Source organism: Cantharellus anzutake (assembly GCF_015039405.1).
Source record: "Cantharellus anzutake strain C23 chromosome Unknown EI90scaffold_77, whole genome shotgun sequence".
NCBI lineage: Eukaryota > Fungi > Basidiomycota > Agaricomycetes > Cantharellales > Hydnaceae > Cantharellus > Cantharellus anzutake.
In genome coordinates this window covers 281698-349542 of record NW_024067027.1, presented here as the reverse complement: position 1 = coordinate 349542, position 67845 = coordinate 281698, and the positions used below count along the sequence as shown (strand labels likewise).

Genomic DNA, 67845 nt, shown 5'->3' with positions numbered 1-67845 from the left:
CACCAACCACGAGACGGCGGGAATTGGAATCTTCCGATGCCGGACAACTGGAATGACACTGCCAACCGTGGAAGTGCTGGACCTTCTGCAGCGACCTACCATGCCTCTTTAAATGAAACTCGTGCCGTGACTCTGGGTAATGGAGCAAATTGGGGCGAGGATACTGTAGACTGGCTGAGGGGACTGGCTTGGAGTATGGGATACTACCTCATCCCTCGCGGCGCTGCCATTCCCGGTGGTGCTCTTGTTTAGGAGCTTCACTTCATGTTTTTGAACGTTAGTGTCTTTCTTTTCTCTGTACAATCTGGTGATGATAAATTGTTGGCGTAGACTGATTGGTTTAGTTGTGTCATCATGAGTGGCTCCGTTACTTGGATATTCTGCACCACGTTGAATTTTCATGTGGAGCGAGGCTCGTGGTCTGGAATCCTCGCATCTTGATTTGGATTGTGGATGATGCATTCCCTTAGACCGAATAATGTTCCAAGCATTTGTGCTTGTCCACTCACGTTGTCCAGTCTGCAGATCAGGTCCTGGGCTGGCTATTGTATTGACTCGGCTTTTGTTCTTGGCTAGTGTGGCATCTCACTTCCTTTCTTGGTATTTTGAATACGCTGCAATTGAAAGCACTGTGCTATAAGCGTGAAAATCATTTCATCTGCATACACTTTCCCTCAGTTCGCCACGTGGAGCGATCGCCAACCTTGTATCTTTTGCGCAGCCTCACTGAGCTCGTCACCGCTGGGGATGCATGCATATGCATATACACCCACCTCGTATACAATAGCCGTTCAGTTCCTCTTGTGCAGTCATTCTCATCTCGTTGCTCCGTCTTGCAGCATATCGAACGTCCATCAATTTAGGCAACTTCCCCAATCGAACGTCCAGGTCACACCTACAGGCGCCATTTCCCGATACCCCACTCTCTAGGTGTCGATGTGTCACTTGACGGACACTGTCGCAATGTATGTCTCAGCGGTGGCTCTCGCAGGCGCGCGACTTGCCGTTAGCCACCCATACAACCACTGATCACGACGTGCGCGCCAGCCGCCGTAGAGAGCTTGAGTCTAGGCCATACTAGGCTCTTGGTATTCTGCGGATAACATGTGCATACACAATCTGGGAATGTCCTCCTCTGTATTGTAGACCACTGGCAGTTATGCTTAGATGGCGTATTCAGAGGGTCACTAGGTGTGCGCGGGCGCCGCGCCAATGATCATACAAACACGTTTGTGACATATCTCTAGAAATTATATATTGACTGCATGGCATCGCTTGTAAAGATTGCTTTTCAGATGACTTGGAAATCCACATTGATGTCGCTGGGTAATGGGCATGTGTTGACTTAGCACAGCTTCAGACGCGACGCGATGCGGAGTTCGAAGTCGTGCGGCTACTATCCGTCTCACCCTAAGATGCTATGCTGCTCCACCTGCCAGCTAATGTACGTCCAGCAACATGCATTAGACCCTCACCTCTGAGTTCCGAGTATCTTATCCAACCATGCCAGATGACCTCTTACTGCCAAGGGCGGATGCTTTTCCACCTTCACCGATTCTGGACGAATCCTGAATATATGGGAAGCCGTCAAGCAGAAGAACGCTTGACGGAATGAGCAGAGACTGTCAGGGGCAGCCATCCGAGGATTCCCGCTGTTCCGTACTATAGATATGCCCGAGCTTTTCCTGGGTAGAATGGTGTCGTTATCTTTGGGAGTCGCGCTGACACTATTTCTGAAAGGATCGGTTGCACACTAGCCTTTCCTGGGCGGGGATAATACAACGATCGCGAAAAGAGAGGGAGAGACTGCGGACAAAACGTTGATCATGAGGTCAGACTTGAGAGTAGACTGAGAAGTCGTGCGAGATGGCCTACATCTGTGCTCAATTTTAGGTCTGACTCTATGCTTTTAAACCAGCACAATCCTCCACCCCTACATTCTTTCAGTTGTGGGATCCTACCGCCCTTACTGGCCGGATTTCCATGTTGATGTGCATATATAATCTTCGAATGTTCATTGCCTACGTTCCAGTGAACGTGTGCACCCTACCATGTCTTAAATTGCCCTGCACACGATCCATAAACACCTTTTTTTTATAGCCGGCATAACTGACATATTTATCCACACACATGCGCATGCAGCGCTAGCGTGCGGCACTGAGGCTCGGGCTTGCAGTGGACGGGCCTTTCTTCATGGCTCAGATAGCATCCTAATATTGTCATTTGCCACCCAAACAACCCCACACATTTTGGGATTCCGAAGCCTCGACACAACCCCTTTCTTACCAGTCCTTATGATTGGATCATGTATGTCCCAGAACAGACACTGTCAGGTAGCATTGACTTTCAAAACAACCATATAGCGCTTCCCGTGAATTTGATGTGGCGAGCACTGCACGTTCGGGCATTGAATGTACGCAGAAGATGAAAATACTCCTGGAGGGCGAAAGGCCATTGCGTTCTTGCTTCCCCTAGGTAATACATATTCACAAGTGCACGATTGTGCAAGGCTGAACCAGAAGCGACAGACACAGGTAAGCCTCAACCCACCATGACTGCTCTACCGCCTTCAAATCCACCTTTACGGCCTAAGCACACTCCTAGTCATTCCAACCATCATTGTCCCCTGTGAGGTATAAATCAGTGCACCGTGAGTCCCTGATGCATCGTTTAGAACGTCCATTCGATCGATAGCGTTAGGAAACTGAATACAGGTTACGGAAGGGGTCTTTAGATTTGGACTCCGGAAGTGGCATCGGCAACCATTATAAACAAAGGTCGAGAAGTCGTGGCACCTGTATCATAGAGCCATCACTTCGATGTCCAAATGACCATACTTATGACACTCACTGCTGGATATCACGATGACTGTGCTCGTCAGCATAATCAACTGACCATCCTTGCAATGATTTGCGGGGCGCTCGGCAATGATCCCTAAATCGAATCCGCACATGTATACTGAGGTAAGCATTCTACAGACCCTGTGAAATTACGCCAGGGCGTATGCATTTTGCGCATTTTTCCCGATGAGATTCAGTGCTGATGTTTTTTTGCTACTTGATTCCGGTTCGGGCATAAAGACCTCAGGCTATCGCTGGTGGGAGCACCAAGGGTAGGGTGCCAGCTACCATGAGATGGTTCATGGTTAACGCTGAATTGAACATAGCATGTTCGAGCCAGCCTCACGTCAATGAGCCGAAAGAGATACAGACGCAAGGCGCTACCGACGAAACTCGTACTGCACACCTGGAGTGGCAACCTACAGAGGCTCCCAGATAGCTGGCTGAATATCAGTGTGGTTTTAGTGGGTTCAGTCACATGTCACAGCGAGACTTTGAACAGATAAATGTACTGACAACTGGTTCCCACGGAATCCGGGAGTTGCCGGAATCAGCAAATCAATTCAGTTTCAATTCAGTTCAATATTTTCACGTGATGTGTGGCGCATGTCACACTGAGGGATGAACTATGCAAGAAGGAGATGGCAATCCCCGAAAACCGTGGGAATGAACTTATGGTCGTTAATGATATTTCCAATTAAAAAATCAGAAATTCCCGCTACTCCGTAGCGGGTCCTGTAAATTTAGGCCCCACTCTGTGCACAGGGTCCTCTGTAACCTAGGGTCCTTCTTTCCCATTCTGACGATATGACGATATGATGATACAATTCCGGCTGATTCCGCTACAATGCAACTCACGCCACAACACCATCCACCTCACAATGCATCAGCACGTCCGAGTTCTCACTATGGCTTCTTCTGATTTCAGTGAGTCCCTCTGCATAGCTTCTGATCCGCTCTCTCAACTCCCACGCCATAGACCATCCATCTCATGCTACCTTTGCAACTCAACCACATCCGACAACTTCCTCTAACTTGAGTGAGTCTGTGTACATCTCTTCTCATGCACTCTTTGAACCATACATGCAGATTTGTGGTCATACTCATTTTTGAATGATGTGTTGGACCTTGATCCACCCACCATCAGTCATTATGCATACCTTCATGGTTTATATTCCACGTCATTAACGACCCATGACATGCGATTACATCTAATGCATCATATTCTGCATGCTCACTGCTACGGCTCTCTGTTTGATGGTTGTGTTGAAGAATGTAACCAGCTTCCGCCAATTGATGATCACCTCCAACGACTGCATGACTTCCTTCTCTCTCAATCTTTTGCCCATCCACACCAAACTTTAGTTGGTGCTGCTCTAGGTGTTCAATGTGCAAATGAATCCGTCAGTGGGGATCCACACTTCCTCCATGGCATCATTCGACGCTGTCAACAAATCCCCGCTGCATTTCCTGATGCATTGACAATTCTTCGTAATCTGGATCGAATAAATCATCAAGACTTAGTCGCTCTATGTTGATTCCACCATCTCCATCGTCACATCCCAAAAATTCTCAATCGTGTCCAATTACGCTCCATTGTGTTTGACCACATAGTCACCGACTCCCCCTGTGATTTTGGTCGTATCTCACACTTTGAACAACCTTCTCGTTCTCGATGTTGTCCACTGACACTCTCTCAGTCAGAACGTGCAAACCATTTAGCCCACTTTTTAACTCAAGTCACACGAGCTGATGTTCGTCAGGGCTGTCTCCGTTGTTTTATCCCTCACTTTCACTTACCCATTGATTTGCGTGCAGATATGCAATCTATCCGACACTGTCTGCTTCGTTTTGTTGCCGATCAATTCCCATCTTTCCACCCTTCTGACATGGATCCTTATCAAGAATGGCGTGTTCAATGTGCTGCTCGTTGGCCAGAAAAGCTCTCTTCTATGTCCAAGACGAACTTACTGAAACATTTTTACTCTCTTCTATCTTCATATCGTCTTACCAGTTTGGTTTGTGCGGTGTGTGGTGAGTCCAAATTCTTCAACCAAATGCTTCCTCAACCTGTAGATTTGAACAATTACGATTATCACTTACTCCACGGTGACTATCCCTCGAACGCTCCTCACCCTTTTCCTGATCATCCTCTGCTCCAACATATCATGTTATGTCCAGCCGGAGTCCCCTCCCATACCCAATCCATCCCGATGATCCGGATTTGCCACATCTGTCATCGATCTCTCAAGCGACATCGCCTACCACCTACATCTATCGCCAATGATCTTTACTTTGGGCCCATTCCGAATGAACTCTGTGAACTTTCTCTAGTTGAAGAAGCACTGATTGCTCGACGGCGTGCCAAAACATGGATCATACATCTGCAAGATGATGGATCTCCCATGTCTCACACTACAGGACCGAGCTCTTCATCCACACTCTCTACTGCTCAAAGGGCCCTTAAGGGTCATGTCATAGTCTTTCCTGCTCAACCGGAGTCTTTGTGTCAGGGACGCGTCCAGGGTGGAGGGGGCCCGGCTGTAGCGCCCGACGGAGGGACCCTCTCGGGGGACGAAGCGGGCGCGCGTACTGACGGGCCCGATCTGGGACTGTAGTCCCTGGCCACTTAGACTGAAGTGGAAAACATGAATTGTTATTAAAAGGAAGAACTACACTACTTACCTGAAGTGGAAAACGTGAGAAGAAGGTTACTTCTTCAGTTCCCACTTCAGGTACATTTATGTACATGCGGCTTGGGTCACATGACGGGTGCCACGTCATCTACGGAGAGGGCCGCAGCCATCCGGGTATCCCTGCGGGGGATCCTGAGGGCGTCCGCTGCGGGTGCGCACGCTGGGCATAGCGGGAAGTCGTCCAGGGTGTCCGAGCTGGACGGGTCAACAGTACAATGATACAAGGGAAGGTGGTCCATGTAAATAGAAAGAATAAACAGAAAGGGAGAGTGAAATAAAGGAGAAAGAGGAAAGAGGGAAGAGGGAGGAAGGATGGGTAGCAGGGAGCGGGTGAGCAGGTGAGCGGGTGAGGTGGGCCCAGGTGGGCCCGGGTGGAACCGGGTCAGGCGGGTGTGCCCTGACACTTTGTCCCCATTTTTGCCTCCTTCCCTTGAGGACGTCATCACTCCCATGTGTGTGGTATTTGTCGGCATCACCACTCCTTCCAAAGATTGGCTTTTAAACAATGCACGACCTCTGATCGTCCGATGGGAAAAAGTACGGGCTGCATTGCAATGGCTTCTTACTCACAATCCCCTGTACAGTGATGTCATTTTAGATGAGAAAGAATTGAACTGAATCCCATTGACTGATGTCACTCCTGTTCCCATCCACACCCAACCCCCCACTATGGCGACTCTGGCACCAGGCGCTCGATATGATAATGTTGAGATACCGCTCACAGAGGATCCGCTGACTGCAGTTTTGCAGAATGTGGTGGCCACAGATCTCGATATGCGTGATGCGAACACTGCTCAGATCACTGCTGCTGCTCTCAATCATCTAAAACGGTCCAACAGTGACATTGGAGCCCACATTCAAGTCAGACACGGCGCTGAACCCGTCAATCACTATTCGGATCCACACTTGTTACCATTGCTATATCCCACTTTATTTCCATATGGCATCGGTGGCTATCATCGGAATCGTCGTGCTTCTCTCAGTTTGGAAAAAATGGCCACTCATGTCTTTTCTTTAGCTGATCACAGATTTCAAGAGCATTACTCATTTTTATTTGTCATCTTCAACATCATTCAACGTCAGAGAACCTCCTTATACTGCAAACTTAAAACTTCTCAGGCCGCGTTTGATCGAGTGGCCACTGCAATCAATGCTGTGTCCGCAGACGCATTGAATTCCATTGCAGACCGTTTAACTCGTGGTGACTACTCCACAATGGATACGGCGGATGAACTCGCTGCGAGGAAACTACTCCAAGAGGTGTCTTTGGTCAGCACCAAAGTGCCCGGATCGCATGCTGCCTGCACCCAAATGCGAAATGAAATTCGTGCACTGATTTTTGACCACGGTCCCCCCAGTTTCTTTGTTACCATCAATCCCGCTGATGTGTACAATCCCATCGTTAAATTCTTATCTGGTGACCACTTTGACTTGGATGAAGCACTACCAACTAACATACCGTCATACTGGGATTGTCATATCCATGCATACCCGATCCTGACCCGACTCCCGGACCTCCTCCTTCCCCACCTCCGGAGTCATACCCTACAGCTGCCCGTTCCGATACTCACCTTTGGTCCTGGCAACACGCCTCCTTCTACCCCCCATGCCACCTCTACTCCTCCTTCCCTCTCCTCCCCTATCTCCATCCGCTCCAATACTCACCTCGGACCGAACACCACCCCTCTCGCCACCCTCCTACTACTCCTCCTCCTACTCCGCTCCTCCTTCACAACACCGCCACCCTTCCGTCACCCCCCTATGCCTCCCCCATCTGCTCTGATACTCACCTTTGGACCTGACTACTCTCCTTCCCGCCACTCCTTCTCTCTTACCTTTCTCCTCTCTCCTCTCTCTGGTACTCTTCTGCTGACCCCCCACCAAGTTACGACCTTCCACCACTGTTCTGTACTTCGTACTCGGGCACCGCTCGTATCTCTGCTCCGAGCCTCCGTCATAGTCCCTACCTCGGACTTTGACTCCACCTCGGTCTTAGTCCATTGCATTGGTGACCTCATACTACGTAAACACCATTGCCAATATTCCTCGGACTTTCAACCCCGCCTCCGTAACCTCCGTAAGCTCCGCAACCTCCGAGCTTCGCGGATCGCCTTCGGCCCTTTCGCCGCTTGTAATGTATCTTTCGCGTTTTCCCCTCATCCCTATTTGGACTGCTGCTTCTTCCCATTCTAGCCAGTTAGTCATCATCCCCACTTCTCCTCATCCTCCTGCCCCTCTGGGCCTCACCCTCCCTACCTCCTTTCGGACATATCACAGGTCCTGCCTTATGACCTTCAGTACCATTCCGCTTCTGTCTACCCTTGTTCCCGTTCGGACATCTTCGTTCCGATTCAGATCCCCTTTGTCTCCTTGTGCTTTTGCCCCCTCCATTATATATATCGGCGCTTGTACATACTCGTTTGGGGCTCAGTCCGAAATCAACCTGAAATGCCCCCTAGAGACTTCCTGCTTGCCTACTGTGAAATTAAGGACCAAATGGACAAACAGCAATGGCACAGCGCTCCGCTTGAGTCGCTGAGGCCAAGGTCCCTCCACACTAAGTCTCCAATTCCACTCTGGAGTCGTCTGTTTCCGCCTGTTTCTAACAGGGATCAAGCAACCACTGTAGCCCACAATCCATTCATTGCTGCTCGCTTCTTCCGACTGCTCATCAACGCCTTCATTCTTGCCATTCTGGGTCACACTGTCATATCCATTCCCGGCCATCAACTTCCGGTCCCTCCAATCCCTGTCGCCAAAGATTTCCACAATTTAGTAGAAAAGTGCCAGTCCCATAAGCACACCTGTTACGGGGATGGGGGAAATTCCCCATTCCTCGATCCGTTCTTATAGTGGGATGAGTGAGGTCATATCTGGTCTGTACCATAACTGGATATGTAATCGATGAATGATCCCAGTCTTGCCTGGGGGTGGACGATCGAATACCCATTGATCGCGATTGGTGATGTAGTGAGCTATTAAGGGATTGATGGTAGGTAGTCGGAGATGCCAGGACGGATGGGTCAGCCACGGGTACTTGGCACTCCTCAATGGAGCGTACCGTGTGTGAGGTCACGACTTGTGAGATGGGCGAGAACTTCGTATAGTTGCCATCGGGTACTTGGCGTTCGCAGTGCGAACATACCGGTAGCGGGTTGATGTCATAAGCGTGCAATGAGGACTGACTAGTAGGGCCTTCAGTGACTTGGCATTCCCAAAGGGAACGTACCGTTGGCGGTGTAGGAGAAATAATATTCAAAGAATAAAACAATGATCTATCAGAATAGTCAACGAACAGGTGACAAGTTCAGACGTTTAACAGATCTCATGATCTTTATGAGACTGGACAGACATTAGAAGATCATTATAAAATATCTACACCCATGTAGTATGAGATTTAATCTACTACAATCATGCCTAGAACTTGACATAGGTGTAATATTCAAAGAATATATCCCTACAACAAGAAAATAGCACATAGACGGCAGAATAAGAAGGAACATTGGGAAAGAAATGTGAATATCTCGGGAACCAGTAAACTTTTGACTGTAATCTTTTTACCATCTGGAAGGACTGTTTCTTAACTTTATCCACGGTTTTGTTTCATCCTAAAAGCTTCAAAACTGACGGAGATATCGCTCAAACGGCGAAACACCTTATAATTCATATATATTTATTTGCTAATTCTTACAAAAGGTAATGTGACTCAAGGGAAATATATTGGCGCCCGGAAGTCTGGCGGACCGAATACCATATGATAGAGTATTCCCCGGCGCGGGCGGACAGTTTTTGATCGCATCAGAAGAGGAGAAAATGCTAAAAAACCGGATCTTGTATATTTTCCCATGATTCATCAAAACTTTTTGATTTTAAGCCCAAATAAATCGGAACAAAGGAATGATTGATGATCTGGATCTCGGATCATAAGCATGAAGTGATTCAGAAGTCCGCGGATCAGTTAATTAATTGGGAAGGCTCTAGAACATTAGTAATGATGTGGCTTCACAAAAAGGGGTCAATTAGAGAACAGTCTAGAAAGTTCCTTTATAGCCGAGTCATTTCTAAAGATAACCGTTCGTAATTAAGGCGGTGTAGAGCATAGCTTCAGCGCTACAAGATCCCGCTGAGATCGGCCCAAAAGACAAAGAAATGAATTACTTATTGCTGAGTCATGTCCTAAGTCCATTATTAAGCTTACACAGCCCAACCCCCTATATCATTCTAGAACTATCTATAATACAAATGTAGCACATGTAACTAGTGCGAGGCGTGGGAGTAGAGAGGCCTCTGAAAAGCATAAAAGGCCACCGCTTCTGCCCCCTCTCAAACCTCAGGTAGAAATAAAAGTTTAATTCTCCTCACCAGTGGTTGGTTCGTTTGCTCCAAAAGATAAAAGCAAATATTAGTTGTTAGCTAATATAAAACTAACACGTCACTCTAAGCGTGAGTTAGGGTCAGTTAGACACAGCTGAACAAAAGTGTCATAGTGAGAATTAGTGAGAATTTGGTGGAGGGACTTCTTAATTGAATAATCTCTCAGCAATACTTGGTTATCACACCACAGGAGAAAAGTGAGCGATCCTGAACCTGCTAGATAACTAGCACGCACTCTAAGCGATAGAAAGGGCAGTTTGGTCACTCCTGTATTGAGTAACATTTATTGCGGAATTATTTTATTAGCAGTTTTCCTTCAGTAAATTATCAGGAAAATCACATCCTACTGAAAAGTGGTAAATATAGGTGTAATATTGACTAGAAATCATAGTAAAGTCAATATAGAATTTTATCCGTAGACGATCTATACATCAGGTGAGATCGTTGGGGGGTGTTTATTGTTGTTTAGACAGTGAACAATCATATATTTGGCAACCAAAACACGGTCAGTACGCAAATCAGCACAAACTCTAATATCGTTATTGGACGTAGGAAACTGGTTACATAAGGTGATCCAGCTCCGCTCCTTCAGCGGAGAAACATGATGACTGGCAAAGGAGGGAACAGATGGTGGATGGGCGGCGACTTGGCGTTCACGTAGCGAACGTGCCGGCATCACGGGAAGGTGGGCCTCAAAGTATTCACGATCTCCATGATCGTGAGGTGACGTCGTATGTTGAGTACTGGGGGGAGAGCGGAGTGATGAAGACCCATAGGGTACAGATTCAATAGGACGATACACATGTCGAGAGTCTTCGACTCTCGACCTCGAGTTCTCGCGGCAAGGGCCGTTAGAGGACTCGATATAACCAGACTTATAAGACATATTGAGAGTTGTACAGTCACACGGGTTCAGTTGAGTCACAGGGAGGGTTGTTACAGAAGACGGTACACGAGACAGTTGTAGAGCAGTTGTTAGTTAGCAGGAACCGCCTTCGGCGGTTTCCGTACAAGACGCGTGACTATCTACAAATGGTAAGGTCGCAGGAAATCCCGCGAAACACAAACAACCTCGGCCAGCACCAAAACCCCAATGGGGAAAGCTTTGCATGAGGGGGGGAAAGGGGTAGAACGGGTAAGGAGGATAGGGTATCGGGATAGAGGATGGAAGGGAGAAAGAGGGGAGGAGCGATAGAGAGGGGAAGTCTTTGACCATGTGACGGATATGGTCGTTGGAGACTCCGTATCCGTAACAACACCGCTATGTGTTACAAGCATGGGGATGGTGAATGTCAGTTTGGCCTGTCCTCAGATAATGAGATGGAAGTGACGACAATGGATATGAATACCGGGGAGATCCAGATGTGTGTCACAGATGGATTAATTAATAATTACTGTGAAACAATTTTAAAAGCTGTACGGTGTAACATGGACATCAAGTTCATTGGCTCAGGTGTGTCTGCTAAGGCTATTTTGTATTACATCACTGACTACATTACCAAAACTCCTCTGAAAACCAACGTAGCATATGCAGTGCTACAAGCTGCAGTGAAAAAAATGCGCGAGTCTGCAGACACAAACGGCACTCCCGTTGAGCGCGCCAAAACTACATTGGTGAAATGTGCCAACGCTTTGATTGCAAAACAAGAGCTCGCTGCTCCTCAAGTTGCTTCTTACCTGCTGGGTTTTGAGGATCGATACACTAGTCATCGTTTCCGATCCCTGTATTGGACCTCATTCACCTCTTACATTCAAAAGACAGATTCTACCATCTCTACCTCGTCTGATCAGCACCATGGTCCAATCGGTGCTCCTCCAGGTTCGGATGACCCACACATCATTGGCCATGATATGCACGATGAAGAGGTTGTATTAGAATCCAACATTGACACTGGTGCAATTCAGCACAGCTGCCACCAATTGATAGATTACCGGGCATGCGATTGCTCACCAGTCTTTGATGCAATGTGTGTATGGGACTTTGTGGCTTCGGTAGACAAATGCAGTATATGAAAATCGCTACACAGTGCGCAAAAGGGGGACGATTGGGAGGAAGAGGAAGACATTGTACCCGATCAACGTGTACCTCATTCAGCTCTCTCGTCACTGCATCCTCAGCGTACGACACATGAGTTGAGGAAAAGACGGTCTCGTTATGTACCAGTGCCAATTGGACCACCATTGCCTCGGAGAGATGATGTCTCAAAATATGAATTTTACTGCCTAACAATGCTCACACTATTTCCTCGACAGTGAACGGCTCACACAAAGCAAACAAAGGACGGACCAAACGGACATTCAGATGGCCCTCACTCAAGCAATGTGTGCAGGTCTCTTTCTGCCTTCTGATCCGAATACCTCCGCACGGGCTTGGAATGCAGTGCACATCGAACGTGGCACTGAGTGTGTCGCCAGCCTAATAGATGATCAGGGAGCCCAGGAACTCCAGTGGCAAGAGGATTACAAACAACGACGCTCCGCAACCAAACAAAGGCTAAAAGCTTCTACAACGCTTCCCAATGAGCCCGGTGGGCTGCACTCTGAATCGTCAACTCAAGCCATTCTCATAGATCATCAGACGTACGCCAGAGAACATGCAGAGATCATGGATGCTTATATTGTAAATCCATCGGCCAGCGCCACTCCCGACTCCGTACACGTGTTGGAGTCAGTGTCTCACGAGTTCTCTCTCAATCTGGAACAGGCTCATGCGTTTCGTCTCGTAGCTGAACACAACAGCCAAATGTCCACTGAGCCACTGTACATGTATTTAGGAGGGGCTGGAGGCACGGGAAAATCTCCAGTGATCAAAGCCTTAACTGTCTTCTTCCAGCGCATGGGTCAAGAACGCAAATTTCATCTATGCGCTTTCACAGGGGCTGCTGCCAGAAATATAAGTGGTTGCACGTTACACTCCAGTCTCAATCTCTCTCAATTGTCAGTGATGCAGAAGTCCAATGGTTCCCGCAGCTGGGGGGATCTTATTCATATGTGGTGTGGAGTGCAATACTTGTTTATTGACGAGGTCTCCATGATTGGATGTGAGTTATTGGCTGACATTAGCGCCGCCCTCTCTCTTGCGAAAGAGAATTCCGATGCTTATGGTGGCATCAACATAATCTTTGCGGGGGATTTTTGTCAACTACCTCCAGTGGGGGCGACGAGATTGTACACTGCGATCAAGATGGTGTCTTATCATGCTTCAGATGCACTTTCCGACCGAGGTCAGAAGAAACTCAAAGGAGCACAGTTATGGTCACTGGTAAACACAGTGGTCTTTTTGAAACAAGCAATGCATCAGGATGGACTCGAAAATGCTACGTTCCGTACCATTCTCGATAGATTAAGATTTGGTAATTGTACACTGAATGATATCGCGGTTTTGGAACGTCGCCTACTCATAAACAATCTCAACATCGATCTCACAAACAACGGTTGGGAAACTGCGCCCATCGTGACCGCATCCAACGTAGTGAAAGACGCATTGAATGACGCTGCCGTGAAAACATTTGCACAACGCCAACATCACGAACTGCATCCTTATTACGCAGTCCATCATCACCGAAAAGGTCGTATTCAAGATGCGGAGTTGGAAGAGAAATTGCGAGAGCTCACATCCGAAGCAAACACTGGATACACTTTAGGTCTTCTGTCCTTGGTGGGTGGCATGCCGGTCATTGTGGGTGAAAACTTCGATGTGGAAGGTGGCATTGTGAACGGCAGTCAAGGTCGATTAAAGCATGTACGATATAAGTGCGAGGATGGGGAGCATCGGATCGCTACCAGTGCAATTGTTTCAATTGCGGATTCCGCACCACAACCATTTGCAAATCTGCCGGCTCATGATTGTGTCATCCTGCCCAAATCAGTGGCAATCAAGGTGTCTCATCCCATGACTCATGCCACTATGTCTGTCAGACGTTCTCAGTTACCGTTATTACCCGCATTCGCCATTACTGACTACAAAGCACAAGGTCGAACTTTACCCAAAGTGATTATTGATCTAGAAAGTGCACGATCAATTCAATCCGCATATGTCATGATATCCCGCGCAACGGCGTTGGAAAACTTACTCATCCTGCGCCCTTTCAGTGCCAAAAGGGTGATGGGTCACATGTGCGGTGATCTCCGAGCGGAACTGTGTCGCCTCGAACAGTTGGAATGCGACACCATTGTACGAACGCCTTCTCAGACATTCAGGCATGCACAAGCAACATCATGGAAAGAAAAGCTCTTGCGGTCCCCAAACAATGCTTCGCTGGGTGCGTACTGAGGCTGTTCAGTCGGACTTTCCATCCTAACCTATACACAGAGCGAAAACGGAAATCCAACGGAGATGCTGACGTGAGTTCCACGCAGCGAAAGAAGCTCAAGTTGCAATGAACGGTCGCATTCGGAATTGTAAGTGTCAAGTGTTCCTCTGAATGCCGTATTCTCACATGCCATTTCACGCCCAGTGTCTCCTTCTCGTGAGTTCCACGTACCAAAAGAGGCTGAGGTAGCAATCAACGGTCTCTGTCAGCGGATGCCTCAATTGATCTGAAAGAGTCAAGTGTTCCTCTAAATGCAGTATTCTCACATGCCTTCTCACGCCCTGTGTGTCCTTCTCCATCTCACTCCACTCCCAATCGCCAACTGTGGACAATTCAACCCACGTTGATACAATATCGTAGCTTCGGAAGTGCGAATGGCCAGAGTTTGCGTGGTTCTTGGGTGGCTGTCAATGATCGAACGACTATCACTGATGTAGCTTTCGTTGGCATCATCACTTCGGCCGAGATGGGACCATATGGCAATCAGCATGCCGCGCCTTACTCTGCTTGGAGGGTGCAAGGGGTAAGTGTTCCTTAGCTCACGTTGACACCGATACTGATCTCAAAGATTAGCGTGCGAAAGTCAATTCCACTAAATATCAGCTACATCTTGGCATGCCGAACACTGCGCCTACGGCACTGAAGAAGGCATTTACTGACCAAATGCGCGGTTTAATTTGACTTAAAAACGCGAGTGGGTTGGGTCACCACACAGAAGGTGGGTGATTGGTCACTGGAGACAGCGTACTTCAACTCACAGATGGAACTCAGAGGACGTAATTGAAATCGTTGATAAAGAATATGGATGGGTCTATTTGAGCGAGTCCAACGCACCGTATATTAGGATTCAACACGCTATGTTTCATGAGAATCGCGTGCCCGGTGCCCATGCTACCAAGCGGGTGAACGTCAACGACACTTTAGAAAGTAGGTCCCATTAGCATCCGCAGCATCATTGACGGCTGACAAAGTACGTGGCACGAGGGTAGGTGGAGGCTCGGAGCACAATGCTACAGCGGCCACATCCCAACCCGCCACACCTTCAATTTATTCCCACCCGGAATGGGATCCTGAATCCCACTTTCGTCGAGCATTACCCTCCGCGGCCGTGCAGAGGGACTTTCAGTATTGGATGGACATCCATGCATATGATGAGAATGGGAATGTCATTACGCACAATGATCTGGAGCTTCTGTTTAGGGTGGGCGTCGCTGTAGTCGGGACTGCCACGTTGCATTTGTAAGTCACAAATTCGTCACATTCCACTCCAGTCTGAATCTCTCCCAATGCTGAGCACGCGCGCATGAAATACCACTCGCGGCGAGATCCGAAGCTTCCAGATGCATTGGAACGCTCTGCAAATTTTAGGATCCTCTCAACTCCTGGAGGACGACAACAGCGCTCAGTCCGTTGCCGGAAAGAAACATGCGCGCGATGACGAGTTGCGCCCGCCTTCTCCCAAACGAGGCCCGTTTTTCAAACGCGAGGAGGACATGACTAGTAAGCCGGAGAAATGAAAATTGGAGGGCTTGAATGGAACGAGAATAGCTGTAAAGGAAGGTGACAACCTTCTCTCTGTTTCCGTATCGGTTTCGTGTCATTGGTTTCTGCAAAGTCCCATTCAGCGTCTGTTGGTACTGCAATAGCTAACGAAGGAAAATTGCAATTAGTCCTCAGCCAGCGCGGAATTCTTCACTTAATAAAACCACAGGTCACAACCTGCCACGGAATGACCAAAGCCAGGATTAGCACGTGAACTGGCTCACGTAGTGTATGATATTATCCACACTGCTTCCGATCACAGACCAGGCTAGAATCTCCAACTTCGGAGGGACTCCACACACCAGGGGTCATCCGGGACAGAGTGGGATTGGAAATGGTATGGTAACCAAACACTGGGTCTTCCTACCCAAGATTTCGGAGCTATGTGGCACTGCACAAAGGTGGTTGACTAAGACGACTGACCCCCAATGAAGGTATAAATGCAAATGGTCATTCACGGCCACAAGGGGGGACTAACGAGAATGGGGTTGGATCAATTAACATACCACGGCGTTCCACTGCCTTCTAACTCTCCCAGTCACCAGCCAGTTCTACCCGACTGCGTGATATTACACCAACAACGTGGTTCAGTCCATGTCTTAGTATGGGGATCGGTGCGTGATGACGTTGGACACATCGCTGCTATAGAGGTGACAGCTTCAAACAGAATTTTGAGGTGAACAAAGCATGGTTGGGATTCATTGAGCATGAGGAGAATGGGGTTCCCCATGTTCATGTGTGCCTGCAAGTGAGCCCGCATCACAATAAGTGTTCGATGGCGTTCACAATGTCGATTAGCGCGCAAGCCCAATGGCTTTCGCTACAGAAATCCACGCGCCCGATGCTGCGATGCGCATTACGTTCCATTTCGCACACTTTCAGATCGGGACTCCGACGTTCACGGTGTGTATCCAAGCCAAGAATGTGGACGCTGGGCTCTGATCAACCTTCGAATCAAATAGATAGCACCCCATTGTTTTCTTTTGAATCAAATGTAGTTCGAAAGTATGTACACATAGCGAGGCAGCGTGATGTACGAAAAGGAAATGTAATCAATGGGGAAAGTGCAGAATGATCAAAAATGGAGGCGGAATGAGTAGCGGGTACTTGCCGCGCCAGGCGGCGTCCACCAGTTATTTAAATTAAATTAAATTTGACAGGGGAACCCAGCACTATCGAGCTAGTTCATCCTCAAATAAAATCTCTGAGGTGGAATGTCCCTCTACCACACACCTCACCAGTCATCTTCATCGTTTCGAGTTGATGCCTCCACGCTGTTTTATCTGCCGGCTAAGAGGAAAGGTATGTCCTCGATTCCAATGAGCATTTAACCACCAGCCCCAAACTCCCTTTCAAACTTGCACTGTCATTCCTGGTCCTCCTTTCGCTGCACGATTGGAGAGCTCAGCCCGGAAATGGAAGCAGTGCGACATTCTTTCATGCATCGTGCCTATGCTGTTAATCGCAAGGGTGCTGGGCAGTAGGCAGGATCCCAGCTGGGCAGGTCACCAGGTTTAGACCGCTCACATGTCACCATGTCACATAATGTGACATTAACGACATACCCATCTTCTTCAAGTCATGACACGAAGGAGAGACTCACTTTGCTTTTAGGGATGCGTCGAGTCCCCAAATTCGCAATCCTGTGATCGATGCAGCAGGATGCGGATTGAGTGCATTGCCTGCCCGATGACAATTTCCAGTGAGGTCAAGGTATGCCTTCCCCTATCGTGCTGGTAGACTCTCTCGATAAAGGGAATGATTTATAGAGATCGGTTAGGGCCCGAGAGTGTTTGTGTGAGGCTCAAAGGCTGGCTCGTGCATGGATCGGTAAGTGTACGCTTCCTCAAGACCTCTCGTTCTACATCCTGATTGTACTTATCTGTCTCCGTATGTAGCACGTCTTCCAAGGTCTCGCAGGTTTCTTCTAGAACTGCAATCGGTCCTCGAAGGTTCGACGGGTCAGAGCGCAGCTCATGAAGGAGCTACCGCTTCCCTGCCGATGACGACTCCACTCCAAGTGCCTCATATGCAAGAGAGCCACGCGCCCACTGGCTTCCCCGATGGTTCACTATCTACTACAGCCTTTCCGGTGAACTATATTGGTATTCCGTCAGCTGTTAATGAGCCTCCTTATGTATTTCCCATGGGGACATCTGCACTCAATGAACTGGATCCCCAAACCCAAACCCAGTTCCATCCTATCCAAAGTTTTTGGGAAGAACCCGCTTCCACTGTCTCTACCCTGCGAGTCATGGTGCCACCCTTCTCCCTATTCAATCCTAGTCCCAAAATGACACACCATTTCGAGAATTTGGGCTCTGTGTCTTCGGACACTTTCCACCACACCGCGATCCCTGAGCAGCTCGCCGGGCCCTCCAGATCCGGTCCCTCTCGCATCGTTGATCCTGTGCCGATCGAAGCCACGCTCGAAACCCCTGATCGTCCACGGGATGGATGGATGAAGACAAACTCGAATGAGGACGTTGTTTACTGGCTTCGAGGCCTGGCTCAGAGGCTGGGATATCACCTTGTTCCTATCTGAGTTGGTGTGGCTAGCGGTGGTTCTTCTGGATCGAGAGAAGTGTTGTACGTGTAAGTTGATTCCGCGTGTTTGATCTACCAACCAACTTTGAATGCTCGGAATTGCTGTTACGGCTCAGTTGCTCCGTGGTATGTGACTGCTTGGATTATTACTAGAGGTCTTCCGGCTCGTTTTGTCTTGCTTTTCTCGTGCCATGTGTAGAGTCGGTGATCTCTCCTTGTTCCGTTGACACGCGGTTCATTTGTTTCCAATACATCTTGTGTTGCTTGAACCCAACAGTTTCTTCTAGTCTAGGCTCAGAGGGAAAGGGGGAGGTGTTACAGAGGGCAATAATAATGCGGCGGCTGCATCGGAGTTGGATGATCGAAACGGAACAACAGTTGTGGTGAGAGAACTGACTTGGGGAGTGTGTGAATGAGATTCACAGATGGCAATAGGCCGATACGTCCATTTGAATGACTGAGACCCATAAAATTGGAGCAATAGCTCTGGACAGAGCGAATGAGGCGGCGGCGCAGTTCACTGTGGGAAGTCCCCCCATCAGATCGTACCGGGGTGCACCATCACTTAATCAGAAATGCTGGGACTCCCTATCAGCTTTTTTCAGCTGTTAAGTCGTGTGTAGTACCGGGGCTACCTAGCATCTGTATTCCGATTTACATATTGATACCAAAACACATTAACTGAGAGGATTCTAATATCATATCGCTGAGTTCCACGTTGTCCTTTTTCAAGTCCATCCTAGCATTATCCGCTGCATGAAGTTCCCCGTCAGATTGTACTGGGTTCTACCATCATTAAATTAGAAATACCGGGAGTCCCTATCGTCCTCTTTAAAGCCCGTTCCAGCGTTATCTGTGCTCTGATCCAACAATAGCGCACAGGTCATTTTCTTGAAAGTAACCACATCCTTTCCATCAATTTTGCGATCATCTCGGATGACGGGCGCGAAATCCGTTGCAGCGTAGTTGGAGAAGGCATTTCCTATTGGCAAGAATTTCATTCAGTTATAACGTCTTTTTGAGTAGCCGAAATAGACCAGAATTTGCGCACATAAAACATCTTGCAAGCGATTTGGGTGGAGATTCAGCATAGAAGAGAAGCACCCTTTTCTCAAGCTCATCATGACCCATACAGAAAGATGACTAACAGCACCTGTCCATGTGTGCATTCCCACCAGATGGCATTTTTGTCCGAATTTGGTGATTTAGGCGGGTAGCGAGGGTAAGATTCTTGCTTTCCCTTCATCATTGTAAGAGCGCGCGTCTAAGATCGAGCTTGTTGTAAATGGCAGTAAACAAAGCAAAATAACGCATCGATCCTCCATTGTCACTCAAACCGATGGCTTCATCTTTAAATGCGATCGACAGCGGTGACGGGATTTTCAGCGAAGTTGGGCTGGAGAAGGTGTAACCATATTAAAGGTAATGTAACACGTTTTCTGCAATCCCAATCCCTTCACCGCCATGATAAAACGCGTCTAATATCTTGCATCCCCAGTATGTATGAAAACGGTCATACATGCTCACAATCACCCTTGTATGATTGGAAACAGATATGTCGTCGTTTACGGGCCCAACTAATTACAAATAAAAGCTGTGAGATCGCGTTATTAAGATGCCAAATTGGGGGGTTGAAAGAGCAGCTCTTTGGCTGTTGCAGTTCTCAGGGGGCAGTGGGAGTATGTAATAATGCATATAGGAGTACGTGCTTTACACCGCTTCAGCCATTTTGTCGTTCCTGACGCCCACAGAACATCGCAAATCCCAATACCTGATCAGTGAGTTCTCCCCCTGTTGACCTACCTTTCTGGACCCGGAATTCTAGGCCATCTCTTCGCGCCGAAGAACCTTGATGAGGACAGAAAAGCTATACATTGGTCCAAGAAAGTGAGTATCTGCATTGATAAGGATGTGCGCGCTCAATTGGACAACACAAATTTTAGCTCTACCTATAGATTTAGTTCTGACTCGTTCCCTTTGCAGGCACCAAAAAGCTGATATATTATCACTGGTGAGCATATAGACACTTTACACATACTCGCAGAGTAACTCCCCTGTGCTACAGCCCGAACATCCCTCCTTTCGCTGCTAGGCAGGACTCCAGCCTCTATGGTGTATATCGGTGCAACCTAAGTCAAGATCGTTTGCACCTTCTCGTCGGCTCATACACTTTTAGTTGCGCACTTGCATTAAGTATACCAGCCTTGCCTCAAGGTCACCGCTCATGTCTGCACAACCTTTGTTTGCTGCTCCGACCTTTCCGATGGCAAATGCTATCATTATCCTGTGTATCCATGTATAATATAATGCCAAATGAATCTATTATGGCTTATTATTAAACAGCTGGGGTCCCCTATCGATACCTTCCGGGGCACCCCATCAGGATGGCCCCGTCAGACTGCGCATATCTGATAGGAGGTCCCGGCACTCGAAGTCTGATGGTCGGCCCCGTCAACTAGTAACGGGGCTACCTAGCAAGGTTGGTACCGGGTCAACCCATTACCATTTGCTGGGGTTACTTCCCATTGTGAGTTAGTACCGGCGCCAAATTCGGGTTGGACACCGGAAACACTCCAATGAAATGTATTCGAGGAAAAAGACAATGGTATGCCAAATGTTCTCGGATCTGCAAGAAAGTTGTTACCTCCATTACATACGGGGACAGACTCCAGTCTCTTGGTTGCCATAATACTGTAGCGCCAACTGTTGATGAACTTCATAACCTTTGAACGTTCGTCACGCATAGTCGTATGAATTGGCAGATGACCGATCGATTGCTCATCTGCGCTTGTCATGACCTTTCCCACACTTGCCCGAACTTGAATCGGCGCCAAGGTATCAAGACTGGGTGGATCGAGCTCCCAGTAATGTCGACTTCAGTACCATTCGAGTTACACGGTACCCGCCATCCGATATTCATATCGCAAGAATCGCCATCACGAATCGATTCAAGAACGAATCAGACATAGGATGGCCAATAAACATCGAAGACAAGCTCCATTCAAAGTCGGAAACTCAGTATACATATCACCCAACGGAAACTCTTATCCTAGGTAAAATGGGTCGCGAGAATTGTCCCCCCTAATTTATTTAGCCATTGCGAATAGTCAGACAGGCTTCACCGAATTTTTCAGAGGAACTCAAAAGACGAAGTATCCACCCACCGGGTATCTTCACTCCAACCTGCTGAGGCCTCATATCCCTAATGACGACATCCTGTTGTATACAAGGCCCTTCTGTAGCTATTGGTCACGAAGGTTGAAAACGCGCAAAGCGTTAAAGGTGCCACTCATGAATCAAACGATCCATTAAGTTTAATCACGTGGAACTGCGGTTTGCGCAGCGGCGGCGGCGTTCGATTCGTGCCGTTGCCCATTCTTCGGGTGGCAACCGGATCCGAATTGGGAAGGAACTCGCCCACAGATTAGAAGATAGGCCGCGGGGCTCCAGGTATTGGAATATCAACAACAACCATGGCGATCCAGTGGCATTCGTTTCCCCTTCCTCCTGGTTCGGCGGCCTCGCCAGTGAGTGCTGGCTCCGTATAACGAGAAGATTTTTTTGAACTTGAGAGCTGCCTCTTCCATCTACAAAAACATTGACATCTTTGTATTATGTAGTTGTGTCGCAGCTTTACGCGAAACATATGAAGTAAATGTAATTGTCATCAAATCTCTCCCGCGAGACTGAGTACACGACATAACCTTTACATTTTTCAAGCAGCGTTCAACAGATAGATAGCACAAAGTGGTTAGCTTCGGTATGCCTGCATCACTACGGACTGTAGGTCAGGCATAAGGTTTTCCCAGTGTGAACTCTGTAATAAGCTCTGAACGTAAATCTGATGATGTGCATTCGACGAATACAACCCTGGTTTGATGAGAACCCATGCAATGTCAACGTGTGGTTGTTTATGGAACTAACCGAATACGGTGATTGAACACTGACGTGCTGATCCCGCGGCGGCAAACATACGTTGATTCAGGGATTCTGCGATAGCAATCACGAAATGTTGGAAAGGTTCTTACCACATACTGATTTAAGGTGGGCGAGCCTGCGGTTCTCCAGCCTTGTAGTTTATCAACTTACCCCAATCACGCACCCCTTCCCTCTTCGATGCCGCCGCACTGTTTTGTTTGCAGACTGAGGGGAAAGGTGTGTCCTTCTGCGGCATCTAAATTTTCCAGATTTGCATGATCTACACTCTGTGATATTCGGTCAATGATCTTTCCGGGGATGCGACGACTTCACTTGATCCTTCGCTTTAGAAGCTGCTGAGCACCTGCACACAAATTCTGAATTTTCTTGTTGTGGGTGGTATTCCGGGACGAGCCCAGGGGCCGACTCCCTCCTTATCTTTATCTTTTAATTGTTCGAATGACCTTTTTCTACCTTACTGACTCTGAGTATCCCTCTAGGGATGTGTTCAATCTCCAAATCGTCAAGGCTGCGATGCATGTGAAGGGATGCGAATCGAATGTATGTCCTGTCCGATCAGGATGGTAAAAGTAGGTTTCGTGGCTCATCTCATGTACGAAGGCCTGAAAGCCTTGTAGGGATCGTCCAGAGCTCAGGAGTGCCTGCAGGAGGTCAGAACACTAGCTTCCAGTCTAGCTGGACGTACTGGAATCAGTATGCCGTTCATTCCTGCATCTTTCATACCTCATCTGATACCATAATGTAATTCCGATTTTCCCTCCCGATTCCACAGCGCTTCTTCCAGTAACTCGTCAGTTCCTCTCAGATTTGCAGTTGGTATTTGGGAGTGCCATATGTCGCGATCCAGCAACCCTTGCACCGTCCACCATTGCCTCGTCGCTAAAACCACCAAATAACTCCTATGGGTGGCCGAGTGGAGGAGAGGGCCCTCTGCCCAACGATACATCTTCCTTTAGGGTTCGGTCCGTCCAAGACTCCCCGGCCACTCATCATATCCATTCAGCTCCTCTCCCCTCGCCTGGGTATGCTAGTAATGGCATCAGCGAATGGTCCATCTTGAGTGTTGGGCCTCTCGCGCATCCACCACATGTGCCCAGTCTCGGCACTAGCTCCTTCACTAGCACTGACTCTGCCTTCCGCCCCTCCGCATCTTCGTCACCACAAGTGACTCCTAACCCAGGAATACCATTCAACAGCGAACAATGGACCCCCACAACACTGGGCACCTCACACGTTGACTATGACCTTCCTGGACCTTCTCATTTACCTCCCTACCCGCGATCAAATGCATTTATGGCCGAAGCCAACCAGGGGCTCCTGGAAGAGTATTCGGACTCAGGCTCGGATGCTGTTATTTGGCTTAGAGGCTTGGCTCGAAGTATGGGATACCGCCTTGTCCCTCTCTGAGCTGCCCTTTCGCACCACCCCCTCGGTCTGATGGTTTTTGTTCTGCGGCTTTGTCTACCTTGATTTAGCGGGACTCATCGAATGATCATAAAGATATAGTTTGTGTATCGCCATCTGTGCCGTCATTTGATGCCTCTGGTATTTGCTTGACATTTGTACGTATCTTCGAGTTCCTGTATATCTTGTGTCGGTGTTCGTTTTGTTACCCTGAGGTAATGTATTTGTGAATATATCCCACCTCATTACTTGGTCTCGATGTCGTTATTACCTGGCTTGATATTCACCTGTGACGTGATGCTTTTGGAGGCGGCCGTCCATGTCACTCTGGCAATCCCACGGATGTCAAAGCGAACCCTCCCCCAACATTCACTTTCTCTGGGTTGTGTCTCATTGGAGGTTTTTCATGAGGAATATCTCTGTTGTCGCTTTAATTTGCACATGCTGTTGAGTAGCAAGTCATGATGCCGTCCGACGCCCCAGCAACTACTCACACACTTATGCAGATGCGCAGCATCGACCCGCTCGTAGCCCAACCTCACTGCCTCAGCATCGCACGAGTACGCGCCGTACAGCAAAACATGGCCTCCGTATCCATGTAGTGAGTTACCAGCGAAAAACCCCCAAGGTTTCTTTTTTGCATTTTGATATCAGCAGTTCCGCACTTCGTACACGCGCATGGCACTGTATTCCAGCTATCTAGTCTCGGAGTTTCTTGTCGAATTGTAAGGCCGTCCAGGGGTGTCACCAGAAGGCGTCATGGGGGCGTCCCGATCATTCACACTTGAGTATATAACAAGTGTTGATGCGCGGCACCCAGTTTGCCGCACTGGCGACCCTCAGAGCCTTCAGCCTCAGAAACAAGGAATCTGCCTCATGCAGTTTCGCTCGTACAACACATCTTAGAAGCAGCCCCATTAGGGTCAACGAGTCAATGCACATGTCACAAGTCCATTATCGGCATTCTACGAGCTGGTGTGTATTACGATGTTGAAAGGACTTATGAGTTGACCTATTCATGAGGAGGCAGAGGCAGCGCTCATGCATCTCTCACGGTCATAGTGGTCTCTCCTCCATAGACCGTTCGTCGTCTGAGTAACTCTGGGGCGCTGACCTGTAGCAAGTTCCATAGGCAATTTCTACCCATAGCTAATCTAAAATACACAGCTCAGCTTGGGCTGGTATTCAGTCAGCAGCGGCTAGGGAAGCGTAGACATAGGTGCTGTTAATGAGATCGGGGCAAAGCGCGACATCAGGCAACTCATATCCTAGAAAGGGAGAATAATTGGAGAGCGCATGGCTGCACGAATGAAGCAAGGTCTGAAGCGTGCGCATAAGTTACCTGCCCCTGTCACCCCAGTGTAGTGGTAAGACATACTAGCCAAATTTGAGCGAGTACGGTGGTAGAAGCGGGAGAGAGGAACCCCTAGCCTGGTCAATGAGCAACCCCTGGAGTATAAAAACCTAGTCGTAAACAATGCAATGAGTTGTGTGATGGCCCGTTGCGTTGGCCTCTGCCATTTATGTAATCGGCAAGCTCCGCCGTGCCCTCCCAATGATCCAGTGTTGGGCAGACATGGTCCCAAATGGTCGCATGGTCCGAAGTCCGAAGGTCTGATTCAGTAGACAACGTCTTTCCCGTACTCTCATGTTTATAACCTTACTATGGAGCACGTCTGGTCTACGCATCGTCGCTCGGGAAATTATGAGTAGTATGAATGGCTTACCTGACATTCTCTTCGATGTGTTCAGCTTCAAATCATTGGTCCTGTGATCCATGCCAGAGGAGCGTATCAGATGTTTGTCTTGTCTACATTTTGGCCATTGCGATGATGGACCGCCTGTTGCAGTACGATAGACCTGCCTCCTATTGTGTAAGGGATTAACCTTACTTCACTATAATTCCGATTATAGTGATATTTATATTATGTTGCATCGCTATAATTCCCATTATAGTGATGTGGTTATTTCTTTATTTATTTGTGCCGAGATATGTAATTTACATATATATACCTCGGAGTAGTTGTAAAGGCCTGGTAGCCTTTTACCTCTACCCCGTTGAATATACAGCTCATTAAAGCTTATGTTTAGATGGACCTACTGAGGCCTGAGGCGAACGGGGGAACGGAACGTTATTATCCCCAAAATAGTAAGCAACCTTACACTTTTTTAAGCTAGTTTCCTTTTACAATCTCGGCACCGCGACTGGTGACGGAACCCTGCTGTGTCCCACATGCGTTGTCTACCCTGACAACGCGCATCATTGATCACGCACGCGTTGTCTAGCCTGACAACGTGCATTTGCGCCTAGTTCTCACGTGCAAATCGTGCGTGCACCATTCCTAGACACACACTCACCTAGGCTGTGCCTCAGAGTAGAGGCAACCCCTCCCAATCTCAGGATCTGGGAAGCTACCATGACACCGGTGCCAGAACCCCATTTGGCAACCCATGCATCATTGTCCCTGACGACGTGCACATTCAATCAAGGTTCATACCGGAACCTTTGATCTCACTTCCTGATGCTCACAACCAGGAAGTTCCGGACTCGCACCCGCACAGCTGGCCCTCCCTCCAGTCCCATGGTGGGAGTCAACACCACTCCATCTGGAAGTGGTGATCTGGGCCCGTGAGGGCCCAGCAACGCATCTCATACACGTTGTACCATCTCAGGAGATGCTGAACCTGTTGCAGCATCTCAATCTCACTTGGTGTCTGTCCTACTGCCACCCTCGCGTTCACCATCACGGGCCCGCTCTCCCTACTTTAAGAGCACACAAGTACTATATGGACGCATCAACAAAGTTAGAACCGTGGACAAAAACGCGAGTTGACCCACCTGTGGCCACTCAGGCCCGACTTCCCTCCCCACTCACTTGCACACTAGAAAAGCATACTGAGACTTCCCTTCCGCCCAGTTTGGGATGGAATAACCATTCCTCTAATGCTGTAGAGTGTGACCACACCAAGCCACCCAGCGCTTCGCTGTGTGGAAGTCTCATTGACTCTCTTGCCCCAGTGGGGGCCGGGTGTCGATCTAGCGACATTGTGAGGGCCCAAGCGACTTGTTTACCATCTGTTTTAGATGGGATCGGCAGTGCTTCAGCTGCTGCCAAGTGCCAGCTCATAGAGCTGCCCAGCGCTTTGGCAATTCCTGGGTTTGACAACCCAGATACTCCTTACACACTCCCAACCCCCTACTCATCCTGATCTGAGGGAGGGTGGATTCGAGGGGCCTCAGAGGCCCTCTTCACGCCAAGAGGAGCGTTTTTCCTGGCACTTTTGAGTGCCAGGTCACCAGGATGCTCCGGACCACGGACCTGGTGGTTCATAATTCCCTACCCCTTCCATGGAAAGGAGGCCAACCCTTCCTAAGGAAAGGGTTCTCATCTATCGTGGTTATAGATGGAATCGGCAGCACTTCAGCTGCTGCCAAGTGCCAGCTCATAGAGCTGCCCAGCGCTTTGGAAATTCCTGGGTTTGACAACCCAGCAGCACCTACTCCCTCCACTCTGCAGGAAGTCGAATCCGAACCGCCTCCTTGGCCCTCTGCAGGCCAAGAGGGATGCTTTCCTGGCGCTGTTAAGTGCCAGGTCACCAAGATGCGCGATGCTGTTCCACATCGTGATTTTGGTGATTCATTATTCTCCACCCCTTCTGCGGAAGGGAGACCAACCCTTTCTAAGGAAAGGGTTCTCATCTATCGTTCACTGCATAGTGAACGATATGTTCTGCCCACAGACACTCCACTTCTGGGAATGTCTGTGTGTTCCCGGCATTAGTGGGTGCCGGGTCCCCAAAATGCGCGGTGCTTCTTTGTACCGCGCTCATTTCTCTGTTACTTTTCCATCTGGAAAAGGGTTCTCTTCTGTCGTTCACTGCATGGTGAACGATCTGTCTTGCCAACAGACACTCCACCTCCAAGGGAAGGTCTGTGTTTTCCTGGCGCTGTTGAGTGCCAGGTCATCAAAATGCGCGGTGCCTCTCTGCACCGCGCTCATTTCCTTATTGCCTTCCCATCTGGAAGGCTGGCCCTTTCTAAGGAAAGGGATTCTCTCTATTGTTCACTTCATAGTGAACAAGCTGTCCCACCGACGGACAAGCTGCCCCCAACAAAAAACCCGTGTCTGAATGATCAGACATGCTCAGTCCTGCCCAGTTCATGGGCTGCGCTTCCATTCTGTCACTGTCAGGGACTCGTCCAGGGTCGAGGGGGTCCGGGTATAGCGTCCGGGACCGAGAGCCTGGCGGGGGGCGGATCGGGCGTGCATACTGACAGGCCCAATATGGGACAGTAGTCCCTGGCCACTTAGACTGAAGTGGAAAGTTGTTATTATTATTAAAGGAGAAATATTGTACTACTTACCTGAAGTGGAAAGTTGAGAAGAAGGCTACTTCTTCGGTTCCCACTTCAGGTTCATTTATATACATGCGGCTTGGATCACATGACGGATGCCACGTCACCCTCGCACACAGCCGTAACCACCCGGGTGTCTCCGTGGGAGATACCGAGGGTATCCGGTGCAGGCGCGCATGCTGGGCACAGCGGGAAGTCGCCTGAGGTGCCCGGGCCGGGTGCATGGTGGGCGCGCTGCAGATGGGTCAGTTGTACATTGATACAGAGAAAGTCGTCCATGTAGAATAAAGGGAGAATAAAGGAGAAGTAAGATAAGGAGAAACTGAGGAGGGGAGGATGAGGGGGGAAGAAGGGAAAGGGGGAGGAGGTAAGGAAGGGTGGACCGGTGGGGTACCAGGTCAGGTTGGGCTGGGTGGAGCCGGGTCAGGCGGGTGTGCCCTGACAGTCACTCATATGGACAGAATGACCTCTCTACTCCCCTAGATGACTATCTAGGGAGGAGAAGATCACTGCTCAGAACTCCGGCCCACATTCAAGTGTGGCAGAAATTTTTTCTTATTTTTTTAACCTAGATTCCTAGGTTGAATTTTCAACTACTCCCCCAGACAACTGTCTAGGGAGGAGAAACAAACCCGTGCCACTCTTTAGTGGTTATCTTTGTGGGTCAGCATCGCGCTGACTCATATCAAACTATTATTTTACTCCCAGACAACACTCTAGGGAGGAGTGGCCTCAGTGACCTTTGGAATCACTGGCCATCACCGGGGTATTGACCTTTGATGAGTTATTTGTGTCACCGGAGTATCAACCTTCGGGTGTGGAATCACTGGCCATCACTGGGGCATTGACCTTTGGTGAGTTACTACTTCCATCACCAGGGCATTGACCTTCGGTGAGTTACTTCCATCACTGGAGTATCAACCTTTGGGTTGACTGCATCATCTCTTGCTGAGTGGAAGCCATGATGCCGCAAACTTGTGGGCATTATAAACTCAACTGCACAGTATGTGCCCAATCCCGCAGCGGACCAATTCAGGTGTCACTGCCTTTTCTCATCAACAACAATGCCGTTGTTGGTTCTTTTCCTTTCCTTTTTTGATTTTTGATGGTGACTCAACCGTTACTCTAGCTTGTCATATTGACACTTGCTACTTCATCGTCAACAATGCTGTTGTCGAGAGCTGGGTACATATGTTCCAGGAGAAACTCTAAGTGGGCTTTGCCTACAAACTACTGCTATAGCCTCCTGCAATGAGTGTACCCCCGCTTGCATACATTCTTCGTATGTAGAGTGTTATATTTCCTTAATATGCTTGCTTTCCCTTTCATATGCTTGTACCCTGTCTGCGATTCAATATCGCAAGGGAGGAGGATGTAAGGGATTAACCTTACTTCACTATAATTCCGATTATAGTGATATTTATTGTCATATCCATACAATCCCGACCTCCACTCCGGGCTCCTGGAACTCCGAACTCCGACTTCCGGAGCCCTACTTCCCTTCCATCACTTTCTCCTTGCCGACTCCCAAGAGGTTATCCCACCTCCGGCTCGGACACCACCTTCGGTCCGACTCCGGAACATTCCGGGTCCGACCCCAACCTCGACACTTTCCAGACGAGTACACAAAACCTATGCTCCCGACTCCGGACCTCCGCTCCGGTATCCCGTTCACGTCTCGTCTCCGGAACCTCCGGTCTTAGCTCCGACCTCGGACTTTGACCCCACCTCCGCTTATACCCATTGTATTGGTTAGCTCATTCCATTTAATTACCTTTGCCAATATTCCGGAGTTTAACCTCCGAGTTCGGACTTTCTGGACTTACTCCGGACCTTGCAACTATTGCATTGTCCATTTCAATTCCGCTATTCTCCCTCACTCCTATTTGGGCTGCTGGTTCCTTTCTATTCAGTCAGCTAGCCATTCCCGACTCCCATCCTCCTTCCTTCCTTCTTGGGCCTTGGCCCTTCATTCCTCCTTTGGGAAACACCATTGAGTCAAACACTTGACCCTCGGTGTTGTTCCTCTTTCCATCTCCCTTTGTCTCCTTTCGTCCTACCCTTGTTCCTTTTGATTCCGGACCCCTCCTTATATACAATGTACCTAGTAACTTGTAACCTCAGTCCGAAATCAACTTGAATTCCCCCAAGAGACTTTCCCTCTGCTAGATCTGAAATTAGGGACCCCTAGGACAACCAGCAATGGCACAGCGCTCCGCATGAGTCGCTGAGGCCAAGGTCCTTCCATGATAAGTCTCCGATTCCACTCCGGAGTCGTCCGAATCCGCATATTCTAACATTTATATTATGTTGCATCGCTATAATTCCCATTATAGTGATGTGGTTATTTCTTTATTTATTTGTGCCGAGATATGTAATTTACATATATATACCTCGGAGTAGTTGTAAAGGCCTGGTAGCCTTTTACCTCTACCCTGTTGAATATACAGCTCATTAAAGCTTATGTTTAGATGGACCTACTGAGGCCTGAGGCGAACAGGGGAACGGAACGTTACCGTCCCCAAAATAGTAAGCAACCTTACATATTGGTTGATGCAATCAACCAATAGGAGGCAGGTCTATCGTACTGCAACACTCCCCCTAGACCTGCAGCTGATTAAACCTATCCTGCAAAGGTCACAGACCGGCTTACAGTCATGGTAGGTCCTGGGGGTCCCCTCAGAGTAACTGGGCTCATAACCTATTGTAAACTCTGAAAAGGCATCAGCAAAAGTCCATTATGCTCCGGAGCATCAAGAGTGGCTGGAGCATGTGGGAGACAAAACAGCAGATTGGGCACTCCTGGAGCCAATAGTGTTCTCCTGGGAGGGGTTCAGGAGCAGCTGGGAGTGGTGAGGAGTATGTAATGTGCCAGGAGCAGTGGGAGGAAAATTTTGGTCTCTAAAAAGTTGAAAAAAAAAATTTAGGGAAAAATCAAAAAAAAATTCAGGAACTATAGTGCCTTTAAAGTGCTTTCAGGACATATAATTATTTGCAAAATTGAGGAAGAAATGATGGAGAAAAATGGAAAATACTTTTGGAGACCCGAGAAATAATGAGAACTGAATTGATGGGAAAGTCTGAAAATTGAATAGGGAAGTGAGGGGAAGCCTTGTAGCATTGTTATTTTCTGCTGTTCTAATTTTTCCTGATTGTTCTTGGTCTCACTCCCAGCTGCTACTGGATACTCCTGGAAGCTCCTGGGAGGGTCCAGGAGCAGCTAATGGAAAATACTTTTGGAGACCCAAGAAATAATGAGAACTGAATTGATGGGAAAGTCTGAAAATTGAATAGGAAAGTGAGGGGAAGCCTTGTAAGCATTGTTATTTTCTGCTGTTCTGATTTTTCCTGATTGTTCTTGGTCTCACTCCCAGCTGCTCCTGGACCCTCCCAGGAGCTTTCAGGAGCTTCCTGGAGTATTGAGGAGCAGCTGGGAATGAGACCAAGAAGAATCGGGAAAAATCAGAACAGCAGAAAATAACAATGCTTACAAGGCTTCCCCTCACTTTCCTATTCAATTTTCAGACTTTCCCATCAATTCAGTTCTCATTATTTCTCGGGTCTCCAAAAGTATTTTCCATTAGCTGCTCCTGGACCCTCCCAGGAGCTTCCAGGAGTATCCAGTAGCAGCTGGGAGTGAGACCAAGAACAATCAGGAAAAATTAGAACAGCAGAAAATAACAATGCTACAAGGCTTCCCCTCACTTCCCTATTCAATTTTCAGACTTTCCCATCAATTCAGTTCTCATTATTTCTCGGGTCTCCGAAAGTATTTTCCATTTTTCTCCATCATTTCTTCCTCGATTTTGCAAATAATTATATATCCTGAAAGCACTTCAAAGGCACTACAGTTCCTGAATTTTTTTGATTTTTTCCCCAATTATTTTTTTCAACTTTTTAGAAGTCCCTATTTTTCAAATTTTCCTCATTTCCCTCTATATCCCCCCCTCATTCCCCCCCTCATTCCCCCCCTCATTCCCCCCCTCATTTCCCCCCTCATTCTCCCCCATTTCCCCCTCCCCCATATTCTGCCAGCCCGAAAGTGATTAAGTTGCCAGATTAATCATATATCAGGCCATAAATTTTGATTGTGTATTGGTGAGTCTCAGTGTCCTTGATATATAGTATAGTGTTTGATCTAAATGTTAAGCAGTGTCTTGTTGTGTTAGTCTTGTGGTAGGAGGTATTCATGGGGGATCTTCCCTCTTTTTTTTTCCTTTTCATTTTCAAATGCTCCAGGAGCTCCCAGAAGCTTCTCACCCCTATACACTTTGAAGCATTTAAATTGTATTTACTGGATATGTTTGTGCACAAAGCAATGCTCCAGGCCCTCCTGGGAGTGCCCTGGAGTACCTAGCCAACTCCGGAGGAAATGGGCTGTTCCTGGACCGGCCAATCTCCTGATTCTCCCAGTGCTCTCGATACTCCAGAGCACTCAGGAGCATAACAATTTTTTGCTGATGGGGTGGCCACACCAGGATTCGAACCCAGGTCCATCCAACATATATTTGGAGGTGTTAACCACTACACCATATGGCCACAGCAGTTCTCTAGGAGATTGCATCAACCAATAGGAGGCAGGTCTATCGTACTGCAACACCGCCTCATCAACAAAGATCTGGGTACAGGAGTTGGCCAGCACTTAGGAGTTTCTACAAGGGACCAGGGCACTAGCGCCCAGCAACCCCGAACGTGTTGAGAAACGCGCGTAATGCTTTGGGCTTTACATCCAATAGACTACTTCCTATTTCTCCTCGCTTAATTCTGAAGTAATTCCCTCCCATTCCTCGAATCCCAGAGTCACCTCTCCTGCCACTGCCCCTCCAGCGAATGACAGCTAACGCAAACTAGGAGACGGTGTCCTGCAGCCAACCTTGCGATGTCAGGCGGTTCACCTGGTACTGTTAACTATGGGGCTGCTGGTTCTTTTAACACACTATGTCTACAAGTGGATGCTTTTTCACTGGGAACCTGCTGTGAAACACTAGGCAATCTTGCGAATTGGAACGAGGATGCCATTGGTTGGCTTAGAGGTCTGGCTTGGAGGACGGAATACTGCCTCATCCCTCAGGGAGTTTTTGATGATGGTCCTCTTGCACAGGTATTTCGTTCAACGGTAATCTGTATGCAAGCGCCTTGCATGTTCTTAGTTGGCCCAGCGATGACAAACCCTCACTATAAGCCAGGAGATCGTATCTGTGTGCTCCCTTGTGTCGTCATTGAGAACTTTGGGGCTGGACATTCTGCGTTTCATCATTGGATCTTCGAGTTCTTATGCACACGTGATGCTGTGTATCGTTTCTGCTTACGATTTCTCCCGCTTGTGTCTGCTAATAAAGTCGTCTCATTGCTTGTTCCTGAGGCTGTCAGAGTGCTTATTAGCTAACTTCGCACCGAGCTACTATTCTTGTGATGCGGTTTGATAAGGGAAACACTAGATGTCGGTGATGGTTTGCGCGTGCGACTACGCGATCAGAACTTGGCCGTATCCGACGCGCACAACGCGTACTTGGACGGTCCCCGATACCCATGTTGCCTCGTTCCGCAACCAGTGTGATGGGTGTGCCCCTCAGCCGCACCGTATAGCCTTGCGCTCGCATCCCGTGAGTCGTACGCTCATGGCAAGTTCGGGATGCATCAGTTTCGCGTCGTCCATTAGATCCCAGGCTTGCTACCTGAGACGATTGGTTTGGTAGTGCTATTGTTGATGTTGAAGGATGCTCGTTAAGCGTCAAGGTCATTAAGCCAGGATGTATATTGGCGTCTTGCCCATTGAATATGATCTTTATATAGTTCCCTCGCCGCTTGATGGATTCCTCTGTTTTCGCTTGCTGTCACCCGCGACTACTTTATTTGTTGCTTTCCTTATCTCGGCAACAGGACATAGTAAATGAGCGCTCATAGCGCCTAATACGAATTAGATCCGGCGATGTCCAGCCAACAATATTTCTGTCAGGTCCATTTTTCTGTGCTCTACTTCGCCGGGTTGTTTCCGTTCCGTAACTATTTAGCGGCGGACGTGTATCTTTCTTACACCTCCAGGGGCCCATTCGCTTTACCGTCACATCTTCTGGGCTCCTCTTGACCTCCGCTCGCTTCTCATCTCAATCCGATTTGTACTCTTTCTTTGACACTGGGGCATTTGCTTACCATTCCGAATCTCACGCCCCCGACATCCTCTCAAACTGATTCCCTGGTCGGGTCTTGGTGTATCATTTATACCATCTTGGTGGAATCGATGGGAATTTTTGTCGACGGATGCCGTGGGTTCATGGTGTGCTGCCCCCTGGAAAATGAAAACGCACTTAACCTGGCTGACAGGATGTCAGAGGTTGGCTTGTCCAACTTGCGCGCTAGATTCTGGACTGTCCGCAAGAAAATCTCTCCATCGCATATTCGCTTGGAAGCACCGTCCATAATGTTTTATTCATAGACGAGAACGCCCATGGCAACCAACCCTGAACTTCTGATCATAAGACTGTTCAGCGGGGTTACGTCATCTTACTAGATTAATTTAGGCAATCAAGCACACTTAGAGCCATAGTATGTAAGTGCTGACGCGCGGCATTCAAATTGCTCGGCTGCAACCTGACACAATCTCACGTACCTGATCAACTCACCCAGCCGCCCGCGCGGGAGTGCCAACATGATCACGGAGTCCATGGTAACATCGATATGTTGAACTACATATACACAATATGTGAGCACTTTATCAGCTCAGATTTGAATGGTTCGTTCATGCGCGCGCGCGCGTTGTTCTCTGCACGCATGCAGCGCTCAGGCTCATAGTACACTTTTTACCCCATGGATCAATGTATTGTCCCCTGCCCGCTAGACATCTCAAGAAGCTGATTTGTGAGGATTAGGTGCACAGGTAACCGGCTCGTTGCGGCCTTCTGCCATGGCCGCACGGTACCTCATCTTCAAATTCCCTGTGGCCGATTTACAGTCCAAACACAACCCTAGCCACCAAACAATGTGCCCATTCCCGCTCCCGTGGACTCGGAGATCACCGTCCAACACTTGCATCAATTTCCACTTCCCTCTCGTGGGCTATGACAATCCAACGTCACAGCTATAGCTGTTGTTTGGCAAACTGCAGTAGGGACACGCAATCATAGGTGCTGATTTTGCATTGAAGCATAGCGTTTCGATTGCTTCTACTCTGGTGTAGTAAGGAATGCACACGTACTTATAAACAGCCTGGATCCGCACACAGACCACATCTCTCCAAGTGCACCGAGCCTGGCAAGGGAACATCGCCAAAAAACGTCCCGCAGGACGTAGTCAGTCGCCTTCTTTTTTTCTTGACCGCTTAGTGGTTCCGATTTTAGCTAAAGAGCCCACTTACTTACCACATCTCAATGAGGAACGGTCTGTTAAAGTAAAAACGGCGGGCGTGCCGGGATCGGTGCGTGATTGACAATAACTCCTCAAGACCTCGTTAGGCACCGTGGCCATGCTTCTCTGCCCTTGTGTGTAGCCCGTCTCTCAACGACTCCCAAGTTCTCTAGACTTGTAACCGATCCTGGAAGATTTGACGAGTCAAAGCGCAGCTGAGGAAGGAAACTTTACCGGGCCCACTACCGCGTTGCCGACGACAATTTCTTCACTCCGTGCGCCTGATAACCAAGCGCCCACTACCCTGCCCGTCGTCTCGCCATCTGTCGTGGTCTTTCCAGCGAACTATTTTGGCCTCGCCTCAGCTGTTAATGGGCCTCCCTACTCATTTCCGACGGGGCCATCCGCGCATGAAGGCAACCTCAATGAGGAATCGCTGAACTCAAACCCTATTCCATCCTATCCAAGATTCAGGAGAAGGACCTGCTTCCCTTGACCCGACATCATGCCGCCCTTCTTTCAATTCACCTTTAATCACCGAACGTTTCGGGGATTTGGGCCCTATCTCGTTGGTCTCATTCCATCATGCCGCGATCCCTGAGCAGCTCGCATCGTCGTTCCAGTGCCGAACGTTGCTGCACTCGAAATCCCTGATCGTCCAGGCAGACAGGAGAATTGGTTAAAGATGAACTCAAATGAGGATGTTGTCTATTGGCTTCGAGGCCTGGCTCAGAGGGATATCGCTCTCTTTGAGTCGATGTGGTAGTCCTTCTGAATTGGGGAATATACCGTACGTGTAAGTTGGTTCCTCGCCTAACCCGCTTTGAATGCTCAGGTTTGTTTCAAGTTTTCCCTTCTCATGCCATGTCTCATGCCATGCATAGGTCTCGCTTCTAGTGGTTCATATTTGTTTCCAAATTCCAACACACTCGCACTGCTTGAACCCAAAGTCTTCTAGGTCGGACTCGCAGACAAGGTGCTACGGAGGGCAAGAAAGAAGTGTGGCAGCGGCATTGGAGGCGGATGATCGAAAAGCAAAGCTTGCGCTGAAAGAAGTGGTTAACTGTCAATTTGAATTGGCCAGATGAGGTAACTCTGGACCGTGCGAATCTTAAAATTTCCCAACGTAGGGGTCACGATAGAGCGACGTCGGCGAAGTGCGTCCAGTGCCTGACTCATTCTCTCTGTTCGGACGCCTCGGAGCGACGCCCCACTAATGCTGACATTCGTGCTTTTAGAGGGCGGAATTTTTGGACTCCCTCTCCCTAGATCTCTGTTACGAGCCTGAGATGAGAGGTGTTTTATTTCGATTCATTATAATAACCACTCATGTATTATCGTACAGTGATCTCTGTTACGAGGCTAAGAATATATGCGCCATAGCCTTTAATGTCGGCCTCTGTCCCTGGCATCACCCCGCGTGTATGCCAGGTAGTCGCCATCATGCGGTCTCATCGTGCCATTGTGCGGTCACATCATGCCATAGTCCGACCAAAATCTGCCCTCATTAGGTGGCCTATATCATGAAAACAGAGACCCCAGCGCTACGCGTAAGGAGACTCCTTTCATGATGCGGCCGAAGGAAGAACCCTCTTTCGATGAAATCAAATCGGCTGTACTTAAAGTGAATGGTGGAAAGGATGAACGGCAGAATGAATGGTAGTGAGTGGCCCCGCCCAGTTCAAGGTTCACCCGGAAATAAGGACTCTGCACCAGGGGCACGAGATGATGCGTGTCAATATTGTCAAATGTTCCTCGTGTCGGCAAGGGAATTGTTGACTACAACTCCGATGACCCCCGATTATGTAGAGGGGCAAGAGTTGGAGGCGATGGTTGAGACAAAACAAGTCACCCTGACACAACATGCTCTTGGTTGCCACGGCATTGCAGCGCCAACTGTTGATGAACTTGTACTTCTCTCTAACGGGGCCTGCAAAAAATTGTACGCGACTACGACCATCCCCTCACATTATCTAGGCAAACGGCTACGAATCTGCCCCTATCGTTCACAATGCTGTACCGAGGAAGAACCCCAGCTGGAGTGGCAGTACTCTTCGGCAAATGCCGAATTCGAGACCCTGGTGATCCGGAGAAGTCCGAATCCTAGTGCTCCCATAGCACACGGTTCTCCAACACAACCCACTTGTATGCACCACTTATATTGAAGTAATGAATAAAACGTGAAAATTCGCGCACACCTGGTATCAACTTCATAGCCTCATCTCAAATTCGGCAATTGCCGAGGAGTACTCCGTGCAGATGATCGGGTTTAAGGTCTATTTCCGTGAACAACCTGTGATCAAAACAATTCAGTGGTATTTACGTTGCCGATGCTGCCTGGTTTTGCAAGCAGGCTAAGTGTGCAAAGTGTGCAAAGTGCGAAGTGTGCAGGGTGGGAAAATGAAATGTATACACCTCATGTGATCCTTGTCTAAATATGGTAACTATGTGGAGTGTACATCGTGCGAAGTGCGAAAAAGCTCATTTCATGTGTCAGGAATATTCATCGGTGGCTTATTCCATACATACCATTCCTTTCATTTATTTCAACTTTTCCATATATATCTTCTCTCCCGATCGTAAATACCCCCTCTAGCATCATCTTAACTTGAGACTTGATGCCTTCACGTTGTCTTACCTGTCAACTCAAAAGAAAGGTGTGTTTCCCCAGATTCCATTAACCATTTAACCACCTACCACAAACTCTTGGTATTGTCACTGGTTCGCTGCGCATGTGCAAATTTTCCTTGGAGTACAACAAGGCTTCACTCGATTGGAGAGCCCGGCATGGAATGACAATGGTGCAATGATGCCTGCAGGGGGATATCTGACTTCTTGGCTCTCACCTTGTGGTGTGGACCATCGTGTCTATGTCAGAGATGCCTGGCTTGGGCTCGCAGCCTCCACCACTTCCATTGCCTCCGTCAACCATTTCTTTTTCCCCTTCTTGTGTAACCTACCATGACATTCACTGGACAGCCTGCGGCTGTCTGGAGGTTGAGGAGGTGGTAATAAACGTATCGCACTGCTCAGACCGTGACTATGTCACAAAGTTGTGACTTCCTTTTGTGGCAGTCATCGAAGGGATACTTACTCACATCGGTTTTTAGGGATGCACCGAGCCCCCAAATTCCCAATCTTGTGTTCCATGTGACAGGATGCGGATCGAATGCATTGCTTGCCCGATGACAATTTCCAGTGAGGTCAAGGTATGTCTTCCGCTATTGGGCTGATAGACTCTCTTAACAAAAGGAATGATTCACAGAGATCGGCTAGGGCCCGGGAGTGTTTACGTGAGGTTAAAAGGCTGGCAGAACCTGGGCGTGCATGGATCGGTGTGTATGATCACTCAAGACCTCGTTCAACACCGTGATCACCCTTCTCTGTCTCTGTATGTAGCACAACTTCCAAAGACTCGCAAGTTCCTTCTAGACCTGCAATCAATCCTTGAAGACTCAATGGGTCAAAGCGTAGCTGAAGGAGGCCCCACCCAGCCCACTGCTGCCTTGCCGGTGGCGGCTCTGCTTCAAGCACCTCATATGCTAGAGAGCCAAGCTCCCACCGACTTGCCCAATGGTGAACTGCCTACTACAGCCGTTTCGGCGAACTATATCGACGCCGCATCAGCTGTTAATGGGCCTCCCCACGCATTTCCTGTGGAGATAGAAGTGCTACCTGGCCTCCAAACACAAACCCTACCCGATGGGCCCGCTTCCATTGATCCTACCCCGCTTAATATGACGCCGCTCTTCTCCCAATTCAACCCTAACCCCGAAATGACTTTCCATTTCGAGAATTCAAACCTTGTGTTGGACAGTAACGTGATCCAGGAGGATCTTGCTGGGCCTTCCAGATCTCGCATAGTCGATCCAGAGGCAATCGTTGCTGCATTTGAAACTCCTGATCGTCAACAAGATAGGTGGTTGGAGACAAACTCAAATGAGGATGTTGTCTACTGGCTTCGAGGCCTGGCCCAGAGGTTAGGGTATCTCCTTGTTCCTCTCTGAGTCGATGTGGGCAGCGGTGGTTCTTCTGGACTGAGAAATGTACTGTACGTGCAAGTTGATTCCTCGCCACTTTGAATGTTCGTTTTATGACTCAGTTTGCTCCGTAGTGTGTGATTGGTCTGCATATTACCAGTGGTCTTCCGACTCGTGTTTTCTGTGTTGTTTTGCCTTCCCCATGCTATGTGTAGAGTCGGTGATCTCTTCTTCTCGCTAGATGTGTGGCGATGTTTGTTTCTACACCTCGTTGTTGCCTGATGCCAGAAAGATTCATTGCTTTTCTTCTGGTTCGGTTCAGAGTCGGAGTGAATGGTGGGGGGTGATTAAATTGTTACAAGAGGAGGGAAGAGTGTGGCAGAGGCTGGGATCCTGGCATCGGAGCTGGATCAAAGCTGGATGATCGCAAAGCTAGTCCGCGGATTCTGAGTAGGCCGCCCTCAATTTCGAATTCTGGTGGAACCCTCTATGGCTTTCGCAGGTTAGATGGGGTTCTGCATAAGGGTTTGTGGTGAAAGAGTCTCATGCTTTCCGTCAGGCGGTTCAATTTAATCGCGCTCTTCGGCATCCGCCACCTTGAATGACCATGATGACTTAAGTGCAATTGAGTTACGGCCGATTATCTCTATCTCTCGATTCAGCCCTGGCCGTGCACCTGCCATCACAGACACAGGATGCTAAATGAAGCCGTCACTCCCGGACTCCAGCCTCCGTGACTTCGTAATATAACTCCCACCCTGTCCTCCGGAGACTCAACAATTCCAATGGGGGCGCGATCCGGGACAGGGGCCAGGTAGAACGGTTTTTCAGTAAGGTGGCCGGCCACCCACGTCATTTCTTTGGAGAACCTTTCGTATTACAAGACCAAGTGATCTGTTTCTGAAGGTGGGCCCTGGGATGAATGAATGTAAGCAGATTATTTTCATGCTTTATTGATTGGGCCCTGACTGTCTAATTTTGGCGGAAAACAAGCATGAGGCCCAGCGGTTCACCCTATCCTCAAACTTCTGATCATATCCCTGCCGCTAGCCTCAGGCGAAGTTCGGACGATAACGTCACGGATAGGAAAGGTAGCGACGAGGTTCTCCACGTAATGCGTCCGCTTCGTGCGAACTGGAAAAAACTGAATAGCATGAATGGTTTAGATCTAGAGTCATTTAGTGCGTCTCATTTCTTAATTTCAGTCATGAAAGGGATCTGTTTGGTGACGAAATAAATGTGTTGACTCACCCACGGAATTTAGATCACATATTTTCTATTCACCGCATAGGCCAGTACCTATAGTTCTGGTCAATCGAAAACCTAACTTGTTCGGGATGAGGTACAAGGTGCTGAATACCACGAGCGTAACTATAAAACATGGGACCGTGCATAATCCGTCCTCGGCGTGTTGAGACCGGTATGTGATGGGTCCCCATTTTCTGTTGTGTTGACATTGCATGCATACCTTGTTCCGCTTCTCTTCGTTCGATAGCACAAGACAGTTTATTTCATATTGGAAATCGGAGCAATCGAGCCTCGGAGATGCAGCAACTCAGCCTGTAGCTGACCCGAGAATCCCCGCAATGGCCACCTGTCAAACACAACTCACGGACGGGGAATCCAAATGGATGCTGTTTTGGCCTGCGAGATGTCTGTTGCAGTTCTGCCAACAAACGATCTCGGAGACGTGCCAGTTATCAATGAGGCGCCATCCTCTATGTCGGGGTCATATGGATTCGTCAGAACTGTTGATGAAGCACCTTACTGCATGTCGGCTCCCCTTATACCACCCATATCCCCACTCCTGGGACAAGCTTCTCCATTAGTAAGACCATCTTCCCTAGCTTGGCGCACGCCTTCCACTCAGCGACTCCCAACCATCGGGTGGTATCCTACAACGAGAATCGGAATCCTCCGGTGCCAGACAGCTCGCATAGCGCCGTTAACTATGGAGATGTTGGGCCTACAGCCCTCTATCCACACTTCAACGTCGCGAGTTTGCTTAGAGATCTGGCTTGGGATATGGGATACTGCCTCATCCCTCGGGGAGCCAGCATTTCCGATGGTGGCGCTCTTTTCATTTAATGGTTTGAGCGTAAGTATCTTTCTTTTCTCTGCATGATTTAGTGACGATGAATTATTGGTGAAAGCCAGCCGATTCTATCCCCAATGGCTTCAGTGTTTGGATGTCCCGCGCCATAAGTTCGATCCTCGAGTGCTTGTGAGGCTCGCGACCTCGCGCATTTTTTTTTTTGCTCTCGTACCTGTGTTAGTTAGTCATCCGATTCCTTACTTGGTCTCAAGGCGATCGACTTATCAGCTAGCATCGCACTGTCCCTGCTCTCCAAAAGCGGTTGTTCTTGAGTTCTGGGAGTGAACCAATTAAACATGTTTCCTCGTGCACTCACAATATTGTGTACGTCTCCAATATTGCTTCGGAAGCAAGGCTAGCTCGGCTCCGTCCACTAGGTGCAGTGAGCTGTACCCGACCAGGGCGGGCTCCTCTTGTTGGTAAACCTTGACTGTTACTCATCTCGACTCTTTTAGGGATTAGTGATTCCCTTGATTCTTCTGCAGTCCATCGGATTACCCTGAACTTCCACACGTTGGAGCCAGGAGTTTTCACGAGCGCTACTAGCGCTTTGCTAGTGCTTGCAAAGTAAACCAGAATCCAGCCACCCGATGAGGACCCCGCGGATTCCGCTTGCCGCCGACATGGTTGATAAGATCATATTCCTTTGAGACACCCAAGATCGCAACCAACCCTCGCAACCACCGAACGGAGATCTTCCGTTGGAAGTGCCTCGCGGGTGAGGATATTGCCGATGGTGAACTCGATTGCATCCGACGTGTTCTGCGAGGCCGCACTGGGTCGGTGGGTCGGACCCTGGTAAATCGGAACAAAACTATGAACATAGTTGGTGCTCAGGATGCTTACATGAAGCTGCTGGGAGATACGGAGGACGCATTTAGCTCAGGCTCAGACACAGCCGCTGATCTAGCTCCAAGCAGGTCAGGGACAATCTGGAGTGCCTGGTTCGATGAGAGATCCGCGGACTTCAGTATCAACTCAACGTGCTCCGGATTGCTCAGGCGTGTCCAACAATGCCAGCTTGCACATCCCTCTCCCCTGGTGACATGTTCCCTTCGGTGTAAGAACACTCTCCGAACACCTTGGCTCAGCACCCCTCAACTAATTGAACGCCGTCCAACATCATGTCCAGGCCCGCAGCGCACAAGCATTGGGACGAGTTCAAGGCGCCCGCCACCCAACTTACATACTATGCGTCGCCACTTCATCCTTAGCCACTTCTACCCCTTCAAAGCGTCCCCCATTCTCTATAAATGCGGCGATACATCTGTTACCGAATAGACGAAGTACAGCAGTCCTAACGATAAGCATTCATGCAAGTGATGTCAATGATATTGAGCACATGAGATGTGCTGCTGAGTTCAAAATAGAAATGGACTAGGACGAGTCCTGCTGGCGCTAGATTCCCAACTCCCCACAAGGAATCCTCTGCATCGCAACTTAGCTTCCATGTGCGTGCTTGTAGGGAAAGTCCGTATCTTGAAATTTGTGGCGTAGAGTAAAGGCGGCTGGTATATAAACGTTTGTGTCTACCAAATTTTCACAGATGGGCAAGCGTTCTACTTTAGTAGAGGCTGGGATCCTGCCTAGGTGAGCGTCCGACATACCGAATTGTGTTGGAGTACGCTGATACCTTATAAGTCCTGGAGATGATGATTAGAATGAAGTGAGCGTGAAATGGGGGACGAAGATGCCTTGTACATGGGTGGGGGCCGGGCGATAATGGAAATAACGAATTGAATGATGCGGAATGAAGGGAGGATGATAAGAAAATGATCAGTGCCAGCACTGTCATCTCACTCCATGCGAGATGGCGTGCATCGGCCAAAAACCATACCTGGCAATGAGAAACCCATTCTAATCACGAATTGGCAATATTTCTGTCTGAAATCGTATCTTTTAAGCGCTTTGCGCAGCTTGAAATTTTACGCGTGATGATTGTTTCTCTCCGGAGTGAATGATGGAGAGGCAATTTGGATAGAGAAGGTGATGCCCCACAACGACAATTGTATTCGGTAAGAACTTCCGGATTCAATTCAGTCGTGCTCTTCGGCATCGGCAGTACTCCAGCTCTATGACTTCGTAATGTTATGCATGACGCTGCTTGAGGTCATCATGACTAGCGAACGCCACTCGACAGTGACGACTTTTGTAGTCGTGGCGGCTTATACACTCCATCATCCTCATTCTATCCTCGACGATTTCCAATGACACAACCACTCGTCAAATATGGGCATGGATCGCCTTTTCAGTCACACAGCCCCTCGGGCAAAGTTTGGGCGGTGGCGTGGCAGGTCGGGAGGGGGTGGTGGCATCGGTGTCCCCCGCGCAAAGCGTCCCCTTCCCAATAAAAGCTGAATAGCATGAACGTGTGATTCAGAGGTGCCGAAACCATTTTGTGCGTCACATTATATGCATAATCCAGATTATTATTAAAAGGGTTTATTTGGCAATAGGTCCACCACATGAGCCAGTACCTATAGTTCGAAGATGGGGGTAAGTACCTCATTCAGGGAGTGCCTCGTAGGTTGAAATGTTTCGGCCTCGGTGCTTACTCACCTTGGATTGACGCACGACAGCTTCACTTAATTGAGGGTGCAGTCTTGCCTGGCTAGATTTCCTGCTCTGTCGCGGGGTTCTGCTGGGATTCTCGTTTTAATCGGTCAGCTTTCACGAATCAACTGTGACGGGTGGCCTTCAACAGGCTGTTAACTTGAGACCTCGCGGTGGCAAATGTATGCCCTATCGCCGACATTGTTACTAGAATAAACGAGTTTCTTGCCTTGACAACTCTTCAGAAATCTGTATAACTCCTGATCGCATATGGTCCCAAGGTTGGCGCCAAATCCTTGAAAAATTCTTTCCTCGCGACTTGGATGTGCAGTCCAGAGTTTGATCCGGAGATTATAATTAGAACACGGACGTCATATAGGCCGGAGAAGGGCTTCTTGTCTAATTGTCATAGGATTACTCGCGCTAGACCGATTTAGGCAATGCGACCTATATATAATAGGTGCTGACGCGCGGCCTTCACGAACTTATCTTAGCCGCCCCAGGTGTACAGCGCTTACACGATCATGAATTCTATGCGAGTCTCGCGACCTCCTAGTCGATATCCTGAGCTACACATGCATGCTTCAGAGACGTATCTTATGTGTTGAGTCTGTTGAATAATGTATTTCATCCCCGCGCGTGCGCTGCGCTTGCGCGCAGCGCTCAGGCTCTGGTACGCTCTTTACCTTGCGACCCGTACGAAATTTATTTATCATCGCTTGTCGTCCAGACATCTCAAGAGGCTGACTTGCGAGACTTACATACACCGATAAGCGCCCACCTGTTAGCAAGCTTCTGGCATGGCCGCGCGGTATCACACTTTCATATCTCTGTGGCCAATTGATACGGTTCAAGTACACCCAATTCATCCCAACCGCCAGATAGTGTGGGCGCCCCCGCGGAAATCAATGCCCAACACTGTGAACCAGTCCTCGACCCCCCGTGGATTCTCATCATCCAACGTGGGCTAGTCCAGGATACACAGTATTCTAAGGCTTCAGCTAGCATCCGATTAACTGCGGTCGGGGAGCGTGTTACAGGAGCCGATGTCGAAACGCACCCGTTGTGCCTAGTAGCACAGCACCCCACTCTACTTATAATTGCCATATTGACCTTCTATAAAGGACCCTGCACGTGTAAGCAGCTTGAGCTGCTATGAATTATATAAACCGGTTGTGCGAGACCACGTTTCCACACCAGAGTGCCAAGTCCAGAGATGAAGCAGCAAGGGAGCAAATCACCCGCGTGTGTTGAACCTGGGGTTGTGAGATGGCACCAGAATCACAGGCAAGCCATTTGAGGAGGACAAAGCTGTAGGGACTGAAGACTGTCGAGCTCGACGGGAAAAATGTGTGTGGAAGATGAGATTGGGGAAGGTGAAAGCAGATCAACGCCTGTATTGAGAGAAAGGTACGGAACCGTTCTCTCCCGCAGGGATGAGCCAGCAGATTAGTTTGACTTGCTAATAGTAACATTCTAGCAACGGCCGTAAAGTGAGCACAGCACGGACATACTGGCTGTTTCAGTTGACGTGCTGGCGGGCCGGGGCCGTCGTCGTGTCTTGTTGGATCATCAAAACTGCCGGTTCACTGTACTTGAGGAGCTGCTCATAACCGAAGCTATGCTACAGCCCACTGAGGCCAGGCTACAGGTTGGTATCCAGATCGGGTTTCAGGGTAGATAGCTTCGATGTGCAAGCGGCCAGCTCACGTACTCTGAACTGAGGCATGGTTTCTTGTTCGTGGGAAAAGTTTGTCGATTCTGGAAAAGGTTCCCCGGGCCGTCGCGTGCCGCCAGTCACCTCGTCAAGTCAGAATGAGCTCAGTGGGTAGTGGGTGGAAGTATATATGCGTAAATAAAAGGGTACCACCCCATCACGCCCTGGAAGCTATGATACCGGTCATCGAAAACGGTTTTATTTAAAACCACGCACATACTCTTCCAGTTAGGTAGATTTGGGGTTAAAGAGAGCTGTCAAACGATTGTCAACGTGCTTCTCTGATTTGGCATCTTGCTCAGGGGTCTGAAGGCCAGGCCGCTTCGGCCGGAGCCAGGAGGCAAGCGCGCGCGCATTAGTGGCGCGAATGTTACAATCTGGAAGAGACTGCGTATGGTAGGTAGAAAGTTGTTTGGAAATGTGATTAGACACAGTTTTTAACTGAATGGACGTTAGAAGGTACTGACAAATGCAGGCAATGAACATTTCGGCGGTCTCGATGCCAAGTGGATGTATAGCAAGCACATGTGCCACAGAGAGTCGAGAAGGGGAAAACAGCGGTACAAGAAGATTACGAGTCTGACGTACAAGCACTCAGGAATAAAAAACCACAGAAATGTACCAAAACGGGGAAATAGTTACTACAGACGACGATAAGATGGCAGAACTATCTGTATCTCGGCGACGTTCAGTTGGATATTCTGAAATGAAAAAAGGACACTCACACTAGAACCATAGGGTAAAAAAAAAAAAGTCTAGGAGATCACATTCCGGAAAAAAAAGAAACAGTAACTTCAAAGCGGAACAAGACGATATCCCATACTCCCAGCCAAACCAGAAAGCCAAATATAAGCATCCGAGTTCGTCGAGGAACTCGAACACGTTTCTGGGAACTCCAGGTGAGTTTCAGCCGGCGTACTATTCAATGGTGGGTCGCGTGCGCGTGCGCGAGCGCGAGATGGTCCAGCAGGAAGTTCATCGTTGGCAGCGCGGTGCGACGACGTTGCAGTAGTAGGGTTGAAGTTTTCGCTATTATAAGTTGACATTCCCCAGTGAGGAGTGATGTCGAAGAAGGAAGATGCGAGGTTGGGGAAGGCAAATTCACCATGGGGAAGATGCTCCGAGTAAGCGAGGGATGAGGCGTCCAGGATGGGCCCTTCCCTATTCCCACCGAGCGCATGTGGAGACAACCCGAGTACAGGCGTTGGGAGGATCATCGTGGAAGTGGAAGAGGTATTACCAAGGAAAGGGATGGTGCCCAAGTTATTTGTTGATGAGACTGCAATAGGGAGTGGTCCATCCAACGAAAGATTCTCCGGGTTGCTCTGCGATGCGTGAAAGGGGGTCGGAGAAGTAATAGTGGACGGTGCCAGTGTTCCTGAACCACTTGCAAGCTGACGGGTGTCATCCCCAGAGTTCGATTGCAAACTTGAGAGAAAATCGCGTGTTTTTGGAAGAGGCGCTACAGAATGATGGAGGAAATGGGTGTTAGATAAAGCATGCAAGGGACATGAACTATGTAGCACGCCACGCACCTGTCTCTACGCCTTCACGTCTGGTATGTCTAGTAGCAGCCAGTACTCTATGTTGGAAATCATTGTGGTTAACGACGATCTATTTACCTTATTAGTTTGTCTGACGCGGTGTTGATGGGATCACCGCTGATACCCTTTTCCGCCTACTCTTTCTGTTCTATGCATTAACCCTTGCCGACGACCATGTGTCGCGATTGCAAGCGATATTAGTACTCGTTGTATAAATGGCGCGGGGCGCTAGGTTTTTTCCCTTTCCCTCAGTTCTCAAGTTAGAGACTGAGGTGATATCCCTTTTGTTGTTTTTAACTTTCGTATAACTGACTGTACTCTCCGTGTTATAGTCCGTGCGTACAGGTAAAGAGTTACAATGTTATTAGTTCTCAAGTTAGAGACTGAGTCCGTGCGTACAGCTCCATTAATCATTTCACTCTAACCTCCTGCAGACATTCCTGGGCTCTCACAGACGCCTGTATGTTTCCCAAACTTCATTTGTGAGGTGAACCATCGGCGCACCCGTCAAAATACTTACCCTGACTGCATTGGGGATCTTGATCGGACACGCAATGCACTCAACTCGCATCCACTTGCACGCATCACGGCCTTGGTGATTTGGAAGCCAAACGCATCTCTACAGAGTCCAAGAAAAAAAACCGGTGAGGAAAAGGTCCACACTGAGCTGATGGAGTTGGCCTTTTGAATGACCGGATGCACAAGATCCTCGGATCCATGCTGCTCATGATAATATTGTGCGTCACCCCAAGGCGAGTGAGCCCTGAGAAAACGTTGGATGGAGACCGAGAAGAAACATGCAAGTCGTAAAAGTGTGTTCACAGTGAAAAGCATGCACCTTTCCTCTCAATCGGCAAACAAAGCATGAAGATGAAGGCATCGGGCGAATGTAGTCGGAGGAACTAGCTGGCGAAGTACAAGGCCGAAGGAATGATGGCCCCCCCCCTTCTCTTAAATCATTTTTGACAACCCAAGAAGAATAGATTTGGTGCACGGTAGCCTCGGATCGCTTGCGCGCCTCGCTGCAAATTCATGCAGTGTTTTCCCGGTCCTTGACGAACAAATGGTTGGGGCAGTGAGTATATTTACTTCCAGGGGAAGCACCTCCTCCATTGAAACCTTATCGTATGTATATACTTGTCGCTGATTGCCGCTAAAATCTTCGGCTTTATTCATGTCAATTGGCATCGTCTGGACACTGGCAGTCTGAAGCGAAAGCAGCATTTCCCGACTGGCGCTTTGGTGACGTCCAAAGAAAGCTGTTCACCTTGAAGTTGGTTAAAGTCTTCACCAAGCCGGCTATCTCAAAACCCAGACACGCGGCCTGCCCCACAGAGCGCTAGCTTTACATCCAGGAACCGGCTTGATGATCGGACGGTGCTTGGAGGTCCACCCGGTCATTTCTCAAAGGTACTAGCCCCCTTCGCCAGCTAGTGGGTTACCGATCGTCTGCCATCAAATATTCCGGATCGGAATAATCAGTCTTTCTCTAGCGAATCTTGGATCGACAGCCCGTGGCACCGAAGGCAGTCCCCACCGAGGGAAGAAGTATTGAACCTCATCCGCTAGTTACTCCACTCCCGATCTCCCTCAATCGCTCAACGACCTGTGCCCCCGCCAAGAGACATGCCAACTGGCAGTACATTCAATACTAATACCGGATGGTAACCCGAATCTTCAATTATCTAAAACGATAAGTGCAATTCAGCTTCGCTTATACTTTTAGGTGCCAGCCGCCCTCGCCCTGATTTCATTTTCTATTCCAGAATTGAGCAATACATTACGCCTTTGAGGCCTAGATTAGGCTGGGCTGTGACTTACATAAAAAAAGGTCCATATCTATTTATGTATTACATATATACATTCTGTAAAAATAAGACAAAACATATTCACGCATTCATTGACGTGCCTTATGTTGCCTTACGGTCCGGAGCCCCAAAAGGAAGCGTCTGGCGCACGGGGAACATGACGCAATGCAAGCGATTTAAACACTTTCTCCACATCCCAGAGCCGGAAAGTTGGGCCGAAGCTAGGCAGGTTCCCAGCCTCTACTAAATGTCGGAAAAAGTTCAAATCCATGTCAATATATTGCAACGTGATGCAATGACCAAAACGGATATGTGGCGATACAACCGTTGTATTGATCACTTGACGTTGCAACGTGACCTGTGTGTTGCAATGCGGCTTATACATTTAAATACATTGCAACGTGATCCACTTGATTTCAATACATTAAAAATAATAATACATCATATATTAGCTCACATAGGAATCGAACACACAACCTGGGGACTGGCGTGAGAACACTGACCACATACAATCACTATATCATACACACTATATTACCGCTCGGCCAGCGAGCCCTTACTACTTAGTAACCAACCCTTGGTTCCTCATATAGATATATTAGAGGGGTAATGCACAAAGACACCGAACCCAGCTTACATAGTGAATCATGCTGTTAGGGGGGATATCAGGGTTGGAAACCAGCGCATTAATTGCATCCCCTTTCGGAAATATCCAAAAGGCTGAGCTCAGGTTAAATCACGTGACTTACACATGATCACATCCGGTTATTGTATAGCCATTTAATTAAATTACACCTCAGACACGTTGTACTGTTTTATTTTCCATAATCTTTAACTCATGTTAATGTATATTGTCTTTAGCTACTGTCTATAGGTAATATAACTGAGATCTCATGCTATAAGCTAGAGACTGAGTGACTGTCTATAGATATAATTATCGGCACAGTTTTAACATCAGGTCTCACAAGAGGGATAAATACTGGGGAAATTTTACAGCAGAGAAATGGTCAGGAATCATGTGAGGAAGTTATAGTATGGATGGTGTAGGAAGTCAAGGCAATTCTAATGCAAATTTAACAATGAGAAATGGTGAAGAAGTGGTGGAGATATGAGGAGTTTCAGCCATATACAACACCTAGCCGCTGCTGTGTGTGCGTGGGAGACTTGGTGCACAGACAGTTTCTCTCAGACTTTAGAAAATGCTATTGTTTATGTATAAAATATCTGATTGGCCAGCGGCATATGATGGATCTGTGATAAGAATCCCCAGCCTGATCCGGAGACTTGCCAGGCTAGGATGTGATGTACATAGTTTGGGAGCATAGAAAAATGTAGTTGGCAAGATACAGCCAATTTTGGTATTGTCCAATTTGGGTCTGCATTCATATCTTGGCAACTATGAGACCCGCCCAGCCATTTTTGAGATAATTGGACCCAATTGTGGAACCAAATTAGACCACGTGTCAATAATCCTGAAAACGGGCTGGTATCCTGCCTAAAGTTTTGAAAATGGCAAAAAAAACATTTATTTTGTTGCTACACAAATATGGGGTCAGTTGCAATGTCATACACCATGAAATGGCATTTGATATACCTATTGTAACAGTGAGCTGAGGCATTGTGATTCATTGAAATGCGTTGCAATGCATTGGAACGGGCATCACGTGATGCAGTGGATTCGTAACTTTTCCGACAAAGTAGAGGCTGGGTGCCCACACACTGACAACCCTGCATGGACGGTTACATTCCGACACCAGGGTCTTCATTCTTTGTTACTCCAACTCAGCACAGTCCTGACTCAAATACCTTGCTACCATGTCTGACTGTCAGGGACAGCTCCAAAAGCGGCGAGGTCCTGGCACGAGGGACTCGATGGGACAGGTGTCGGCTATGTGTAGTGGTGGTCCCATCGCGGGGTGAGCATCCCCGACCACTTAGTCTGAAGTGGGAAGTTGAGAAGAAGGCTACTTCTTCTGTTCCCACCCCAGGCACTATTATATACATGCGGTTAGGGTCACATGGAGGGAGCCATGTCATCTCCACACACAGCTGCACCTCCCTGGGTGTCTCTGTGGGAGATCCTGGAGGTGGCTGCCCAGTAGGCAGGAATGCGTGCAGCGATCCAGGGAGCAGGGTTAGGTATGTAGTGGTACATGGGGATAAGGGAAATCAACCATGGAATAGAAACAGAGAGAAAAGGGAAAAGGGGAAAGGAGGGATGGGGAGTGATAGCAGGGGGAGCAGAGTAGGGCAGTATGGTGCGGGGTGCAGTGTGGGGTCAGGTGGGTGTGCCCTGACACTGACAAAGACTATGTCAAAGAGAACATTCGACATGCTGTAAGTGGGCTAGGGATCTAACCCACTAGGAAAGCAGGAAAGGACGGGGACCAGATTGGTATCCAACAGGTCAGGGAAAGGGGGGTAAAGGGAAATATGGTCCGGTGTGTTACGGTGCATGGTGTACTCCAATCAGTCTCTCACCCCACCTCTCTGGGTGACACTAAGGCAAGGACTAATCTAGAGGTCTTCTTGGCTGTCTTCTAGGTCGTACTACTCCCTACTAGTTTGGGAGGGGCAAACTCGGTGGTTTCTAGTCCAAGGGGAAAGGTAGATACATCCTCATGTACAGTATATATGAGAAATGATCAAATAAAAATGAAGGAAAATATCCGATGAGTCCCATGTGCTTAGGTGGGTCATATCGGCAACAAACAATATCGGAAAAAGGAAGGGAAAACAATAATCAAGGAAATAATAAAGCAATAAATGATTTCCACCCAAAAAATATCCAACTCTATCCATCACCAATCTGAGGAAATTTGTATCCGGTGCGACTACTGGACTTATCCGGAGCTCCAAATTCTTATGACGTAAACCAGCGTGACTGGACAAATGACATAAAATGGACAAGCCTGGTATCGAACCCAGGACCTCTAGCGTGCATCCATACACTACTCGCCCGTTATGCCAGGGGGGGGTTCAACTCCCGCTAATCATGGATCCTAATACTCCTAAATGACACGTTTCCAACGGTACCAATATCGTCCAAATCGGTGCAGTGGTTGCTGAGATAAGTGAAATCCAGTCTGAGTGTGGCCGCACTGCTGGGTGGGCATGGGAATTTGGTCTGTGGAGACTGGGAATGTGTCTGAAAAAATAGGAAAAAATCATGGAAGGGTAGAAATGGTATGTGAGGACGTGTGTGATGTGTTTCGTGAAGTGGGGATGTGCAGGGATGGGGAAATCACGATATTCGGTTCGTTTGTGCAGTACCGGCTGTGCTGTCAGGGGACATGTGTGCTCGTGCAAGATGCTCCGATAACCTAGTTGTGATTAAAGCCGGGGGAAAGGGATGTCCCCATCTTAGGGTCAGCTATATACATGTAGAGTCCGGCAATAAGGAAACCAAATGGATTGCCGATAGAATCATGTGATCATAGAATGTTCCAGAACAATGCCGGAGATGATCCGGGTCACTGGGGCTTAGGTAAGCGGAGTAGATGGGAATTACTGGCATACTTCCCATGCGCATACGTGCAGCCGGCATAGGGTCCAGGGTCATTGCTGATCCCTGACATGTGCCCACCTACAATGCTCTCTGCTTCAGGTCATGGCTTCAGGTCACCACTTGATGACCCTGACAATCCTTCTCCCAAAAGAATCCGCATTGTACATGATGGCTATTCGGGATCAGTTGCTCCATTTCCATTCTCAGTCTGTTCAGAGGTGTCTTACCATGGTTGTGCTGCACCGGTATCGCTCTCCACTTGAAATCAATCTCAATGACCATGGGGTGAACACACACCGGTATTCCCAGAGTGTAGAAGGCAAAAAAATTTTGGCTTGCGCTTCTTGTGGGTCAATGGAGAAGAAAATCTCATTGCTTGAGACAGCTCACATTAAGATGATAAACGCCCTACAAGGGGCCAAGATGGTCCTTACCATCATGCGCTGCCAAGGATTCACTCTGGGCCAATGATATTTGATGATAAAAATCAACTGTACCTCACACCGAGTTCAAAACAAAGCTTGGCTTTGTTCCTGCAGGGTCGCATGTCTATTGGGACCCAGCCTGCAAATGTTGTTCAGCTGATGTTTGATCATCCCTATGGGCAAGAAAAGCCTAAGGACCCACCAAGGTTTCAACTGCTCCCCTTCTATGCACAGCCTCCACCACTCCTTACATCTCCGCTGACAGTAAGCTCGCCTCAACTAGGGGAGATCACAAATGACTCTGTGCATGCTGGATTTGATGAGTGGAGTGATTGGCAGGGGGTAATGGCACAGAGTAGCCTCTGACAATATTTTGTCCAGCAGGTACTAGAAGAAGTCAATAAAGAGATGAAGTGCCTTATGGAGCATGCTTCACTTCATGCTGGAGATTCAGCTGGGCTTACATGGTCGAAGGTCGCACAATTCTCGTTCACAGAAACCCAAGACCTCATACAATGCACGGCCCCTGTAACATGGTCAGTAATGACAATGGCTGCAATTGGGAAGGTGAATGGACAGTGCCTCAAATCTATCTATCGAGAAGTGCGATGTGGAATGAGCGGACATGGCTCAAATAATATGCGAGACCCGTGGCTAGTGAGAAGATTATACATTAACTTGATTCAGTCAACATACTTACTCACTTTGCTAGGGCTGCATGGTATCACTGCTGATAATGTCGTACTTCCGCTGTGTCAAGGCAAAAAGTTTCTTCAGAAAAATCTTATTTATGACAAGTGCTCACTGATCAGTCCACACATACTCAGCCATATGGGTCTGGCTACTGCATACTCCACCACTGTGCAGGGCCTGCACAGTCTGGGTGCTGACAAAAAAATCATATTGAAGGGACTGGGTTGTGCTCTAATAGATGGGCAAATACGACTTCACCTGGTGTATGACAATATTAACCAATATCATAGGGCCTGGAGACCCAGCCTGAATGCAAGAAGCTCCCTGGAGACTGGGATGGCTGCTACTATTGTGGTGGAGCAAGGTGCAGACCCTAACGTATTCGATGGGCAGGGTTATTACTGAAGAAAGTTGGCAGCCGACAAGGAGGAGCTCACATTTGAGAAGCTCAAGCAAGACCTTGATGCTGGCCATCTAGAGGGCATTTCCATCGCCAATATTCTTCGGATCTTGGTTGAATACTTGCCCGCACTGGGGAAGTTCAAGAAGGATGTCGACAACCTGCAGCACCTCAAGTATGCAAAGTGCCGCATGCAGGCTACCAAGATGGAGTACCACCCACTTGAGTGCACAGGCTTTGTCATATCCATACAACTCCGGACCTCCGCTCCTGTTCTGGACCTCCATCTCCTCCTCCAGAACTCCACATCCTCCACCACCACCTCCCCCTGTTGGTTGTTGAGAGCCCACTCTACCTCTGGCTCCATGTTAGACACTGGTCTGGGGTCGGCACCGAGGATCGCCGTTGCGGGCCGCTATAGGCTGCGATGGCCGTGATGCCATGAACAAGGCCCGGGGGTAGGGCATTTGGCCTCAGCAACTCTAAAGGGAGTGCTGTGCCCCCTAGCTGTCTCTTGGCCCTCATTTCGGACTCACTGGGGTTGCCTTGTTGGGGTCAGGACTTAGGGGTCGTGGTCACATTGATATTAGAGCTAAAGTACTATAATGTAGTATACAGGATATATATAGGAGGAAGAAATGAATGGAAGCGGACCCGGGCCGAAGGCCGAGGGGTCCGGAAGCAAACAAGGGTAAGGAGCGGGGTTGGCCGCATAGCGGCTGGCAATGACTGAGGGTCAAAACAAACAATAACAGATAAATAAAGGAAAGAGCGTAGGGCCGCGATAGCGGCGATGGTATCGTAGCGGCGCTGGACTCGGAGTTGGGCTGGAGTCGGGCGCAGGGATGATAGCGGCCCTGTAGGGGCCAAGTGGGCGGGGTAGAGGAGTCGCACTGGGCACGGTGCTGGAGGCGGACTTGGGGTGGGAAGGTTGGTGCAGCAGCAGGGGAGTCGGCTAGTGTAGGGGAGCCTAGGGGCAAGCAGGGAAGTGAGCAGGGAGTCCTCAGGGAGGATAGGGCTGAGGTTGGGGCTTGCGCTCATGCTTGCATAGCGGGAACGGGCTCGGGCGGCATCGGGATGGGCGGGGAACGGGCCGGAATGCACGGCCATGACACTCCAACACAATGTCCAACACTACCTCTGATCCAACTCCAGTTTACTCCGGGTCCGATCCCAACCTCGTACCTTCCAGACCAGAGTTTGCGATGATCCATGCCTCTGGCTCTGGACTCCTGTACCAGAACCTCATCGCACCTCCACCTCCAGAACTCCAGTCATGTCTCTGCCTCTGGACTTTGACCTCCTCTGTCTTATCTCCTTGTATTCCTTATTACATTTCATTTATTATGTCTAGCCAATATTCCGGACTTTGACTTCTGACTCCGGACCCTGCAGTCTCTACTGTATGGTGTCATTTAATCCTCTTGTTGCCTCTTCCTTATTTAGACAGCTGCTTCCTTTCCATATTAGTCAGCTGTCATTCCCCACAACCCCCTCCACTCCTTCCCCTCTTGGCCTTGCCCTTTTGGGAAGCACCATAGAGTTCCAACCCTTGACCCTTGGGGTTGTTCCCTCATCCAGTCCCCCTTTGTCCTCCTTCCAGTTCCCTTTGTCCTCTGACTCCACTCCTGTATTATATATATACTCTGTACTTAGTTTCCTGTACCCCCAGTCTGAAATCGACAAGAATAACGACTGGATTGTCCCCCAAAGAGACACCCCCTGCTAACCTGAAGTTAAGGACCACCTTAGACAACAAGCAGTGGCACAGCGCTCCACTTGAGTCACTGAGGCCAAGGTCCCTCCACTCCTGAGTCCCTTCTCCACTTCTGGACAACTCCGCATGTTCATCATTCTAACAGGCTTCAATGAGGCTCATACCCAGGGGAATAGGGATGTGGTGCTGGATGCTTTCGTATGGCAGTTGGGAATCAGCCGCCAAGAACTGGAGTCTAGGCAGTTCCCAGTCTCAGGTGATCAATCAACCATTGCATGACTCTGCACCCTCCTTGAACAAACTTCAACTTGTTGCTCATGGTTCACGTCCCATAAATGGATCTTCCCAATAGTCGAGCTCTGGCACATGAAGTGGGCATTTCTTAAGGGTGTCTATAAAGCCCATTGGGCTACAAAAACTGGTAAAGGTGACCTCGGCCTCTGCTTTGCAGCAGAGCACCTTGGCCACAAGATCAACACCGAAAAAGTCGACTTTTATCCTTGTTTCCATCTGGCTGAGGTTGTTCTAACAACCATGACACTTCACTATGCAAGGTGCATTTTCCTTTTTTCATCTTTGTCAATTCAATCTGCAGCCTTACATGTTTTTAGGTGTATCCTGCATGGCCACTCTTCTGCACAGCTCCTTGGGTCATCTGGCCAGGCTGACCGACTTCACCTCCTTGAGGAGCTCCGAGTATATTGCAAATGTGGCTTCCCTCTTTATCAGTGCTCACTCAGTTCTCTCATCTTGCTTTCATGGAAAATCTATTCCACTTATGGGACAACAGAGGCTGTGACCTTTGCACACCTACACAATATACAAGCTGCCACCAATTTTTTTGATTCCTCTATGCCCCAGGGCTTTTCGAATCCCCTGGCCTTTGCACCTTCATCTGCCACATCCAACCCCAACCTTGACGATGGTCTTGCTTTTACTAATGATGGCAGTGATACTGAGGAAGATCAAAATCCAAGCAGCAGTATCACTTGGTCAAGTGCAAGTGACCCATCTCATAACATGGGAGATGTTGAGTCAGCCATGCAACAGGTGTCATTTAATGGGGATGAAAAAGGTGACACCCTGCTTTATAATAACATACTTCTTTACTGTGATCTCCTTCTATACAAGTTTAACTCAAGCATCCATGATGGTGATGCTGGCCAAACGTTTGAGGTGATCAAGGTAAGCAAATTGAATTTATGATCATTACTTTACATCTGACACTTCGTATCAACAGTGGCTCCACTTTTATTTTTTTGGAGTGGGATCATCAAACTATGGCAATGAGCTATTGCACCAGGCATGCGACTTCTGGTGGCATTTGTCACCGGAGGCTTGTTCAACGATTCTGACTTGCTATCTCATTAACCTGTCCAGCCATCCCAGCCATTTTCATGAACGTGATCTGCTGCAGGAGCATCTGAACTTTTGGCTCAAGCACGTTTTCAATGGCTGCAAGAACGCTTTTGATTCTACATCCCTTCGTGAGGCTGTATCACTGAACATTGTCGATATGAAGGATCTTTTGCAGAGTTTCATGGGTATGCTTGGGATTGCCCAAGTCAATCCAGGCTGCACGCAGGCTGACATCGAGGCTGATATCAATCACCTTGGGATAAGTTACCCGCAGTACTCTCAACACCTATTCTCACTAGATGGCCTTTGAATGCGGAGAAGAGAAACTTCGGACCAAAGTCATCTCAAATTTCAATCAAAAACTCTAAGATGGTACCACTGTTGGTTCTATAGGCCTGCTAAACCCCTTGCTTGCACATACTAATCGCATCTTTTCAGTTTATGGATCATTGCTCCTGATGTCAAGGATTTATTACTCGCGATGGTAAGTACTGACTGCATCTTTTCAGTGTATGGATCATTGCTCTTGACATCAAATATTGATTACTCACAACAGTAAAGTACTTGTACTTGTTATTCATTTGGGCTTATTACTAACCACTTTCGCATTACTGGTCTATGGACCAGTATTTCCTCTGGGATGAGAGCCCACCTTTCCATGGTCCATAGGCTGCCCCAGCGCCTGATGTGGTTAGCTGGCTGGGGTCTAAGAGGCTCTCCCAAAGATAGGCCATCAACAATCGCTCTTGTTTCTGTCGAAGGCTCACATGTGATATGCTGTTAAGGTCGTTGATGATTCTCACACACTCTTGTTGTCAGGGCACACACCCTGACTAGCCCGGACCCGGACCCGCGTCCGGACCCGCTACGCTTCCTGTGTGCATTCCCGCGCCGCATGCTCCGTGCGCTGCATGGTCCGGCCCCGGACCCTGCCTTCATGTGACTTCCGGGTATCCCCGGAAGTTTTCCTGATATGGTGGCCACTGTGGGAAGATGAGAAGTTAGCTTCCTTCTCATCTCCTTACCCACAGTAGGCAAGTGTACCTTACCTACTGTTTATCTATTCATCTCCTTACCCACAGTAGAGTTGTGCCCTGGACAGGGCTGGTTACACCACAGACTGTGGACCATAGGGGAGGGTCATGGGGACCCGGGAGTCGTCCCCTGACACTTGTTTACTTAAGTCATTGTGATGGTTCTTGCACACTCTTCTTTTACGAGACTTCTGGTGTCACAGGTTCATTGATCATCATCTCACACTCGCAATACACTGTAAGGGCTGTCGATGTTTACATAGTAAGTTCATTCATCATCATCTAACACTTGCAATATACTGTTAATTTCAGACCATTCGATAGTGTGTGGGTCATAGTTGTTATCTCATTGGTTCTGTTAGGGTGGAGTTGGAGAAAGAATCATCTGTTCAGGTGGATCCCGGTCTGCTGTCTGCAACTGATCCCAATCCAGTGGATGCCGAAGCATACCAGTGCGTGTATCGCAAATTTTATTAAACTGCATGGGATTCAGCTTATGGTGGTTGTAGTGCTGATCATGAGGCATATCTCAGTGAACTTGCATGTGAAGGAGCTCAGGCTGTATTTGAGTCTCTTTTCTCCCTTCCCACCAAACAGTCCCCAGATGTGTCCAAAAGAATGAACAACAACACCTGGCAAACATTGCTAGGGTGGAGCGAGCACAACGAAAGATGCAGATTGAGAAAACACTCATCCATGCTAAGAAGAGTACAGTGAGTATGGGGAAGTAAGTGGACTTGTGCATTCTCAGGTGAATCCATGATGTATTCCTGACATTCCCAAAGGTTTGACAAGAAACTTGAGGGCGAACCAACTCAGTGGGGAGCTAAGCGCAAGGTCAGTGTTTGGTGATATGAACATTGTGACCTCACATTGACCATCGACACCATGCTAGTTTAAGTCTAATGAAATAACAGCAGCTGAAGAGAAGGACGCTTCTCTTGCTCTGCTTTCTTGGCTAGAGAATGGTGGAGGTCTTGCCAAGAAAAGCAAAATGGTGATGCCATCAATGATCATTCATTGGCTAGTTATCATCATTCACATTGGCTGCTTTCTTCGTAAGTACTACCTTCCGTTTGCCTTCACCCTGTGTCGGCCCAAGTATTGATGCTGAGGTGACCTCATTCTCACCTCCCAGGTCGTCATCGTCCGGCCTCTGTGCTGCTGTTGTCTTTGTGGCTCTTCCTTTTGTTGGAGGAACCGTGTGCTATGGGAGGCCGGACGAGTTTTCGTACAGCCACATTCCCACACCCGAGCGAGGAACTTGCCCAGACAGCCACATTCCCGCGGTAGCGTGACTACTTGGTCACAACACCTTTTCTTCTTACTTATTTTGGTCACTTCGGACTTATCCGTGAAGTCCACAAACTATATTCATTCATTTGGATTAGTTTCCTTTTTTCCCTCAGTTCTCGTGCATTAGCGTGAGACTGAGGTTAGTTACAATATTCTTTTACTCTGATTTCTTATACATTGTAACTCATTGTATATTACCTTATAGCTTTAGCATTAGGTAATATTATAGTTCTCACACATTAGCTTGAGACTGAGCTTTAGCATTAGAGCAAGCGGTTATTCCGTTACCTTTCCTCTTGCCTCCCAAACTCCAGGATTCCTGCACCCAACCTCCATTACACTGCCTAATCACCTCAACCAATAGCTCCTGTTCCCTAACGCTAAGTCCATTGTGACTCCCCCATGACTCTGCTAAAGCCTTCATCCATTCTTCAGAATATCCCTGATGCATTGCAGCTGCAAGGAGCTCGATTGAATGGTTCAAGACGATCGATGAGGGTGCATCCAAATTGGTAAGGCCCCCAACCCTTCCCCTCTCCATCCATATCTTCTCTCACCAGACTCGAGGGCTCTCAATCCCAACTTGTAACATCGCAGCATTATACTTCGGTAAGTTCCCCTTGTCCTGTGGAAGATGGGCTGGATTCAACTGTTGGGTGTGCACTAGATTTTCAACATATCACTCTGCCGCTTGTAAGGGTTCCATGTTTGGACTGGGATAATATCCTGGTCCTTCACAACACAGTTTGGGTTTCTCATATGGCTCCCCATAGTATTCGCATATGACTTTGCAAAGGCAGGGAGTGTTGAAGTAGTCAACAAAACCAGGTGGGCAACTGTCTCGAAAATCACTTCGGAGTTTTAAAGCTCTATTTGTGATCTTCTTTCGTCCCCCTGTGTCATATCCATCCACGGCCATCACCCTCGACCACCTCCGCTCCTCCACCACTAACCTCGGAGCCTCTGGTTTCCACAATCACCTCCGACCCCCCCGATGGTCACCACCTCTCCAATTCAATATATTACCTATGCCTCCCTAAGTACGGAGCCCCGAAGCTCTCCAGACAGCTCCAACATCTGCTAGCGCATTCCCACCTCTGCTGGGCAATTCACTTGCTTGCCCTGCAAGTCTTCCTTTGGGCCTATCCCTCCTTTCCACTTGTGGGTCATTCCGCTAAACCCACAACCCAACTCGTTGGTAATATTCAGTCGGCTAACATCTATCCCTGTTAGTTCCGCTCTGCTCGGTCCCGCTATTCACGGGCCTGCCCTTGCTGTAACTATATATACATAACTTGTAGATAGGTTACACCCCAGTGATAAAATCAACTAGAGTTGATCCCCCTTTTAGTTCTCGTTGCCAGTAAGTAAATTAGGGCACGGACGTTGTAGGAGTGCATAATGGGTGTGCTCAAATTCATGGAACCTTATGCAGCAAATACATCAAAATTGGGCTCCCACCCTTGTACATTATTAGGGAAATGAAAGAATGATAGAGGGGAGTAATAAGAAAGAAGAAAGAGGGTTTTCGTACGAACCGAAAGAGCCTTTCCGCGAAGGAATCGGTTGAGATTTGGTGGAGAAATTCAACCTGAGATGTCCTCATGAACAAAGTCCATGCACTTGACCGCAACCATGAGAACAAGGTCAAAAGCTGACGGAAGAGGACGATCTTGGGGTCATTAAATCGAGAAAAATGCCCAAATACCCAGCGTTGAATTTCACCCTAATCGGTTCAGTGGTTGTGGAGATATTCTGATTATCAGGCATGACGGGAGTCACGGGACAATATGGACTATGTAGATGCTCACGTGCGAGCTAGTCTCAGTGAAATTCCAGAAGAATATGGGCCAGTTAAATGATACAAATGCTAAAGAAGACATTGGAGGAGTCTTGGAATTATGGCATATTATTTGGCCCAAGTTTCCCTGTGCACAGATAATCAAGATATATATTCCGTTTCTGAGAATCCCCATTCTCAGTCAAATCCCCACTAAATTTCACAAAATCGGTATCGTTAGAAAGCTATGGATGAGGAGAGTCGAGTGGGAAAAAGGGACGGAGGTTTGACGCAGTGTTCGGAGTGGTATGAGGAAGTTTGTGTTTTTCTTTTCAATTTTCATTGTTGTTTGGAATTTTATTCTAAGCCAATGGCACCCGAACCTTACTGCCGTTGATTGGTGGAGGCTTAGCTCAGCCAAACCCATATATTTCGGACTCTTTTCACAGATTGTATGTTTGCTGAATGGGTATATGTACATAGCAATTGAAACGGACTAGAGATTTCCCCCCCCTCCTGCTACTTTTGAAGTCTGTGTACTTGAGTGCTGTGAGCGGCCACAAAATTGGTAAAGGCCTATTGTGACCTTTATCCACCATGGAAAGAAGTAAACAGGAGTTACCAGAGTTATATTATTCCCAAAATCCCCTCCCCCCCTCCCTCCGTTGATATACAGACCTGTTCTAACCGCAACACCCCTTTCAGCCCCCTTTCTCTTTCTTCCCTAGCCTTTGGGGAGTGAGTTGGAGTGCTACCTTCCATTTCCTGGAGAGTGTAGCAGATTCCTGCTTGCAACATGTAACTTGGCACAGCGCTGTAAGGGGGCAAGGGATCTACCACCCTAACGAGAAAGAGAGGGGGCCACAGAGTTGGGAGTGCTCAGGGGAGGTTCGGATGAAGAGGAAGGGGGGAGGAGAAATGGTCCGGGTGCGATGTGATAAAAATGATAAATCTCGTAAATCTCACTAGAAATCAAACTGATGGGAACTCTGTCCCTGCACGATGTCTTGAGCCTCTTTGGCTTCGTATTCGCCGCTCTGGGCGCTGGTAACGTCTGCTAGAACTTCATGTTCTTGTTGGGGAACACCTCTCTCTGTTGGGGAGTCCTTTTTGTAAATACAGGAAAGAGGGTAACTATAAATATGAAAGAAATACGCGTGGAAATCCGAATGATCCGACGGGTTTAGGACGGCAACAGATCCACAAGGAACAAATAAGAAAAAAAGCAATATCAAAGAAATATTGATGTTGTTAAGGAAATAAAGAACCATGGCGATCGCCTCAACCGCTGAACCAAATACGTCACTCGTAACATTGTTCGACTCGCGTTGACAAGGGCTTTCCAACGATACCAAATTCGTCCGGATCGGTGGAGAATTGATGGAGATACAGAGGAAGCGGTGGAATATGCGGGTGACAGTTGCCCAATTTGGAAACTGATGGTTGTCCGTGGTCAGGAATGGCTTGAAAAAATCGGAAAAAATATGGGAAACGTGGAAGGGGTATCTGGAACAGTGGTAGATGTGTTTCGGGAGTGGGGTGCTTGACGTGGGTGGTAGAATCACGATAATCGGCTTGTTTGCGTGGTACCGGCTGTGCCCGCCTACAGCGCTCCTGGCCTGAGTCGCTGAGGCTGAAGCCCTCCGCCACGGAGACAACTCCTTCATCTTGCTCCGGTCTCTAACACCCTGCAGAGTCACCATCAAGGTCAAAAACATTTTTGATTCGGATTGCATCTGGTGCATATATGATTGCATGGCCACCCTGTCCATCCTGACCTGCACGACCATTCCATTGAGTCATGGCCTTGAAGTCTGGAGAAGATCCAAGATCACGACATTCCATATTGCCATGTCTAATCCAACTTGGGCTGCTGTCATTGCCACCACTATTCGCACTGTCCCAGCCTCGAGCTCCTGGAGTGTTGTCAGACGATCCTCTTGGGGTATAATTGAATGGAATGGAAAAACTAAATCCTCTCCATTTGTAAGTACTTCCTTGAGTTTCTTTCGTAGCCACTTGACTAATGCATTTGCAATAGCCACCGTTGCCACCACTATTAGTGTAGGTGTGATGGATTGTGCAGTTGTGAGGTTATCTGGGATGAGCCATGCCAGATCTGGGAAGTCGCTGCCTGTAATCAAATACTTCAAGGTATGAGTGCTATAGACTAGGTCCTTACGATCAACCAGAAGTGACACATCCCAGAAAAGGTCGGGTTGGAAGCCTAAACAGCTCTGTGTAGCCCTGCATGTGGTTTGTGGGTTCATGGAGCCTGACATTGCAAGGAATGTTACGTTGCAAGAGGGCTAGTGGCTCTCTATGCTGACTAAGCTCGTGGGGCCAAACTCTCCAAAACTCCTACTTTCTCTCTAGACTCGCTATGCTCTCGATCCTTAACTCCGTGGTGAGTTCTCTGGGATTTCTGCAAGGTCCGGGCTCAACAAATCCACTACCCACTCGTTGCAGGCTAGATTGTTGCCCTTATTCCTACTGTTGGAATTCCACTCACTCACACCCACTCTAGCGTGTCCTAGCACCTTAGAGAAAATTTGGGGGAGGGGAGAACTTCTATTCCAGAATCCGATATGTACAGGATATGAGGAACAATTATTTTTAGAATAATTGATGGGAAATATTGGTACCATATGGCACCTGCATACCTTATTAGGTGAAGTAATAAAAAAGGGTAACAGTGTCAATAAAAGAATATTGATCAATAACTGAAATGATGCAAAAATATGAAAATATAAGAAAATAAGCGATATCTCAACAGATTTACGGAATTAAGAGCCTAAATTGGAAATGTAGCTGGAGATAACTCTCACGCAGCCGATAAGCATTTTTACCAATTTATTAGACGCCGTGGGAACGAGTGAGGCTGGAATTCTGGGTTGCCGCTTGAGATTCCCACGCCCGCACATACTCGTGACCTGCTGTGCCTAACTTCTCCAACACAGAACTCTGTCAAATCTCCACCGATTAGGACGTTCTTGGTATCGATGGGATCGCACGAATTAGCACTATTTTTAGATGTCAAATCCGTACTGAGTCGTCGCATGGATGGAAGTGGTTTTATAGTCGTGAAAATGGGTATCTGAGCCGAGTCTGTGTGTGGGCGATTATCCCGCCTACAACATAGGATGGAACAAGGGATCGGAGAGTGACAACAGTGCTGTATGACTCTTGGAAGGACTGTGACCAAGGTATGACAAGATGCACCTCATCAATAACACAAAACCCTAATTTCTCTGTGAACAGATGTGAGTTAACCATCCATTTAAAATCCGCAGTGCCAATCCTTTCTGGTGCACAGGCAACAATGTCAAACCGGCCAGATAGAACTTCGGCCCAGAGGTTTCTGGGTGGGTCCTCATGTAGAGCAGCAGCAATTGATTCCTGATGTATCACGATAAACTGTATCCCTTTAGATTGCGCTTTGACTTCCTAATCACACAACAGCAAAGTGAGTGCCTCTGCTCAGGGACAAGTATATCTAGCTTACATACTTGGTCATCCATCAGTGAACAAGTAGGATAAATTACGATTGCCATGTGGCGACCATTCATAACTTTGTGTGCAAGCACAGAAGCAAACATTAGCATTGTCTTCCACTTCCAGTTCTTGATGTCAAAAATACATCTGTTCCCAGACTCCTTCCCAGTCGCTCACATGATTTCTCCGAGGTTTAGCCGCAACTTACGTTGCCTCCGAAATCTGTCGAGCAACTGGTACAACTTGCAACATGTGATGTTCCCATGCTAAGTTGTAATGAGTTGTACATAGGTTACGGAATATAATTTTTAGTATTTACACATGTGGTCATTGCACCCAACCCAACCTGTGGAGACTAAGGGAGCACATCCAAGGTTGTGAAGTCAATATCTGGGTGTGTGCAAAGTTTAACAGTTTATATATTACTTAGTTACCAGTCACTTGTTTGTGTCCGGTGGCATAAGTGGTACAGCGTTAGCTGAGGCTATGCAGTTTTTTTAAGTGGCACATGTTCTCACTTAGGAAACTTTTTTTTCATACCCTCCACTCCTTAGTGTACAGAAAACAACCATTTCACACAATTATTCCATGGGAGGGCCCCAAAAAAGTTTCCCTAAGTGAGAATCGAACATGTGCCACTTAAAAAAACTGCATAGCCTCAGCTAACGCTGTACCACTTATGCCACCGGACACAAACAAGTGACTGGTAACTAAGTAATATATAAACTGTTAAACTTTGCACACACCTGGATATTGACTTCACAACCTTGGATGTGCTCCCTTAGTCTCCACAGGTTGGGTTGGGTGCAATGACTGCATGTGTAAATACTAAAAATTCATAACCTATGTACAACTCATTACAACTTAGTGTGGGAACATCACATGTTGCAAGTTGTAAGACTGGTGACGTGCACAAGTCATCACTTTATGGATGCAAACTATTCCAGAATGAACTAACCCTCTCACTTTGGACACAACTTGATCTAGCAAATGCTACAGCCTGAACTATGTAGAGTATGCAGTAAAGAAGACATTCCCAGTTTCTAAAATTTGATATTTGTACTCAGTGAGAAGTGAGAGGGGCTTTTTTGTTTTGTGCCCGGAAGTGGTTCTTCTTTCAATGCTTGTCACTTGGGAACCATGACTGAAAATTCAGTAGTGAAATTTTGGCGTGCATGGAATGGCGAAATCAATTCATTCAGAATTTGCCAAGGCTGAAGTGGGAAAGCATGTAAGCACCCGCACCCTTTCCCCTCCAACATTGCACATTATGCCTCTAGGGAAAAAGTGTAAGCGAGCAAATAACCTTGGAAAGTACTCTCAGAAGGTAAGGTTCACCATATATTGTTATTGGGTCATGATTCATTACTTTTGTTTCTTTACCAGAAATTACATGTAGACCCATCTCCGACTACAGAGTCAATCCACACAATCCCCCTAGAGCACACACAGACTGTTGGGGACGATGTACTTCCGGATTGGCCTGATGCTAATGTCAATTCCAACTCATATGATGGTGCAAACAGTGATGTGGACAGCGACACAGACCTTGATGAAACAATCAACCCAGCAATATCCTCAAAGAATGCATTTTCCCAGTGCCTACACGATACTGAGGGACAGCTTGCTCAGTTAGCCAATATCCGGGGAAAAATCCCGGGCAACAAAGTCACATATGCTGGGACCACCATAAACGGTGTACGCTTGGAGCGCAGCTGGTACCGCGATGCAGCAATCAAGAGGACTATTAGTGGGAGGATCCAGGAGATGCGAAAAAGGACAAGGATTGACAGGAAGAAATGCACAATCCTTGATTTTTTCAACCCTCCTCCAACTTCCAGCAAGGAATCTGGGCAGGCCGTTCTCTCAGCCCTCCTGAACAACTTGAGCACAAACTCTAGTGGGAGGAACAGTGCTATAACACAGATAGATCTCACCCAAGGAGAGGAGGAAAAAGAGACCTGCAGCTCTGAGGCTGCTGAGAGCAATGTGTTTGTTGCCGAGATGGAGATGCACGATATCTCCCCTGATGACCAACAGTCAGAGTCCACCTGGAGCCCCACCCACAGCCCAGCAGACACTCCTTGAGTTTCCTAAACCAGTTTTCAGTGACCCACAACAATACCCCGGAAAAAATTGATGACGCGCTGCCAGAGCCACATATTCCACCAGTATCTCCAGTCATAGCCCAGGGAAGGCCTCTTGGAACAGAGGAAGAACCCTCAAAGGCCCATTTTCATTCACAGCCCTATGTTCCCCCACCCAAGAAGAAAGATGCTGCTGAGGCTGTGCGTGCGCTTGATGAAATCCTGAAGCTGCCCCGGAAAACAGGAAGGGGTTACAAGAATGTTGATATCAACCTCATGGTGCAAGTGTGAGTCCAGCAGATGGCTCAGCTCCTTCATCTGGACAGTTCTTCAGTCAATAATGGAGATGCTGGCTGGATTGGGGCATCACTGATGGTTGCGAAGGTGTGGAATCGTGGGAATTCTTATGCTGTGCATCTACGGAGCTGGTGCCGGACTTTTCTCCTTGATAAATCATTACCAGAGAACCCATATGGCCACTGGGGATCATCAGTTCTGGTGACAGATGAGGATTTGAAAGCAGAACTGGAAACTCACCTTTGTGGGCTTGGCCCATATATCTCTGCATCAGACATTGTGGAGTTCCTCAACACTCCGGAGATGAAAGAATGCATGGAATGTGAAAAACCTATCTCTCTACGCACTGCACAGAGGTGGCTACACATAATGGGATACCGGTGGCGCAAGGAGAAGAAGGGCCAGTATTCTGATGGCCACGAGTGTGAAGATGTTGTCAACTATTGGCAGACAGTGTTTCTGCCTGCAATGGCTGAATATGCGAAGTCAACAAGGAAGTGGGACATGAATGGGGAAGAGGAACTACCTGAATCACCACCAGAACAACACACTGTTCTTTGGTTTCATGACGAATCAATCTTTTATGCACACGATCACTGCAGGGTTCACTGGGTACACAACTTGGAGACCCCTAAACCTTATCCAAAGGGTGAAGGGGCTTCTCTGATGGTTTCCGATTTTGTTTCAGCTGACTATGGTTGGCT

At 48.2% G+C, this 67845-nt stretch overlaps 15 protein-coding genes and 1 non-coding gene across 16 annotated transcripts in view; 13 read left to right on the top strand and 3 right to left on the bottom strand.

Moving 5' to 3' along the window:
* The window catches only part of EI90DRAFT_3131533 (uncharacterized protein), a gene marked incomplete at both ends in the record, with an annotated part of 792 nt that extends 540 nt beyond the window's left edge, over positions 1-252 (top strand). The window contains one exon of the mRNA XM_039064397.1: positions 1-252. This exon is cut by the window's left edge and continues 18 nt beyond it. Coding sequence (XP_038910715.1) covers positions 1-252 — 252 coding nt within the window.
* A 3295-nt stretch (positions 253-3547) lies between these two features.
* On the top strand, positions 3548-4530 carry EI90DRAFT_2501525 (uncharacterized protein). Its single transcript, XM_039053141.1, has 3 exons — positions 3548-3767; positions 3820-3879; positions 3930-4530. The coding sequence occupies exons 1-3, from the start codon at positions 3656-3658 to the stop codon at positions 4376-4378; spliced, it is 621 nt and encodes a 206-aa protein (XP_038910714.1). The 5' UTR covers positions 3548-3655; the 3' UTR covers positions 4379-4530.
* Positions 4531-6205: 1675 nt separating this feature from the next.
* On the top strand, positions 6206-7729 carry EI90DRAFT_3131532 (uncharacterized protein; the record flags this gene model as incomplete). The annotated part of the gene is made up of 1 exon (XM_039064396.1): positions 6206-7729. One exon carries the CDS (start codon positions 6206-6208, stop codon positions 7727-7729), a length of 1524 nt encoding a protein of 507 aa, XP_038910713.1.
* Positions 7730-11467: 3738 nt separating this feature from the next.
* On the top strand, positions 11468-11923 carry EI90DRAFT_2938282 (uncharacterized protein; the record flags this gene model as incomplete). The annotated part of the gene is made up of 1 exon (XM_039055195.1): positions 11468-11923. The coding sequence occupies one exon, from the start codon at positions 11468-11470 to the stop codon at positions 11921-11923; it is 456 nt and encodes a 151-aa protein (XP_038910712.1).
* Positions 11924-13559: 1636 nt separating this feature from the next.
* EI90DRAFT_2866553 (uncharacterized protein) lies at positions 13560-13790 on the top strand (the record flags this gene model as incomplete). Its single annotated transcript, XM_039053832.1, has 1 exon — positions 13560-13790. A coding segment is annotated over one exon (231 nt), but the record flags the coding sequence as incomplete, so codon positions are not given.
* A 27-nt stretch (positions 13791-13817) lies between these two features.
* EI90DRAFT_2938265 (uncharacterized protein) lies at positions 13818-14183 on the top strand (the record flags this gene model as incomplete). The annotated part of the gene is made up of 1 exon (XM_039055194.1): positions 13818-14183. One exon carries the CDS (start codon positions 13818-13820, stop codon positions 14181-14183), a length of 366 nt encoding a protein of 121 aa, XP_038910710.1.
* Positions 14184-17324: 3141 nt separating this feature from the next.
* Positions 17325-18568, top strand: EI90DRAFT_3079051 (uncharacterized protein). The gene is given in 5 exon segments (XM_039061808.1): positions 17325-17478; positions 17535-17602; positions 17622-17624; positions 17645-17648; positions 17663-18568. The coding sequence occupies 5 exon segments, from the start codon at positions 17428-17430 to the stop codon at positions 18308-18310; spliced, it is 774 nt and encodes a 257-aa protein (XP_038910709.1). The 5' UTR covers positions 17325-17427; the 3' UTR covers positions 18311-18568.
* Positions 18569-22527: 3959 nt separating this feature from the next.
* Positions 22528-23775, top strand: EI90DRAFT_3079043 (uncharacterized protein). Its single transcript, XM_039061807.1, has 3 exons — positions 22528-22820; positions 22869-22944; positions 23024-23775. Exons 1-3 carry the CDS (start codon positions 22779-22781, stop codon positions 23656-23658), a joined length of 753 nt encoding a protein of 250 aa, XP_038910708.1. The 5' UTR covers positions 22528-22778; the 3' UTR covers positions 23659-23775.
* Positions 23776-32478: 8703 nt separating this feature from the next.
* On the bottom strand, positions 32479-32551 carry EI90DRAFT_t231. The gene has a single exon. It is a non-coding gene; the product is annotated as a tRNA-OTHER (tRNA).
* A 3649-nt stretch (positions 32552-36200) lies between these two features.
* EI90DRAFT_3079030 (uncharacterized protein) lies at positions 36201-37268 on the top strand. Its single transcript, XM_039061806.1, has 2 exons — positions 36201-37015; positions 37070-37268. The coding sequence occupies exon 1, from the start codon at positions 36643-36645 to the stop codon at positions 36862-36864; it is 222 nt and encodes a 73-aa protein (XP_038910707.1). The 5' UTR covers positions 36201-36642; the 3' UTR covers positions 36865-37015; positions 37070-37268.
* Positions 37269-38414: 1146 nt separating this feature from the next.
* Positions 38415-39772, top strand: EI90DRAFT_3079022 (uncharacterized protein). Its single transcript, XM_039061805.1, is given in 5 exon segments — positions 38415-38432; positions 38444-38562; positions 38619-38688; positions 38753-39404; positions 39468-39772. The coding sequence occupies 3 exon segments, from the start codon at positions 38512-38514 to the stop codon at positions 39358-39360; spliced, it is 729 nt and encodes a 242-aa protein (XP_038910706.1). The 5' UTR covers positions 38415-38432; positions 38444-38511; the 3' UTR covers positions 39361-39404; positions 39468-39772.
* A 1065-nt stretch (positions 39773-40837) lies between these two features.
* On the top strand, positions 40838-41916 carry EI90DRAFT_2501068 (uncharacterized protein). The gene is made up of 3 exons (XM_039053139.1): positions 40838-41431; positions 41491-41805; positions 41884-41916. Exons 1-2 carry the CDS (start codon positions 40961-40963, stop codon positions 41536-41538), a joined length of 519 nt encoding a protein of 172 aa, XP_038910705.1. The 5' UTR covers positions 40838-40960; the 3' UTR covers positions 41539-41805; positions 41884-41916.
* Positions 41917-46296: 4380 nt separating this feature from the next.
* EI90DRAFT_3079003 (uncharacterized protein) lies at positions 46297-47883 on the bottom strand (the record flags this gene model as incomplete). Its single annotated transcript, XM_039061804.1, is given in 6 exon segments — positions 46297-46369; positions 46424-46629; positions 46642-47160; positions 47234-47279; positions 47662-47700; positions 47763-47883. Coding segments are annotated over 5 exon segments (785 nt in total), but the record flags the coding sequence as incomplete, so codon positions are not given.
* A 6129-nt stretch (positions 47884-54012) lies between these two features.
* On the top strand, positions 54013-54513 carry EI90DRAFT_3131525 (uncharacterized protein; the record flags this gene model as incomplete). The annotated part of the gene is made up of 2 exons (XM_039064395.1): positions 54013-54040; positions 54095-54513. The coding sequence occupies 2 exons, from the start codon at positions 54013-54015 to the stop codon at positions 54511-54513; spliced, it is 447 nt and encodes a 148-aa protein (XP_038910703.1).
* An 8548-nt stretch (positions 54514-63061) lies between these two features.
* EI90DRAFT_3020238 (uncharacterized protein) lies at positions 63062-63544 on the bottom strand (the record flags this gene model as incomplete). Its single annotated transcript, XM_039057483.1, has 2 exons — positions 63062-63396; positions 63445-63544. 2 exons carry the CDS (start codon positions 63542-63544, stop codon positions 63062-63064), a joined length of 435 nt encoding a protein of 144 aa, XP_038910702.1.
* Positions 63545-65734: 2190 nt separating this feature from the next.
* EI90DRAFT_3292638 (uncharacterized protein) lies at positions 65735-66845 on the top strand (the record flags this gene model as incomplete). Its single annotated transcript, XM_039067345.1, has 4 exons — positions 65735-65764; positions 65823-66084; positions 66144-66388; positions 66659-66845. The coding sequence occupies exons 2-4, from the start codon at positions 65938-65940 to the stop codon at positions 66843-66845; spliced, it is 579 nt and encodes a 192-aa protein (XP_038910701.1). The 5' UTR covers positions 65735-65764; positions 65823-65937.
* Between the last annotated feature and the right edge of the window lie 1000 nt (positions 66846-67845).

Excerpts from the sequence above, each read along its gene's own strand:
- EI90DRAFT_3079051 (XM_039061808.1), top strand. The coding sequence starts at position 17,428 with ATGCGGATTGAGTGCATTGCCTGCCCGATGACAATTTCCAGTGAGGTC. Across the intron at positions 17,479-17,534 it reads CAATTTCCAGTGAGGTCAAG|AGATCGGTTAGGGCCCGAGA; the intron begins GTATGCCTTCCC and ends AATGATTTATAG.
- EI90DRAFT_2501068 (XM_039053139.1), top strand. The coding sequence starts at position 40,961 with ATGGATGCTGTTTTGGCCTGCGAGATGTCTGTTGCAGTTCTGCCAACA. Across the intron at positions 41,432-41,490 it reads TTTCATTTAATGGTTTGAGC|CCGATTCTATCCCCAATGGC; the intron begins GTAAGTATCTTT and ends GGTGAAAGCCAG.
- EI90DRAFT_2501525 (XM_039053141.1), top strand. The coding sequence starts at position 3,656 with ATGATGATACAATTCCGGCTGATTCCGCTACAATGCAACTCACGCCAC. Across the intron at positions 3,768-3,819 it reads TATGGCTTCTTCTGATTTCA|ACCATCCATCTCATGCTACC; the intron begins GTGAGTCCCTCT and ends CCCACGCCATAG. Across the intron at positions 3,880-3,929 it reads GACAACTTCCTCTAACTTGA|ATTTGTGGTCATACTCATTT; the intron begins GTGAGTCTGTGT and ends CCATACATGCAG.
- EI90DRAFT_3079043 (XM_039061807.1), top strand. The coding sequence starts at position 22,779 with ATGCGAATCGAATGTATGTCCTGTCCGATCAGGATGGTAAAA. Across the intron at positions 22,821-22,868 it reads GTCCGATCAGGATGGTAAAA|GGATCGTCCAGAGCTCAGGA; the intron begins GTAGGTTTCGTG and ends AAAGCCTTGTAG. Across the intron at positions 22,945-23,023 it reads AGCTGGACGTACTGGAATCA|CGCTTCTTCCAGTAACTCGT; the intron begins GTATGCCGTTCA and ends CCGATTCCACAG.
- EI90DRAFT_3079030 (XM_039061806.1), top strand. The coding sequence starts at position 36,643 with ATGAGAGGTGTTTTATTTCGATTCATTATAATAACCACTCATGTATTA.
- EI90DRAFT_3079022 (XM_039061805.1), top strand. The coding sequence starts at position 38,512 with ATGCGGATCGAATGCATTGCTTGCCCGATGACAATTTCCAGTGAGGTC. Across the intron at positions 38,563-38,618 it reads CAATTTCCAGTGAGGTCAAG|AGATCGGCTAGGGCCCGGGA; the intron begins GTATGTCTTCCG and ends AATGATTCACAG. Across the intron at positions 38,689-38,752 it reads ACCTGGGCGTGCATGGATCG|CACAACTTCCAAAGACTCGC; the intron begins GTGTGTATGATC and ends CTCTGTATGTAG.